This window comes from Chrysemys picta, chromosome 6, assembly GCF_011386835.1.
Source record: "Chrysemys picta bellii isolate R12L10 chromosome 6, ASM1138683v2, whole genome shotgun sequence".
In the NCBI taxonomy this organism is placed as follows: Eukaryota; Metazoa; Chordata; order Testudines; family Emydidae; genus Chrysemys; species Chrysemys picta.
Genome location: NC_088796.1, coordinates 13,554,775 through 13,607,801, shown reverse-complemented (window position 1 = coordinate 13,607,801; position 53,027 = coordinate 13,554,775). Strand labels below are relative to the sequence as shown.

Genomic DNA, 53,027 nt, shown 5'->3' with positions numbered 1-53,027 from the left:
CCTATTAAAAGCACATGACATTGGTGCTAGTTGGGTAAAAAATATTCCAAAATCAAATTGAATGGGATGGATAAAACACATCAGGACATCGATACATGAACAAATTATATCCTGGACCAAAACTGCACCCAGTTGACCATGACTATCAGGCAATAATAAAATGTTGAATTTAATCCCAGATGGGGATTAAAAAAAAAGTCTCTTTGCCAATGAAGCATATCACACAGGTCCTTGCTAGTAAATGCCAGACTGGTTGTGATGCACTAGTTTGAGTATCGTGAACCCCTAATCTTCTTGCTATTCCTGTCATAATCTTTCTACTCTTGCTCCTCTTCCACTAAGAAATGAAAATCATTTGCAATGAATAAAGATTGTGCAAGACTGATCAATTTATAAGGCTTTATGCATAAAATTAGTGCTAGAATCTTCATTGCATAGTCACTGTAGACATTACTTTTCCATGAAGAACAACAATTTCTAATTGTCATTGAACATGGTAAATTAAAAATGCACCTTGCAGATTTGGAAGTACAGATTCTCTTATTCAGTTTTCTGAAGAAAAAAAAAAGTAATTCCTTTTCCATCATAGTTCACTCCCTCTATCTGTAGCTGAACCCCAATCGCAGATGCCATTTTGGATAGTGGGTATCTTTGATTTCAAACAGATTCAAAATCTCTCTGCCAAGCTATGTACTTCTGACTTAAATTCTTGGCTGATGGCTTGGTGTGAGTGATCACATCCAGGAAATCTGCTGTTGTGACCGTGTCCAGCCGGAGTTCGGGTAAATTACTGCTACCTGGAGAGAGAAAATTGACCAAATGCTGAAAGTGAATGAGATGCAGATCAGTGCTAAGAGATGCTCTTTTTAAGCCAGTGCATAATGCAACATACTTAACAGTTAATACACTAAGCAGAAGATTGGATATAGCAGGAGAGAACATGGCTCTTATTGTATTCAGTGCACAGAGATTGACAGCTTCAACAGATGACCTGAGTTATGGAAACGTTAGCTTAATTAGGTTTTTACAAACATACAGTTTAAAACTTTTCTAAGCAAATAAGAGAGCTCCACCTACTGGTACGTGAATATATAATACCTAGTGTTACAATGACAGATCAGCATTTGTCACATAGGTTTCTCTATGAGAGCTATTGTACCTGGCTGATGATTTTCAAGAGCACTGAAGATTTTCCTCACTGGCCGCATAGCTGCTTCCTTGCAGACCAGTTTAACGTCAGAGCCAGAGTATCCTTCTGTCTCCTAATACAAGATCACAATTCACAGGATTACGAATCATTGAACGTGATGTACATACTCTCATGTTACTTCATTCTTGCTTTGAATGCAGAGTTGCTTTATGCAGGTGTTAGCAAATCAGGCATTTGTTTTTTTAAGGACTGTTTTCTGCAGGTAAAATAAAATGTTCATCTCTCTGTGCCTGTTTCCCACCCTTTCTGTCTTACCTATTTTGACTGTAAACTCATTCTGGACCTGACCCAAAGCCCTCTGAAGTCCATGGGAGTCTTTTCACTGGCTTTAATGGGCTCTAGTTTAGGCTCTATGTTTCTGTCCAGTGCCTAGTACAATTGGCCTCTAGGCCCGACTGTGATACACACACCACCAATGGGACAGATTTTCAACATTAGGGCTGCTCTGCAAAAAAATCTGCGCCCAAATAACTGTTTTGCAAGTCTGAATGTGGATACTCTTATTTTGGGTTAAGAACATCCTGTTTCCATTTAGCTAGGCCACTCTTAATCCGAAATAAAGAGTGTCCACACACAAAAATAACAAGAGTGAAATAAAAGCAGTTTTGGTGCCAGTTTGTGTGTAGACAAGTCCTTAGGCATGCGCAACCGCACACCTCCTTCAATGCACCTCTGCTTCACACACATACATAGTAAAAGCACAAATCTGATATCTATGTGCACCCTAGGCACTCAATTGGCAAAGCATGTGCGCAAATAACCAATTGGCCCAGGCACAAATGAATGGCTATATACAAATATGTGTGAGCAAATGCTTGCCTTTAACTTAAAAATCCTGGCCCTGTGTAATCATCTTTAAATGAAAACCCAACCATCCTGAGTGCATAGCATAGCCTAGCTTGTACCAAGCTGTACATAACGAGGTCTAGTTCTAGCCAGTGATTGAGCTGATAATCATGCCACATTTGGATAAGAACGGGGCTAGCTGTAACACAGGTAGCACTGTTCTGTCCAGTGTGGACAGGGCCAAAGGCTCACAAGAATCAACAGCTGGTACTACAATCTTATGGTTGCAGTTCTAGTGCATTGTATTTGTTAAAGATTAAGAATTAGGTTTCAATTTCATAGACAAAATGGTTTTTGAAATAGAAACTGAACTATTCTGTATGTCTCTATGAATAGAACTAAACCATGGTCAGCTGAGCAAGTAGGAGCTACTCTCGGCAGAGGTTATAGGTGACGACAGCCTGAATTCAGGCTCTGTAAGGAAAATATCTGAGCTCTTGGAGATTGATGTCCTGGTGAGCCTTTTCACTTTATTGATGCTCTTTCATGCTGCACTAGTGTCCATGACAAATTCTTCCCACTCAGCAGAGTGCTGTACCATGCTCATCTCCGCTATAAACCGAAAGACCCCACTGTGGTGTTAGAAAGGGCTGGAGGTATACAGTTGTAATTTTTTTCTGTGTTTATGTCTGAAACAGTAAAAAGTTGACCCAATACCAGCATCAAAATACACCTTTGACTTCCAAGTTGAGTCATGCGAAACTGGTGATTTTGCCTAGTGAGACAAGTTCAATACTTTCAGCTCTCATTGATGTCCCCTTGTAGGAAGAGTCCCTAAGCCTCCCATCTTACCCACATTCAGTCATTCACCTTCATAACTTGAGCTTTATTCTCTTTCCCCCGGCTACCATGTTTACAGATGCTACTTGTAGCATGTATAGTTCACACCTGTTTCAATGAGAGCAGAATCAGGCTCATCACATTCCCACAATTCCCTCGCTGAAAAACTTCAGGAATCTGAGTTGCCATTGGTGAATTGCACCCGCTTTGCTGTCTTCTCACCTGACCCAGCAAGCTGTACTCCAGCTCCGTTCTCAGCTCCACTCCTCCACTGTTGCTCACTGGGGGCAGCCAGTGCTGAATCATAGCCTGTCGGGCCTCTTTATTTGGAAGGTCAACCAAAATCCTCTTCTCCAGCCGTCGCAACATGGCATAATCTAATTCCCTAAAGAGAGAGAAAACGGGGATAAGTCTTCTCCGCAAGGTTGTGTGTTTGTACGGATGCTGGACTTCTGAAAACTAAGCTGCTTGTTGCTGGAAGCCACTTTGCATTTTCAAAGCTACTGGTGATCCTTTCAACCTGGTTATAAAATAGTAATTCATCATCATCACACATTGTTGCCAATTAACTCTATCTGTATGGTTACTGACTCATGATCTAGGGACCTGGAATATGGAATCAAGAGTTGTAGGTTCTTTTTTTGGCTCTGATACTGGTTCACTGTCTGGCCTTGAGCAGGTCACTTCACCTCTGTGTCTTGTTTGACCCCATTTTGTAAAATGGGAACACTACAACTCATCTCGGAGGCGTGTTGTGAGGATTAACTAATTGCTCAGAGATCTTCAAATGAAAGGTGCAATAAGTGCAAAACTAGATGATAATCACTTTGAGGCACATGCCATTTTTTTTAAAAGTGTTTTCACCTAGCACAAAACTGTCCTGATTCATGACCAGGACTCCTAGGTGCTATGGGAATACAAATAAATAGTAATAATATTCCCACAGGGCCGAGCATTCTTATTAAAAGCTGCAAAGAATGGGCAAACCATTGAAAGAGAAAGGTGCCAAGGTGCTGAAAACACTAGTAGTCAGATTATTAAAGATGATTTGCAAAGACAAAAATTGATATTTGTATTTTTGCTTCTATGTGATGCATAAAAAAAGGCATGAAAGTTTTTTACCCTTAAAATATTATTTTTTCTTTCTGCTTCTTTTTTCCTACAAAATATCAATACTGTCAAGTCTTGTCTTCCCTGGTTATTCTGGAGGATTCCTTGGAAGTCTCATATATCCTGTGTGTGAGGTTTTCTCAGCCCTTAATCCAAAGGCTGTGGGTGTAAATCTATTTTAAAAGACCTCTTTTCTCCTAATTGTTTTTCAAGCATTTGAGCTTAACAAGTATTAACAGAAACAACTCATCTAAATAAAAATCAATTCACATCTCAGTTAATCAGGTGCCACTTGCATATAATAAACCTACAAGTTCTCCAATCTTCTACTGAGTATTCCATTCCTGTAGAATTCAAGTGTTCATTTTAAAACATTTTCTAGTCCTTATGCTTGCAACGAAAACCTTTTAAGTGTGAAATTGACTTAGAGGTCCCTTGTTCAGACAGGCTGAGTGTTAGAAAAGCACTGTGAATAACTGCACATTCCTGACCCTGAACCCTAATTATAGCAACCTGTACCACCACACCAGTAACTATTTCATGCTTATCATTTTAGCAGAGACAGCAAGCTATTCCAGGATGTTGGTGGAATTTGGGATAGTAGGCAGGGATTAAACAAAGCACCATGAGTTTGCTCTTCCCTTTCTGACCCCTACGGTGAAATCCTTGCCCCACGGAAGTCAATAGGAATCTTGCCATTGACTTCAATGGAACCAGGGTCCCTTCACCACATGCAAGATTAACACATTCATGCTAATAGCAGATTTTGGTCCTTGGCTAGCAGTGTAAATGGGATGCTGTGGAATTTTGCACTGATGGCTATGGCACTATGTATGGAAAACACCCAGTGAAGTTACTGTGAGCTGGAAATGCTTATCTACAACAAACTTTTGACCTAACAGTGAATCCTACTTCCGTCACTATTGGAGATTGTTCATGTAATTTGTTTAATAAATAGCATTTCCCACTGATACATAATATTTTAAGGGCTGTCAAGCAATTAAACAAATTAATCGCGATTAATCGTGCTGTTAAACAAAAATAGAATACCATTTATTTAAATATTTTTGGATGTTTTCTACATTTTCAAATATATTGATTTCAATTACAACACAGAATACAAAGCATACAGTGCTCATTTCATATTTATTTTTTATTATAAATATTTCCACTGTAAAAATAAAAAAAGGTATTTTAGTTCACCTCCTACAAGTACTGTAGTGCAATCTCTATATCATGAAAGTTGAACTTACGAGTGTAGAATTATGTACAAAAAAAAGTATTCAAAAATTAAACAATGTAAAACTTTAGAGCCTACCAGTCCACTCATTCCTACTTCTTGTTTAGCCAATTGCTCAGACAAACAAGTTTGTTTACATTTGCAGGAGATAATGCTGCCTGCTTCTTATTTATAACATCACCTGAAAGTGAGAACAGGCGTTCACATGGCACTGCTGTAGTTGGCGTTGCAAGATATTTAGGTGCCAGATGCGGTAAAGATTCATATGTCCCTTCATGTTTCGACCACTGTCCCAGAGGACATGCGTCCATGTTGATAATGGGTTCTGCTCGATAACCATCCAAAGCAGTGTGGACCAACACATATTCATTTTCATCATCATAGGTTCTCAAGTACATGTCTAGTGTCCAAGCCCGCATTTAGGATAAGTCTTCACTGCAGAACTAACTCGGGTTCTTATTTGGGTGTTGCTCCTACCCCTCTCCACATGGGAAAACCTCTCAAGCTGTGTGAGGTGCTTTTACCCATGTCTAGCTGGCCCAGCAGGCTAAAGCCCGATTGCCACTTTCACTTTGGACTGGTAACATCTTGTGGTGGGGCAGATATCCCTGTCCCAGTCAACCAGAGGTTAAAGAGCTCCTGTGGTCACAATCAGCCCAAACCCCTGCTGCACCTGTGCAACTTGTCAGGCCTGGGGGCGGGCCCTTAAAAGGGAGGAACTCAGGCCAGTGGGGGAGGCAGTCTGAAAGAGGCAGAGGGAGAGCTCCCAGCCCAGGGCAGGGGGTTAGGTCCTGGAAAACAGCTTAAGAGCACTGCCAGCCTGAGCCCTCTGAGATCAGACACGCTGGCATACACCTCCATGTTTGAAATCCACATAGGGACCATCCCTCAAAGAAGAACTATCTTCCTTTGTGTTTGGACTGTGTTATGTCCCCTGGGTGGGGTGGAATTGCTATGACAGCCAGCCAGAGGGCCAGCCCCAGAGCCAGAGCAGGGGCCTGCTGTTGTCTAGGGAATGATGTCTGAGGTCAGTGAGGTGCCTGCATTCATCTCAAGGGGGTGATGTTCAGACATAACCTTTGACGTGCCCACTTTGCAGTGAGGATGCAGGCCAAACCTCTGGACTGCTGATAGTCCTATAATTTCCCCTGTGTGTCCCAAAGAAAAGACAAGTTCTGAATTCTCCCACAATTCACTGGGAAAGAATCGTAAAGCACCTCAGCTTACTGCAGCACAAAGAACCATGGGATACGCCCCCAGATGTCCTAACGACACACATTGAGGGCAGGGGTTGCAGCACCAAGAAGGGCACAGTAACTCAGGCATGTTGGTCTCACCTGGGCTAGACTAACCTGGTGTTCGGACCAGGTTGCTGATCACCAGTTACTTCTGCAGTGAAGCCACACCCATAGAGTCTCAAAATATGTCCCACAGTCTGTGCAGAACAGTTGGCTGGCAGCAGAACATCTAGCCACAGCATTTCCAACTAGGCTGAGTGATATCCCCATACTTGACAACAAGATTTAAGGATAACAAAGAGAAAACCCTAAAGTGACTTTGCAGGGGCTGAATGGATGTCTCGTAACTTATCCAGACTCTTAGAATCAAACTATAAAACACTAGGCAAACACCCACATGGCCTCAGAACTCTATGTGTTCCCTCCTTTACAGATGTGAAAAATGTCACCTACCCTTCTCATGTCAAGGCAGATATTCTAAATCATTGGTCTTGCAGCCAAGGTGCAGCCAAATTCCCTGCAAACCCTTGGGGATCTACTAAGTTTGGAAGCTGTGTTTGTATTTCCCTTGTAATAATTCTGAGCAAAAAACTGTAAGTCCACATGTAAGAAAGCTTATGAAGTGTCACAATAACCAATGATAAATTTTGATGGGAAAAGACGCAGAAGAGAGACAGTTCAAACAAAAAGTCGTACTGATATAAGGATTATGTTAAGATCATGCCTGGTAAACAAGAGACTTATGGGACCAGAAATCAATGGACCAAAACTGGTGTGTTAGAAATTAGGCCTACTTGATGGACTAAATAATGAGGGGATGGACTATTCTGCCCATCACTCCCCTTTTCAGGTCCTCAGAAAGAGATTTTGAGGGGAAAGGCTGGCTGTGTTGCTGGTTGACTGAAAGATGGAAAAGGAGCAAGCTTCACCACCACTGCTGCTACCACCATCTCCTAGGACCCCAGGCCTTCATCGTCCTAATCTGAGAGATGTCCTGATCAGACCGGGCCAGAGAGCGGGCACCATATGACACTGCAACCTCTGCATCCTCTGGCTAAATCCCAACTACCACGGGGGATGTGAGAGTCTGTCACATCCCTCTCCATGTGTGTTCTCTTCCTTCTTATCACTTGCCTTGTTCCTGATCTCTAATAAGAGTCTGGCTTAGCTGGCAAAACTGCGTATTTTGCAACACTGCTGTAAGCCTGTGACCAGAAAGGGGAGGCTAAATGCAATGCCTTAAACAACCTGATGCTGCTACAAGTTTGCCAGGTCTCAGAGTGGCTGATCAGACTGTGCACTGTGCCTGTGTTTCTCAGCAGTGAGTTTGCAAATGAGAATCAACACCAGAGACAGAAGCTGCATTTTCTATCTTCACGGTTCTTTTCTTTCTTCTTCTGCCTGTGTCTTTTTTGCCTTCTAGGAAAAGGGACCATGATTTAACAACTGCTCTAGCCCCTCTGAACAAAATTCTTATCTCTTCCCCAAACAGCACAGTTATGACCATCTAAAAGACTGGTAAACACCCTGGTTTCCTTCTACAAATTCTCTTCAGCTAAAAGGCACCAGAGATGTTTTTAAAATGAAAGCCTGACAATCCTTTACATTTTAAGTACTTCAACTGTTTTTCCTTTTCTGTATCTCTAATCTTGTGTATTGCGTCTTTAACAAAAGGTTTACAAGGATTTTTAATGTGTGGTTGCAAGCTAAGGTCTCTGTATACCAACCCTCCCCCCGAATCTTGTTATACAACTGTTTAAACTTGGACAGTTGGAGTTGTGTTAACACCTTTGACTCTTTGGGCCCTTTATTCCATCTAAATACATATAACACTTCTTATTGAGGAGAGCACTAGCTGGGGACTACTTGAGGGGAACACAGAATCCTCTGCCCATAGTTTTTTTTCCCCCTACAGGAGGATATGGTGCTTGGTTAATAATAGTAATGTCGCAAAAGCAGTGCTCTGTGGAGTACTAGCTCCTACTGCGCTTGCTGGTAGTATCCCCACTGGTTTGGGAAGGGAATGCAACAAAGAGTAAGGGTTCTCCAACCTTCCGGAACACAGCTCCAGGGCTGTGAAGTCCTGACCATGCACAACTGGCTTGAGGTGTTTCTGGGGAGAGACAGTACCTGCTTTGTTGGTGTTGCACACCCATATCTGCTACTGTGGGGTCTTTTCTACCTGGTTTTACTTTTATTTGCTTCCATCCATGGGTTACATAGGGAGTTGGTGGAGTCTCCTTCCTTAGAGGTTTTTAAGGTCAGGCTTGACAAAGCCCTGGCTGGGATGATTTAGTTGGGGATTGGTCCTACTTTGAGAAGGGGGTTGAACTAGATACCTCCTGAGGTCCCTTCCAACCCTGATAGTCTAGGAGTCTATGATCTATCTCTCACAGCAGAAAGGAGCTTAGGGCCCTGCAATCTACCGAAGGCAAGGACCTTATGAGCAGAGGGCAATTCTGGGCCTGACTTAGATTCTGTGGTCTAGCTGTCCTTGACCCCATCTTTGTCAGCACACTTATGGAAGAGAAAATACTTCTCAATGTACCATTAGTACTTTAGCTTCTTCCCTCAGAACGGTTGTTAATCAATGCTATGTCCCCGCACCTACATTTTGACCATTGCCTGGGTGGGAAGGAAAGGGCAAATGATCCTATTCTATGCTAGTAAATTAAACTAATCAATGAGTTAGGAAAACAGCATAGTTAAGGATCACTTTATCTTTTAGTTAACAAGGCCTTTATTTTATTTAATTATGTTTAATCATTTCAACAAGTAACTTGTCAATAAACCACACTGCTTTGTGATGAGTAACAGGAAGCCAGGCTGGGCAGCAAGGAGGGGATTGTTGAATGGAATGGAAAGATCAATAAGCTTTCTAACAAATAAAGCGCTTTATGCACTCTTATCTACATTGCAGTGTTTTCACTTCTTTTCCAGTCAACTAAAAGCATCTTGGTATTAATTTTTCATCGGATCAACAACCGTCCAAGATAAACAAATCTTTTAAAATCTAGTTCAGTACAAGGCTGAAAAAATGAGGCGTAAAAAAAATATTTAAAATAACACTTAGGGCTGTATCCTATTTTTTTTTTTTTTTGAGACACACAGTGTAACATGGCATTAGCCAGGTATCTCCTGCACTACAAATCCCAAGAGCAAATTAGGACAAGTGCTCAGGATACTGTCCCAAAGGGAAGAGCTGCTGCTGAATTAAACAACTCTCCTCAGGAGAGACGACCGTGGTCTAGTAGGCGGAGCATGGGGCGGTGACTCAGGAAACCTAGCTTCGCCTCCTAACGCTGCAAATGACTCTGCATGACCTTGGGAAAGTAACAATCTTTCTGTGCTTCAGTCACCTCCAGCTGTAAAATGGGGGATAAAGATAACTCCCTCTTGCTAAGCCATTTTACTCACCTTTGTGATCAACCGCTGACCAAACTGCACTACAGAAGTTCAAATCATTGTCATCAGCCTTCTTCACCACCAACAAATATATGTAGGGTCAAATACGGGAAATAAATACAACTCACTAAATGCACTGCTGGGTAATACATTCTTCAATTACATAACTAAGGGAAATCAACGGGCATACAAGAGCTAATGAATAATACTTCACACTTATATAATGTTTTAACTCTTCAAGGCCTTCTCCACACCTCAACTAGTTTACCATGTGTATGTGTGCAGCATCACCTGCTTAACATGTGATGTGGCTAGTATTATTCCCAAATGTATAGATTTGTTGGGAGGGCAGGGAAGGAAAGGGAGCACAGAGATGTGCTGAGTGACTTCCCAAAGTTACAGAAGGAGTCAATATGATCACTGGGATTAGTACTCGGCCATTCCTGGTTCCACAAACCTTCCCCCTCAGTGTATAAAAATAAATATGAATCCAATAAAAATGAGTAAGAACAATGCTCCAATTCCTTCCCAAATATACCACTTCCTGTTTGCCCTGTTGTACTACTTTGTTCACATTCTTTCCACTCCATCTCCCTTCTACACTCCACTACCTCCTAGGGCCAAAAGCCCAATTCACATGCAAAACTATTCATATATAAATTCAGCTCTGATATTAGTAAGCCTAACTCAACTGAAGTCAGTGGTCTTACACTAGGACTGAACATAGCCCAACAAGTATTTAAAAAAAATTAAGAAAAGACCAATATACACAGTGCTGGTGTGAGCAGGTACATGGATTTCAATTGGGTTTTATCCACTTAAAAAAGGTTTCTAAATTAAATTTATTTATTCATATTTAAAGTCAGATGCTTTATTAACTCTCACAATTGCGCAGAGGGAGAGAGCTAAGCAGGTCTCTCAACAGGTAAACAATTACAGCAAGCATTTATACCTTTTGTTACAGACAATAATGAGCAACAGTTGCATTTTGTTTATACATAGGTCATTCTGATATCTTGTTTTGCTCACTAATGTAGACTCTTAGTCTACATTCCATATTATCTACACAAGGTCGCAGCAACTTCTCACACAGTTCTTTCCCACTCGCCTCACACATTTCTCGCTTCTACAAATCTCGCGTTATCAGGGTTACAGTTAGCCTAACTCTTGCTAACGAACTGTCATGCATTGCATCCCCTTCCTGTCAGTTCTTTCTCTGCTTCCACACCATCAAGATTCTAAACCACCATTAATGGCCCACATTTTGCATAATTACAATAGGACCTCAGAGTTATACTTCATATTTCTAGCTTCAGATACAAGAATGATACATGCATACAAATAGGAGGAATATATTCAGTAGTTTATAACCTTTGTTATGATACCTTACAAGAGGCATTTTGCATAAAGCATATTCCAGTTACATCATATTCACACTCATACGCATATTTCCATAAAACATATGGAGTGCAATGTCACAACGGCTTCTGACAGTCCCAACTTCTCCCTTTGCACTAGTGTGCATGGGCATGAAGACTTGACTTTTCTAAAGAGACTGAACACCCTTTAATATTGTACTGCTGCATGAAGCTTAGCTACCTCAAGGACTACTTCAGCAATTGAGCATGAAAAGGAACTATGAGTTGTTCAAAGCCTCTCTTTTTAAAGGGTAATGATGCTGTAATAAATTACCATTTTAATAGTACATTACCAATGAACCACATCAGGAGAAGTGGGTTATTAATATATTCACCGTTCACCTCAAAAGATAATTATTTGCATGTGCAATAGCTACTTATGTTGAAGTATTTTGTTAAACAATTGGATATTAGTGGTTTTAGAATGGAATTAATCCTATTCTGATCTATTTTTCTAATATGTATTGTAATACAAAACAGGCCAGATTCTGCACTGATTTAAATCTACAGGATTGCCCAAATAGTAAGTCAGCACAGAATGTGCCATAATAAGTATTGCAATTAAATGCATAAAAGGCTTTGCATAAAATGCACAAAAGATGATGGCTTTGATTTTTATTTTCATTGTGCACATAACCACAGAATCACCAACCATTATATATAAGGATGAAAGGAGAATGCAGAGACCTTTATGTTAATTGATGTGTTCATTTTTTATTGTTGATTTAATGCTCACAAAAGGTGCTGTTATGAGATTGAAGTTGTCTATTTATCCCACAGCAGGTAAAACATGCAGGATAAAATCTTTAAGAGCACCTAAGGGCTCTTAAATTCCTAAGTCCCACTGAGTTTCAATCAGATTTAAGCTTCTAAATGCCTATGTCACTTTTGAAAACTGGACAGGCACCTAAGAAATTTAGGTGCATTTGAAAACTCTACCTGCTTCAATCCTGACTTGGAGAAACCACTTATAGGTTAAGAGGGGAGTTCGTTCTCTGTATCCACTCTGTCCTTGGCCTTTCTGATGTAAGTGCCTACAAAAGGATCAATTAGTTCCAACTCTGGTGGGGAATAAAGTATTAGTGAAGACCCATTTTATAGCCTCTTGGAAATTTATGATCGAGATGATGTAACACACAGATTTGTACATGTGTATTAAATTATGCATTGTAATTAAAGGCTTTTTCACATACATTTGAATGAAAGCTGTTGTGGATACACTGACTGCAGTTGTTCAGACAAACTGAATGCTGCAACATAAATGACAACTCACCAGTCGTAGACCACGGATCTCCAGTCACAGAATGAGGCTCTTCCAACAAATGCCCCTAGGGTGTCCTTGTGAAAATCAGCCAGAGAACCACCAATCAAAATAAAAAACCCAGCAACAAAACATGTGGTTCTTGTGGATGTGGAGCCCTCCCTCATCTTGAGCCACTTTCAGATGGCATCATTATGTGGTTGTCACAATGCATAGCTAAGTAAGTGCTACAGAAATGGATGTTCTTGTCAGTCAGATTCTGTACACTGCCACTATTATGTAAAATGGAAGAGTCATTTATTAATACGGATACTTTTCTGTGAACATCTGTTGAGTAGAAACAGAAGTTTTTTGTTTGGCTGAGGGGTCCTCAACTTTTTCATACTGTGCACCATAGTTTAATACAGATGGTCTTGACCTTCCCTTTTATTCCTGACCCCATGTGGACCACCTCTCCTTCAATTCATGATCACATATCAACTACAGCACTTGCTCAAAGAGGAAAGTCATGCTAGGGAAGTATTCAATATATTTGCCATCTTTTAAATTCATTTTAGTAGTAAGAAATAAAGAAGGAACCAACACCATGTGATCTGCCAGCTCTCTGCAAACCTCCAGCAAGTGCTTCACAGACCACAATTTGAGAACCACTATTCTAGTGCATGGCTACAACAGCTTTCTCCCTGCATCCTCTTCTATCATTAGACTTGGCATATAAAGCAATACAGATACACTGCATTTGATGAACTAACTACTGCAGGAAAACTATATTGGTATTCACAAGAAAAATATTGTACTGAACTGGTTTGTACGTGTGCTGAGTGGAATCAGAACACTTCAACTATACATCATCTTTCTCTTTGGCTGAGGCCAGATCGGTCCTCTTCTGCTTATATGACCTGAAGCAACCCAATTCAGGCTAAATGCATTGGGGGCATAGGAGTGGGGAAAATACTACCTCTGCTTCCATTTTCCCCATGTGTTCACTGGGAATTTACAAAAGAGACCTTATATAGGTGCACCAGAGGAATTGGGATCATGATGGCTGGGTGCAGGAAGATGTATGGAGTTAGGAATCAGCCCCTTTCTGTGGCACTGTTCCCCAGCTTGTCCTGAATGTATCCCGTTAGGAATGGATGCTGCTTCCTAGACTATAGATGCTACGGTGATGGGCACAATATAAGAACACAGATAGACACACTCCTGCATTGGCTGCTACTTCACAACTGCAGGGGACTTAGCAAAGGGCATCACATTTCCCCTGCTGAGGTCATGCTGCTAGGGGAAAGCAGCACCCCCCTTAGCTATCTCCTACCTCCATCCATCTCTTCCCTGCAGAACCCTACTCGATGCCCCACAAGGGCTTTCCCAGCTGCACGGATGGTTTCTAAAATATCCATCTTACTGAGTTTCCTACCCTCTACCCTCATCCCACAGGTTTTTCTGAAGGAAAGGATCTTCTAGCTTCATAGCGTTTAATTTATTCTCTCCCTCTGCTATTCTTTCTGAACTCTAGATATTTGAGGATACATTTTGTATGAAAGACACTCAATGATGCTATATTGTATTTTCCATTAGCAGACCATTTATTCTTCTAGAGCTAAATGAAATTAAAGAAACTGAAGGGTTTTATCCCCCAACTTTTAAAAGTCACATATTAATACCAATAAAATCCAACCTATTTATAGAGTATCTTTCTAAGCACTGGATGTTTTAAGCACCTTACAGTTCTATGCCGAAGCCCTTCTTAGCTTAAACATAGTAAATAACTTGGGTATAAAGTCAAATACTGCATTTTAAATATTAGCAGCTGGTCACACCAGCATATGTCGACTTGATTATGGATTATTCTCATGTGGCACAAATAGCAAGAATTGTAGAATTTAAAAGTGAAAGCTCCAAATTAATCTTTAAATGCTTTAACCAAATATCAAGGCTTTTTCTGCAAGAGTCTAAATAAAATCTTTATCTGTGCTTAGAGGCTCATGCAAATGTATTCAAAATGTACTCTCTGGATCTCTTACCATGGCAGATTGGAAGCTGCTAAAACAAATACAAGATCATCAGATCGGGCCAAGCCATCCATCTGCACCAATAATTCTGTTTTCATCCGCCGACTTCCTTCGTGTTCACCACTACCAAGATTCAGAGAAATGTTGTTTGCTCAGTGCTTTAATGCAATCACCTTTATTTAGACTGTCATTCAGAGCAGCTGACCCCTAGTCACAGTTTTGTCCCAATTCAAAGCATGATTAAGTACCCTTAGCTAACATCCAAGCATTAAGTCAAGCTTCCTGATGATTACTTAAATGTGCTCACTTCAGTGCATTAGCTTGGAGTAAATCCACTATTAATGGAGTAAAAGAAAATATATATTTTGTTTTATCTTTGCATAAAGATTAGTACAAAAAAACCGAGTAAATACCAGAGTTGGTATTTAGAGGGAAATGTTGCTAAGCCTTGGGTTAGCATTATGTAGGAGAATTTATAGAGAAGTAAAGGTTGCAGTTAACATACTAACATTGTCGATGTATTCAGTGCAACTAGTGTAAAGAGGAAGAGTTTGTGAGAGAATTTGAATTGGCCCAGAAAGACATATTTACTACGGAATTTAGTACACTTCACGTCTTTTTTGTTTGCTCCCGAGAAAACAGACCACGAAGAACTGAAACAGTAAAAGCCAAACACATTCTTCTTTCTTTGAGATGGAGGGTTAGGAATCCCACCTAAGAAAGATGAGGTTTAAGGGCTTGCTCCTGCAATGTGCTAAGAACTCTGACCTCAATACAGTAAAATATTTTAGCAAGTGCATAAGTGCTTTGCTGGACTGAGGCCTGGGGTCCGAAGTGCTCAGCACCTAGCAAGATCAAGCCCTAAGAAAGCCTAGAGTGTATGCTCTGCAGTTCAGGTATCGGGTTCTTTTTCTGTAAAGTGTCATCTTGACATATGGTGCTATATCAATATTTAATAAAATAACCTCATTCTTGGATATGTACCCCACTTCGATCCATCACTCACTGGAGTCAGGGAGAGTTATAAAAGAAGGTATGAGGGCAAAAGCTGGCTATAATTTATAGCCATTAATTGGCAATGATTACAAGTTGCATCTTTATAATGCAGTGTACTGTATACATTCTTTATGAGGACATATAAACACCTGGGCACGGTATGCAAAGCATCTAGAAACCTCTATAAAGGGCACCCTATGCATATACTGTAATAAAAACAACATCTATAAGTTGTTTTTGCCTCCAATCCCATCAGTTTTCTGATTTTTCTTAAACTTTAACTGTGTGTATTGTCATGGATGGCAGTATTAATGTTGCTTCATTCTCGCTGCTACAAACCCTGTCCATAGTAATTCCTTTACACAGTGATGCAACTGCCTCCTCTCTGGCCTTACTGTCTCTCACCCAGTCACACCCAATTAGTCCATCCAAAAGGTTGCTGTCAAAGGTCATCTTCTCATTTTCCTCTGTGAATCCTTTCACTGTTTCCCCATCCTCCAGTCCAAGCTTCTTATTTGAAAGGACATTCATAACTGCATTCTTGTACCCCTCTCCTACTCATATTCTTCCTGGGCCAACATATCCCAGTTAACCCCACTCTGCTCGTCATGTGTTCTTCTGTGCCACCCCTTATGCTAATATCTATGGATTCATAGTGGATTATTGTTGGAATTATTCAGGCATGAACCTTACAGGTTGAAAATGGGCTTAAAGAAAAGTTATTTTAAAAAAATTAAATCTAAAAAAAATTATTACAGTTAAAATACAACTCAAAATAGTTATTCTGTCAATGGGATCTAAATTATAGGTCTTTCTAGGGGCCCAATCATGCATCTATTGAAGTTCACAGAGTAGGTGCAGGCCTTATTTGAACTAATGGTAACAGGCTCAGTGCACTGGTAAGTGTTGATTGGCACCCAATCAAAGCACTTATTGAATATAAATTAGTTTTTAAAAAAGTATTATTTTGAAGCTTCACAAGCTAAGTCGTCAATTACCCAGGATGATTGCCTCTCTGACTCATTACCGACTCCAGCTCATCCAAGAAAATTGTGGAGGGAGCATGATATCGGGCAAGTTCAAATAACACCTGTTCAAAGAAAAGAATCCACAAAACAGAATTAACAACTGTGGCAAGCAAAAAGGTGATAAGGGCTATTGATACAAAAGCTAGATAATGATACAAATCAGTGCACACATCACAAAAACCTTTTGGGGCAGGGGTGGGGTGGGGAAATGGAATAAATGTTCTGACTTGGTAGAGGGTCCCAGAGTCCTTCCTTAATTCTGAAAGGTTTATAAAAGGAGAGAGAAACACACACACACACACACACACTTCTGTCTTTACATTTAAATCTTTCCCTCTAAATCCTAGCCAAGTACATGGAGAATAATGGGATAGAAGAAAAGGATTCCATCGAAGGATTCTGGGGAAATCCTAAAATGTTACCAGAAATTAAATATTTTTCTTCTTTTATTGCTGCTCCATTTGTTTTCCCTCCCTCAAATCCTTATTTAAAAAAAAAATCAAAACAATTCCAATGAAGAAAACAAACAATATTCTCTTAATCGGAATAAAGTAATTTTTTTATTTTTCCTGATGAGAACATTATTCTAATCAACAGAATGCTGTTAGTTTCTTTCACTGGAATTTTTGTGATTTTTTTTAAAATAAGAATTTGAGAAAAAAACAAAGGGAGCAACAATAAAAGAAGAAAAATATTTGCCTGTCCCTAATGCTAAATTTCTTGTCGGAATCCTGAATTGCTGTAATGAATCTTCCTCCACATTTCCTGTTTTTGTTACCCCATGACTGTGTTAGGTCTAATTTAGGCTTACGATTGTAGGGACTTTTATTTGCCAGTAAAGTGCCACAAGCAACTGTAGTGATGGCTGTGATACTTCCCAGAGGTACCCAGGGTTGTAAGGCACCTTGCTACCACATGCCCTTAGCATGAAGAAGTTTTGTCTGTGACGGTTATGGATCAGCACGACTCCCCCATCCTCTGGTAACACGAGCACTAACTTCCAGGCCTCCCTCTCAACGTGCAGGTTAGCGATAGGCACACACAAACTGCCTCTGGAGTCCCCAGTCCCTGATCTACTGAACAGTCACTAAACTTTCAGATTCTCTATTCCCAAAGAAACAGCACACCAGCTTATTAGATTCCTCGAAGGATCACCACTCCGCTTAACATAGAGCACTTAGATATATTTATAGTGAAAACAGGAATAAGTTTATCATCAAAAAACAGAGATTCAAGCGATAGAGTGAGAATATTGGAAACAAATGCTTACATTTAAAACATAAGAACGGTCATACTGGGTCAGACCAATGGTCCATCTAGCCAGTATCCTGTCTTCCGACAGTGACCAATGCCAGGTGCCCCAGAGGGAATGAACAGAACAAGTAACACTGGTCTACAATTTTTGAGAAGTCATCTGCTTCAGAGATAAAATGTGCTATTTATTATGTATTTTGATGTGCTGAATTCAAATATGACAATTAAAACAACTGATTGGCTACTGTTTCTAAGATATTTAAGTTTTTACATTTTATGTCTATGTATATTGTGTAGATAGTAGAGTTTTAATCATAAATTGTAAACCTAGGTCTTTTCATGTGTTTATGGTTGCTTTACATTATAATATTTCACCTGTCCTGTTTATGGAACACTTTAAAAATCAGCAAAAGGGTTATATAAATAAAATTTATTATGAAACAAAAGGCAAAAAACTATTATGTACATAGTTTAGTCCTATTCAGTGTCTACTCGGCGATTCTTGGCTTGTCTCTTGTATTCATTAAATGGAGCATCTCTTGTCACTGTCCAGCAATAGTCTGCAAGCATTGATGGGCTCCATTTGCCCTGATAGTGTTTCTCCATTGTTGCAATGTCCTGGTGAAATCGCTCGCCGTGCTCGTCACTCACTGCTCCCCAGTTCGGTGGAAAAAAATCTAGATGAGAGTGCAAAAAAATGTATCTTTAGTGACATGTTGCAACCAAGGCTTTTGTATGCCTTGAGGAGGTTTTCCACCAACAACCTGTAGTTGTCTGCCTTGTTGTTTCCGAGAAAATTTATTGCCACTAACTGGAAGGCTTTCCATGCCATCTTTTCCTTGCCATGCAGAGCATGGTCAAATGCATCATCTCAAAGAAGTTCACGAATCTGAGGACCAACAAAGACACCTTCCTTTATCCTAGCTTCACTTAACCTTGGAAATTTTCCACTGAGGTACTTGAAAGCTGCTTGTGTTTTGTCAATGGCCTTGACAAAGTTCTTCATCAGACCCAGCTTGATGTGTAAGGGTGGTAACAAAATCTTCCTTGATTCAACAAGTGGTGAATGCTGAACACTTTTCCTCCCAGGCTCCAATGAGTCTGACTGTCGGAGTGGCCAATCTTTCTTGATGTAGTGGGAATCTCTTGCACGACTATCCCATTCGCAGAGAAAACAGCAGTACTTTGTGTATCCAGTCTGCAGACCAAGCAAGAGAGCAACAACCTTCAAATCGCCACAAAGCTGCCACTGATGTTGGTCATAGTTTATGCACCTCAAAAGTTGTTTCATGTTGTCATAGGTTTCCTTCATATGGACTGCATGACCAACTGGAATTGATGGCAAAACATTGCCATTATGCAGTAAAACAGCTTTAAGTGAGAATGATTCTGGTGCATCAGGAACCGGCAGTCCTTCTCCGTGGGGTACTGGGCGTATAGCTGATGGAATGTTTGGATAATGCACAGTCCACTTTTTCTTCTTTGACACACCTTTCCCAACTGGAGGCACCATGCAGAAATAACAATTGCTGGTATGATTTGTTGGCTCTCTCCAAATCATTGGCACTGCAAAAGGCATAGATTTCCTTTTCCTGTTCAACCACTGGTGAAGATTTGTTGCACAAGTGTTGCAGCATATGTGTGGGGCTCACCTCTTGTCCTGATCTCCAATTTTGCAGCCAAAATAAAGGTGATAAGCTTTCTTAACCATAGTGGTTATACTGCACTTTTGTGATGCAAAAGTCACTTCACCACAAACATAGCAGAAGTTATCTGCACTGTTCACACAAGTATGAGGCATCTCTGCTCACTTTGGCTAAACAGAAATGTGTCTCTTTGCAAAATCAAACACTGACAAATAAGAGAGCACAACACTGTAGGATTTCTAGAGTTGATATAGGGCAATTTGTTCAGCAGAGTGATGTAAGCTTCGTTATGATTGCATCATCCATGACTTCTAGGAATAACATGATGCAATTCATATCACGTATGACGCAATACCAGCTTCAGATTGCATCATTCATTGTTTTGCCTAAAAAGCAAGTACTGTCCAAACTCAGTCATAGATTTATTCATAGATCCAGTCAAAGATGTATTTTAGTCATTTCTGGTTTAAATTGAGATCCCTTCCCTTTATAACTCACTTATCCTCCGCCATTCCCAAGTAAAGGGTCGTATATACTGACCCAATAGCATACCTTGAAAACTAGAGCCAATCAACAATTTTAAGCATCATTTTCGTTCTCAGTGACCCAGAATTAGTAAAGTTTGACTACATTTATTTTAGAAGCATTTTGGCTGTAGAGCAGTGTAATCATCAAGTGATCCATTCCGTGTCTCCCATTCCCAGCTTCTGGCAAATAAAGGCTGACAAATCATAACATTCTTTCTAGAGCCTAAACTAACTCACAAGACATTCCCCAGTCTCCTATAGAATAGCTTACCCCAGTCCTTTTCCTAGCATTTTCAAACAGGAAGGCTGAGTTCCCCCTTTCATAAGATCAAGACTGCTGGCAGATTGTCTTCACAGTCTGAAGAATGCCAAGGCTCCTTTCTGCACCCTCAGACAGACAAGACCAGACCTGAAAACAGGTTGTCCCCCACTCTTGTGGTTTAACTCTTCCTGTTAATTTCCTTCTGAAGCCTCCACAAGCTCTTTGTTAGCATTTGACTCAATATGCTAATAGACTTCTATTTTAAGACACACAATAAGCAGTGGTCCATCAGGAAGATAAGTCTGTCTCACCTACTGTCAAAAGAAGTTTATCTCAAGGCATACTACCTTAGAGCAGTGGCTCTCAACTTTTCCAAACTACTGTACCCCTTTCAAGAATCTGATTTGTCTTGTGTACCCCCAAGTTTCACCTTACTTAAAAACTTACAAAATCAGATATAAAAATACAAAAGAGTCTCAGCACACTATTACTGAGAATTGCATCCTTTCTCATTTTTACCATATAATTATAAAATAAATCAAATTGGAATATAAATATTGTACTTACATTTCAGTATATTGTATACAGAGCAATACAAAACAAATCACTGTCTATGAAATTTTAGTTTGTACTGACTTCGCTAGTGCTTTTTATTAGGGCTGTTGATTAATTGCCATTAACTCAAGTGATTAACTCCAAAAAATTAATCACTATTAATCACAGTTTTAATCGCACTGTTAAACAGTAGAATACCAACTGAAATTTATTAAATATTTTGGATGCTTTTCTACATTTTCAAATATTTGATTTCAATTTACAACACATAATACAAAGTGTACAGTGCTCACTTTATTTTTATTACAAATATTTGTCCTGTAAAAATGATAAATGAAAGAAATAGTATTTTTCAATTCACCTCATACAAGTAACTGTATTGCAATCTCTATTGTGAAACTGCAACTTACAAAAAGTAGATTTTTTTGTTACATAACTGTACTCAAAAACAAAACCATGTTAAAAACTTTAGGGCCTACAAGTCCACTCAGTCCTACTTCTTGTTCAGCCAATAACTAAGACAAACAAGTTTGTTTACATTTACAGGAGATAATGCTGCCTGCTTCTTATTTACTGTTATGGGTTGGACCCCTTGGGAAGTCATCTGATGTGCTGAGATACCACTGAGTCTATCTGTTCTGCCAGCATGGACCCCCTTTAACCTGTCTTGCTGAGCCAGGCTCTTAAAACCTCCTCTAACACACACACAGGCAGGGCCACACCTAGCTGCAGATCACCTCTGGGAAGACTCAGCTTAGGGGACTTGCTCCAGCACTCAGACATCCACCTCCCTTGGAGTACAGACCCAAAGATATATTATGAAATTCGCTTCTTCCCTCAATGTGGAGGAGGGTGTACACAACTTCTCACTCCCCCAGTTAGAAATCACATAAACTGGGTTATATTGTAAACCAGAAATAAATTTATTAACAGGTGTATTTTCAGTAGTTAAGGGGGTAGCAGACAGAACAAGGCAGATTACTAATAAAATAAAACAGAACAGGCAAACTAAACTTAATACACTAAAGAAACTGGTTACATGCAAGTTCTCACCTAAATGTGGTTCTAATAATCTTCTTTACTGGCCAGACGCCCTTCCAGCCTCGGCCCAGTTCCTTCCCCCAGTTCAGTCTTAGTTGTTTCCAGCAGTCATCTTGGGTGAGGTAGCAGGGGAGAACTGATGACCTGGATTACCTCACTCCCCACGCTTAAATAGGATTTGCATAAGGCGGGAGCCTTTGTTTCCTAGTTTGACCACCCCTAGCTTCTTGTGGAAAAGTACAAAATTCAAGATGGGTTCCAGTCTCGGGTGACATGATTACATGCCTTTGTAGGGCCCTTGTAGCCATTCTTCACAGGCTAACCCACACTTTCACAGGAAGACTAAGCTCTTTTACAGTCCATTGTCCTTGTTGATGGGCCATCCGCCCTGTCTGGCTTTTCCATTGTTGTACCTGAAGCGTTAGCAGTAGGCGTCACCCAAAGTAGCATGGTTGAAATACAGATACATAGTCAATATTCCTAATTTCAGATACAGAAATTATACATGCACACAAATAGGATAATCACATTTAGTAAATCATAACCTTTCCAATGATATCGTACATGTGCCATTTGCATAAAGTATATCTCATTTATGTCATATGCATATCATAAGCATATTTTCATAAAGAATATGGAATGACACGTCACAACAATGTCACCTGAAAATGAGAACAGGTGTTCGCATGGCACTGTTGTAGCCGGGATTGCATGGTATTTATGTGCCAGATATGCTAAACATTCGTATGTGCCTTCATGCTTTGGTTACCATTCCAGAAGACATGCTTCCATGCTGATGACGCTCGTTAAAAAAATAATGCATTAATTAAATTTGTGACTAAACTGTACATCTCCTGCTCTGTTTTAACTGCATTCTGCCATATATTTCGTGTTATGGCCAGGGCCGGCTCCAGCTTTTCTGCTGCCCCAAGCGGCGAAACCCCCCCCCCCCAAAAAACAAACAAAAAACGATTGGCGGCAGCTCAATTGTGCCGCTCCATTCTTCAGTGGCAGTTCGGCGGTGGGTCCTTCACTCCCTCTCTTCCACTTCGGCGGCACTTCGGTGGCAGCTCAAAGAGGAAGAGAGGGACTGAGGGAACTGCCGCTGAATTCCCGCCAAAGACCTGGACGTGCCGCCCCAATAGCGGACGGAGTGCTGCCCCTTTGTATTGGCCACCCCAAGTACCTGCTTCCTTAGCTGGTGCCTGGAGCCGGCCCTGGTTATGGCAGTCTCAGATGATAACCCAGCACATGTTGTTCGTTTTAAGAACACTTTCAAAGTAGATTTGACAAAATGCAAAGAAGGTACCAATGTGAGATTTCTAAAGATAGCTACAGCACTTGACCCAAGGTTTAAGAATCTGAAGTGCCGTCCAAAATCTGAGAGAGACGAGGTGTGGAGCATGTTTTCAGAAGTCTTAAAAGAGCAACACTCCGATGCGGAAACTACAGAACCTGAACCACCAAAAAAGAAAATCAACCTTTTGTTGGTGGCATCTGACTCAGATGATGAAAATGAACGTGCGTCAGTCCACGCTGCTTTGGATTGTTATCGAGCAGAACCCATCATCAGCATGGAAGCATGTCCTCTGGAATGGTGGTTGAAGCATGAAGGGACATAAGCATCTTTACTGCATCAGGCACGTAAATATCTTGCGTCGCTGGCTACAACAGTGCCATGTGAATGCCTCTTCTCCCTTTCAGGTAAACAAGAAGTGGGCAGCATTATCTCCTGCAAATGTGAACACATTTGTTTGTCTGAGCGATTGGCTGAACTAGAAGTAGGATTGAGTGGACTTGTAGACTCTAAAGTTTTGCATTGTTTTATTTTTGAATGCAGTTATTTTTTTGTACATAATTCTATATTTGTAGTTCAACTTTCATGATAAAGAGATTGCCCTACAGTACTTGTATTAGGTGAATTGAAAAATACTATTTCTTTTTTCCAGTACAAATATTTGTAGTAAAAAATAAATATAAAGTGAGCACTGTAAACTTTGTATTCTGTGTTGTAATTGAAATCAATATATTTGAAAATGTAGAAAACATCCAAAAATATTTAAATAAATGGTTTTCTATTATTGTTTAATCACGCAATTAATCATGATTAATTTTTTTAATCGCGTGATTAATCACACTTAATTTTTTTATTTGCTAGACAGCCCTACTTTTTATGTAGCAGATTGCAAAATTTGGCAAATATCTAGATGAGTTGATGTTCCCCCTGGAAGACGTCTGAGTAACCCCAGGGATACACATAGCCCTGGTTGAAAACCACTGCCTTAGGGTGACCTGCCTTTAACTATAAGGTCTAGAGAACATATTTTTCAGCATATACACATAACTCCTCACATATTTTCTATACATACAACTCACAATGGTTATGATGATCAGTGTGATGCAGGCTTTCAGTCCATACCTTACATGACCCCTTTTGGTGAACCCAGGAGATCTCTTTATCCTGATGTACCTCTGTGCCCTATGCCAGCTGGCATCAAGAGGTCTTTGGGTCACAGTGGCAGAGTCTGGAACAGACCATGACAGCTGCCATTCCCAGAGGGAGCTTCTCAGCTGATCGCAATCAGAAAGGAATTGAAACCGAACATTGTAGGGGGTGGGGCGCACTGAGGACTTACTGCCAGTAGATCTCAAAATTTAGTATGCCTGCCTGGGATCTAATGTGTCAAAAATCTTTGAGTGCTGGGGAGATCTGGTTCATCTTACGTTACAGAGCTGACACACACCCAGAAATCCAGTCAATACAACAACTTCATAAAAGTAATAATATTCCCATTTGACAGAAGGGGAAATTGGAACAGAGAATGAAATCACTTGCCCAAGATTTCAGAGGGTATCAATATCAGAGGAACCACTCAGCATTTCCTGGCTCACAGTTCAGTGCTCAATCCATTAAAAAACACCTATTCTCCAGCTAGTTACATGACACCTGTTAGAGTACAAAGAATATGAAGATGATAATTCTTACCCGGACAAGTTTTTCTGAATCACCACGCCATTTGCTGACAATAGTGGACGCTGAAATGTTGAAGAAAGTTGTATTGCACTCAGTGGCAACAGCCTTAGCAAGCAGAGTCTTTCCAGTACCTACAAGCAACAGGGATGAGGAGATTCACTCTGACTAAATAAAATGTAAACGTAGGAATAACTCCCTTCATCATCTTACTAGTCAGAAAATGAACACGGACAGCAAGAGTGGAAATCGCAACAGAGAGTCCTGTGGCACCTTTAAGACTAACAGATGTATTGGAGCATGAGCTTTCGTGGGTGAATACCCACTTCATCAGACACATGAAGAGTGGAAATGCAAGTAGAACTATTTGGAGAAAAGCAGGTAAAGCAGGACTTCAAGTCACAGCACTATTGACAAATACATTCAAACAGTTTCTGAGGTACTATACATTGAAATGATCAGAGCACCTCAATGGGCTGTCTTGCGGCAAATAAATGCAAGCACATACAAGACCAGATCCAACACTGTTTCACTGGGGGCAGGTAGCAGCTTGTCTAACACACTAATAGTTCTACAGACTCCCCAGATGCTCTCAGGTTATGTCTACACTAAAAACACTACAGTGTAGACACTTGCTACAGCAATGGGAGGAGTTCTCCTGTCGCTGTAATTAATTCCTCTCCCTGAGAGGCGATAGCTAGGTCTATGGAAAAAAATCTTCCTAGTATTATCTATACCAGAGGTTAGGTCAGCATAACTATCTCTCTCAGGGCTGTGGATTTTGCATGCTGATGAAAGTTTTCAGTGTAGACCAGCCATCGGTGTCTAGGCAACTTTCCAGTGGTGCCTGTGAGGGTGACAGAGATCGTGTGGAGAGCAGTCTAGACAGTCAGAGCATTTGGAGAGACTGCAGAAGTGTTGTGGTGCAGGACAGCCTCCATCCCTGCTAGCAGGAGACCAACAACATTTTCAAAACTAACTCCTAAATGAAGAAGAGAGGCAGCTGGGACATTTTTCCAGGAAGGGATAGTCCAAGCCAGATCTCTTTGAAGGTCAGTTCCAGCCAAATTAGGACTATTGGCAACTATGGCAAATGGAGCAACAATACAAAATTGACATGACCTCCGAAGCACACGACTGCTCTGATTACACTTGGAGTCAAGAGTGTTGGTTGGAGGGAGGATTTAGGTGTAGAAATATCCTAGAGTTGTAGGAACTCTGGATGTGGCAAGAGGTAGATCGAAGGGCTAAACTCGATGTCACCAAGTAAATTTGTTATATTAGTATATTGGATCAAATCAGCATGAAGCTCTTAAAATGCATTTATAATTCATGTTTGGATAGAAACAAAAATAGCAATATATGTAGATACACCTTTATTTATAGTATAAAACTATACCTACCTGGAGGTCCATATAGTAATAACCCTTTCCAAGGGGAGAGAATCCCTGTAAACAGCTGTGGGTACTATGGAAACAAAAGAGCAATTCAAAGATTAAAAATATAAAATCTGAGTCAAAATGCCATTTTTTGCAACAATCCTGTACATGCAGGAAATCTAGCAAACTAGAAGAGAGGAAAAATAAAAGAATTACACAATAGATTTTACCATACAAAATGCTACATTTAACCAGATGAAATCTATTTTAAATGTATTTTTCATGTTTTTACTTTGTATAAATGGATATAGGTTGCTATTCTCTTCAGTAATTCATTTTCCTATAGCATGATGTGTCTGGCAGCTTTTCTTTAGTCAAAATTCCCACAGAATAAGTACTAACGAACTGGGTTTTTTCTATCCAGCAGCAGCGTATTTGTATATGAAAAGTTACATGAGGTGTCAACTTAAATTCCATTTGCTGACTAGGAATTGCATTCAGAAAAGGACAGATATAATCAGAGGTATGGGACAGCACTTTACAAGGAAAATGTTAACTAGCTGGTGATATTTTGACCATGATAATGTATAGAAATGGTGTCCAGTACTAGTTTTCTCAAAGCTATTTAGAGCCTTACCCTTATAGGATACACAACTGCTTCCTTGACTAACCGCTTGGCTGCATCAAGTCCAATAATGTCATCCCATTTTATGTTTGGATTATGAAGATAAATGTCCTGCAATGCACATGTGATCTTTTTTAGAAAAAATAATGTTTTCCTGTACAAATATAATAAACCCAGAAGTAGCAAAACAGCCCACTTATACCAAGATGTGAAGTACTAGTGATATTAAGTGATACAAACTGTTTAATGTACAGTATAGGCTCGTAACTGTTAGCTCACAAAAGGGAAGCACTGGAAACACACAATAGTAATTCCCAGGAAAAACACTATTGATGGTTGGCTCTCATTGAAGCCAATGGAGATTTGCCATTGACTTTAAGGGGAGCACAGGAACGGCCATAGTGGATGAGACCAATGATCCATCTCTTCAACAGTGGCTAGTATCAGATAATTCAGAGCAAGGTGCAAGAAACTCTTAATGGATAATAATTATCCATTAAATGGATAATGAATAATCTACCCAGGGAGAACATTCTATATAATAATTAGTCTGTGCCTGAAGAGTTCATTCAGATAATTTAATTCAATTCATCAAATTATCTAATCTATTTAAATCCTTCTAAGATCTTGGCCTCAATAATATTTTGTGGCAGTGCGTTCCACAGATGAATTTTTGCGTAAAAAGAAAAATCACATCCTTAATATAATTCGTTGGGGACTTAATTGGGACCACATTGCTGAATCAGGGTCTTAATCCATGTCACTGACTTCTTCAGCCATCTTGGTAATATATTAAAGGTTTTCCTTCCAGCTGACTAATGTACAGTTTCTATAGAAAGGACATAGGGAAACACAATGCTGGTCTTGTCAGTACAGCTCCAACAGCATGGAGTGGTCAGTATACCCCCCAGCCCCATGAGGATGAGTGATCTAAATTATTTCTGTGTGTTCTAGGCTAGGAAAAAAGCTTTTCTAGCATCATTACATGCGAGAAAGGGAAACACATTGGGTCTAATTTATCATTGATAAAATTTTAATGGAGATACACCAGGAAAAAAAAAAACTGGCCTGGTACCTTACCAACAAAAAGAAACCAACAGCATTCTCAGACACCTACAGTAACCATACTCTCTAAATGACTGAAATGAAGATCCAATCTTACTCTGCTTATAACTGTTGCAAGTTCTCTCATCTCACCACTCATGCCAATAAAAGCACTCAGAGGTTTTAACAATCGTTCCTAAAAAGACAGAAGTAGTAAGTGGATGTCAACAATTTATTTCAGTAAATTTTTAATACAAATTATGAAGCAGTTTCAAAACAGTAACACGTTGAGGCAAAAAATGTTAAAGGTACAAATAATAACAATGACACTGAATTAAGTCATATTTTAGATGCCCCCATAGCTCTTCTAAGAGTAAGCCATTATAGGAGATCTACCCCAGTCCTAATGGGTGAAGTTATGACTCAGGGCTGGATTCTGCCACCTTTACGCACAGCAAGTAGCTCCCTTACTCCACAAACAGTTCTATTTATCTCAGCATAAGGATGGCAGAACCTGACTTGCAGGGATTAAGGCCCTTGAGGAATATAAACGACTGTTATCACACTTTCTCATGTGCTGTTTTAAAGGATGAAGTTCCTTTCAAGTGTAACAGGCAGCCCCAGACTGGGTGAGAAGGGGTGATTTTGCTGGTGGCTTTGGCTTGTGGCAGACAGCGGTGGCCTTGACCGAAAACCTCTAACCCAAAGATTTTAGTGTCCTGGGGAAGGGCTAAGATAGAGAGACGTCAGTACCTTGCCATAAATTTGGAGACAGAAGAAACTGCTGGCTGGAACTTGAACACAGAGGGAAATAGTCTGTCCCTACTGAAGTCAGGGGCAAGGATTTCACCCAGATCTGTTTTGTGGAGCTCTGAAAATTGTGCTACATTTGTGAATTATAAGATGTGATTTGTATTTGCCACAAACATCCCTGTTCGGGAAGTAAATAATGTCAACAGATTAGACTAGTGTTGGTGTCCATTCATTGCTTTTTCAGCAAGGACATAAGCCACTCCAGAAATTCAAACCCTTCTTTACTAACTTGGAAGTTGGGACCACGTGAATTATGGTATTTTATTTTACTTTTGTTCCCCATTGCACAGTTCAATACGTAGTTACTTCTAAAGTTAATTTTGTTAGATGGAAATAATAATCCCTTACTGAAGGATCTGGATCACAATTAAGGCTGTTGGAGGCTACTTCATTTGATGCACCTTTGATAGCATCTTGGATCATCCCACGGAAGTCAATTATTTGGCCCTGAAAGAAAAAAGAATGATGTAATAGGCTTTATCCTATCTAAATAAAGTATCTGATTCTACAGTTAAAACTTCAGGAATTACATAGTACAAAGCAAGCTTAACAGGATGACAGCTCTCCAACTACAAAAGGCAACAGGCCAAATTCTGCCCAAGAATCCCCATTGACAATTGCCCAAGAAGTGGGGAAAGAACCCAGGTGTCTCAACTCTCAGTGCTGTGCTTTAACTACAAAACGATCTGTCCACCACTTTCAAGCAGCAGAAAAAAAATTATACATTCAGCTTCCATTTTTACTATTAGGAGTTGGACTTTTCTATTCTATTTCTACATTGTTCCTTAGTTCGATACAGAGTGCACTAACTATGCCAAATAATGGGCTAAGGATAAAAGTTACAGTCCACCAGCAAACACATGGGAGACCTCTGATAGCCACACAGAAGAAGTAAATGTACAGAAGAGTCATATCAAACCTTCGTGTACAACTTCTTTGTTTTTCTTCATACACGTAGATGTGTTTTGTGCATAGAAAGTTTCTACTGACCCTTCTTGGGTGAGTGCTTTCTCCTCCACCACCTCTGTTGATTGCTGACACATTTAAACCAAAATCAGCTTGCTCCCGAGTAACTGTATTGTCATTCTCCTAAAGAAAAATCAGTTTTAGAAAAACATAATTTCTTTCCAAGCAGTTGAGTGTTAGACTTCCCTGTAGTCCTTCACACATGCCCAGATGGTAAGATTTTTCAGCTTTTATATTCCACTGAACTTGTACCAATAATGCCTGATGTTAGTACGTAACATTATTATGTGCGTCTTTAGGTCTCAATCTGGCTAGCTGTTGAAAGCAATTCAGAGCCACAGCTCTAGCACTTAGCATTCACTCGTTTCCTCTGCAGAGAGTTTTCTATATAGTATGGAGAAATCAGCATAGTGCTCAGCAATGAGAAGAAACCTCTATGAGCACCATGAACTGAGCACTGGGGTACAGAAGATATAACAGATGTGACTGGAAGAGGAGGTAGAGAATGAGCAGTGCATCTGTTTAAATGCAAATGATGGGCCATTTTAGGATTTTAAGTTACTCCAACATCTATCCATGACTAGTGCTACTGCTGTGTACTAAATTGCTGCGCTTACAAAAAAGTGACAGCAGGGTCAGGCATGAGATCCAGCCCCTAACACAGAAACGTGTCCAAGGATTTTAAGAAAACAATCTCCGCCACCTACTCAATGCCTCAAGAATCATGCTAGGCACAGAGTTCTGCCTGGCCACCAGTCTGGTGTTCCTGCTCCCCTTGACTTACTTCACCTTAACACATAGTTAATAGCAAAGCATCATGGTCAGCAGCCCTGCCAGACTCGACCCCAAAGAGCAAAAGACCACAGTGACAAATTACACTTACAAACTCAAAACTCAAATGTGTTAGACTGGGTTGTGTGAATGTGTTTATGACTGAGACTGGACATCTTATTTGACCTTCCTTGGTCTGTAAACTTCCTTATCTCTAGCACTATGGGACCAATCCTTAAGCCCACTGAAATTAATGGTAAGATACCGGTTGACTTCATTTGCTGATGGATTAGGTCCAATGTGAGATGTTCTTTTCCTCTATTTCCTCTCTGTGCCTTTTCCCCCCCGCTACCATCTTACCCAGATAGCATCTCCCACTGGACTCCTGTGTTGTTATACTTACATAAGCAATAAAACTCTTTACTCACAAACCTCCAAAAGTTTTCTCAGCCTCTTATTGACTATATCATAAGAACATAAGAATGGCCATACTGGGTCAGACCAAAGGTCCATCTAGTCCAGTATCCTGTCTTCCGACAGTGGCAATGCCAGGTGCCCCAGAGGGAATGAACAGAACAGGTAATCATCAAGTGATCCATCTTCTGTCACCCATTCCCAACTTCTGGCAAACAGAGGCTAGGGACACCATCCCTGTCCATCCTGGCTAATAGCCATTGATGGACCTATCCTCCATGAATGTATCTAGTTCTTTTTTGAAAACTGTTATAGTCTTAGCCTTCACAACACCCTCTGGCAAGGAGTTCCACAGGTTGATTGTGCATTGTGTGAAAAAAATACTTCCTTTTGTTTGTTTTAAACCTGCTGCCTATTCATTTCACTTGGTGGCCCCTAGTTCTTGTGTTATGAGAAGGAGTAAATAAGGGCTTGTCTACACTTACCGGGGGATCGCCACATGGCTATCGATGCATCAGTGGTCAATTTAGCGGGTCTAGTGAAGACCCGCTAAATTGACCGCAGATCGCTCTCCCGTCAACTCCTGTACTCCACCCAAACGAGAAGCTCAAGGGGAGTCAACAGGAGAGCATCTCCCGTGGACATAGCGTAGTGTGGACCCCGCGGTAAGTAGATCGAAGCACGTCGACTTCAGCTACGTTATTCACGTAGCTGAAGTTGCGTAACTTAGATCGATCTCCCCCCATAGTGTAGACAAGGCCTAATGTTTCCTTATTGATTTTCTCCACACCAGTCATGATTTTATAGACCTCTATCATATCTCCGCTTACTAGTCTCTTTTCCAAGATGAAGTCCCAGTCTTTTTAACCTCTCCTGATATGGCAGCTGTTCCATACCCCTAATCATTTTTGTTGCCCTTTTCTGAACCTTTCCCAACCTTTTGAGATGAGGCGACCACATCTGCATGCAATATTCAAGATGTGGGCATACCATGGATTTATATAGAGGCAATATGATATTTTCTGTCTTATTATCTCTCTCTTTCTTAATGATTCCCAACATTCTGTTTGCTTTTTTGACTGCCGCTGCACATTGAGTGGATGTTTTCAGAGAACCATCCACAGTGACTCCAAGGTCTCTTTCTTGAGTGGTAACAGCTAATTTACACACCATCCTGGTCCAAAATAAAATAAAATCAATCCCAATTGCAATGTAACATAGTCAACACATTTGAACCTGTTTGGGGCTGTCCTTGTTAGATGGTTTAGGCTCTGTTGTCCTCCCAGATGAGGTTTTTGATAATGGCCGCTGGTTGATCCTAGGAAGATTATGAGAAGAGCTACTTGCCGTCCTAGGATACAAAAAGCCTTTCAGGGTGTAATTTTTAACTTTTCGTTTTGTTTCCAGCATATCTCACAAGACAGAAGGATTAATGGTGGGATTTTCCAGAAAATACAGTGTTGTTCTAACTTTGGTCCCACTGAAGTCAATGAATTGAGGTCAATGCTGAATGCTTTTAAAAAATCCCACCCTAACCCTTTATATGTGATAATAGAGGGGATATTTCAGATACTTTAGCAATCTATGAATCAGGTTGAAAAATAAAATAAAATAAAAAAGTCTTGCCTAAAATTTTGTTAGCTTTTTAAAAGAAACTGAAATTCCACCATTTAGTTTGCAGAGTGCTCACTGGTATGTTAGTTTAGTACCTCCAGGGTATCAGAGCATTAGTGTAACAGTACCATGTTTTACTCTTAGGGGAAAATCTTCTGCCCAGTGCCCAGCCCAAATGACTTTTGCCTTACCTTCTTGGTTTTCCTCCATTTCTTGGTTGCTGTTTATTTTCTGCTGTGGCAAAATAAATATTGAAATTAAAAATAAATAAGAGTGGGATGCCATGGCCAAGGAAGAAAGAAAATTTCATTTTTTCTTTTAAAAACATTTTTGAGTGAACTTTGTGCTTGTGAAAGTTGCGAGGTTATGAAGCTCAGAAATTAAAGTCACCTTATAAAGCAGGTACAACACCAGCAGTAACAGAGTAAACCTGCCAAAGTGCCTCAATCCTGACAGGACTAGTGGAGAAAGTAGTTCAGGCTTATTAAGTCTTTAGTTCCATTCAGTCTTTGGTCTCTCTCCTCAGACTTCAAACAAGGTGCCAAATCGACATTGGTTACTGTGATATGGACCTTTCTTCACTAGGAATTGGATTGAGCCCACTAACCTCATTTCACATACAGCATTGTAACTTTTACCCATTGCCAAATTAGGACAGATTGAGGGTTGCAACCAATAACACTTAAGAGTCCATCCTTAAGACAAAGTGCTGTCTCACACCATTTTAATCACTCTGCCTTAAAGCTGCCAAGCTGCAACATGCCATCACAACAAAAATGTCACAACCTGATGATGCTCCATCAACCCTCAAGTTATTTTCCAAGAATGCCTGATATAAGATTTACACACACACACACACACACACACACACACACACACACACACACACACACACACACACACACACACACACACAAGAATGTGAGGTCACTCAAAAGCCTGGATTAGAACCAGTGATCCAGAGATTAAAGGTTCTGTACCTCATTAGCATTCTCCCCCTAGTATCTATAGATAGAATATTACAAGGGACAGATTCTGATATTCCTCAAGGCACTGATTCAGTGAGACTGTTTGGGAACTTAGGCATTACTGAGTCTGAGTAAGGGAATCACAATCTGGCTGTAAATATGATCTAACAAATGCTCTGCAATGGGACCATTATCCTTGATTTACAATTAAGTCCATCATTTATACATTGTAGGACTGACTTTTTTTAAACTAACTTCAAACACTAGACCCTGTTTGTAAATCTTTCTCCGATGCACACACTACTTGCTTCCAGCCACTACTGATCTTTTACATCATTGTGAATGTCAATATGACTGGTGGGTTTTAAAAGCATTTAATCCATGCAGGCACTATTATTTTTATATACACTTCAGTAGCGTCCCATTTACCTGGGATCTTCAAACTTCCTAATAAGCTTTTGAAGCAACTGAAACTGCTTGGAGATATTCTCTGCCCACTCATCCCCTTCTCGAACAATCAACACTCCATAACTTTGCATCTGCTTGTATTGTTGTTCTTATTGCCTTCTGTAACCCACCTGTTGCACACAAGTTCAAGAACACTCAAGATCTCACGGTCCGATCTCAATATGTCTGTTCTGACTTGCCTCATACAGTATTGCCTTTGCTTGTGCCTCTGGAGTGCATGTCTTTTGGAGCAAGGACCTGTTATTTGCTTGGTAGATACCATTTAGTGTAAAGCATTGTGCTACATTAAATTGAATAATAATAATGGTGGGAATAAACTTTGAAGAATGGTCTTAGATGACCTCTAGGCTACAATGTTTCCCTTTAGTTATTCATTTTGTATTTGAAAATAAAATCAGAAGTAGAGCATTCTTAATATTGTTACCCAAAGAGGAAAAAAAAATGAGAAAATATCTGTATAATATTTTGCACTTAGATATTTTTTTACCTGTAGATCTCAAAGGTGTTTAAAAAAGATGGATAAACATCATCATACCCATTCCTACAGATAGGAAAACTGAAGCACAGAGAAGTGAGAGGCAGAAAAGGAAACAGATCCCAGGACTCCTGAATCCCAGTCCCATATTCTAACCACTAGACTTTTAGCTCTATAATCATTTGAGAGCTTGGGGACAGAGAAAATAACATTAAATACGGATAAGTCTGAGAAGTGTTGGGTATTTTAGTGCTCACATATTTTTTAAAATTATGAGAAACAGAAGTTCAAAAGCTTTCTTTTTGGAACACAGCCACGTACCAGTGTCTAGGGCCTTTTTGGTAATTTTAGGGTATTTTTGGAATTTTACATAGTAATAGCTTTCATATTCCATCAAAATAGTCTCAAGATCAATGTTGTCACAAACTTCAAAGCGGCGTATAGCTAATTGGGTTTCTTGTTCCAAAGCATTTGCAGCATCAACATACCTGGTCATTTCAAAAGAGCAAAGAACATAAAACTGAATGTCATTATTTTATAAAATTCTTTGAGAGAAACAGCATACAAGGAAATGTGTTATAGTTCAAACTGTGGCAACCCCACATAACTAATAACCAGTAACAATTATAAGCACTTTTCATTCACAGGCCTCAAAGTGCTTCCCAAAAGTTCAACGTAAGATCACATTGCAAATTAGTAACACAGCTGTGACTAGAGTACCCAGTTCTGTTGACATCCAGAATTGAATCCTGTCCACCTAACCATCCTGCCTCATTATTATTATTATTAGCTTATATCAATTAATTTAAAAACAAATAAGAATATCCAGGGTGGTATATTTGGCCCTTTATCTTCAAATCTTGTGCAAATATTAACCAATTAATCCTCATAATGCCTCTGAGAGAGACTTGTCCTCTCTCCATTTCCCCATTGGTAAAATGCAGGCCAGATTCTGATGTCAGTTACATCAGTATAAACCTAAAGTAACACTATTTGAATAAATTCCTAGCTATAAAGATTCACACTGTTGTAACCGAGATCACAATCAGGCCTGCAGAGATGAAGGGGTAAATATTCAAAATGGCTGTGTCTCGGGCTGGCAAATTTGTACCTTCCCTTTTGCACCCATAAAATCAAATCCAGGTGCAAATCATACAATCTATACTACTTATTACCTCACTTCAATGCAAATCACAGAGTTAAAAGCTGAAGAACCAAGATTTGCACCTTCAATTCAAATACAAATGTAAAAATGCAGGGGGCAATTTTTTGCAACTGCAAATTACGCCAGAAAAAGGAAGGCCAGAGCTTTAGAAAATTTTACCCAATTGCTTGTTCAAAGTCACACAATAAATTGGTGGAAGTCAGGATAATCATAGAATCCTGATTCCCAGTCCCAAATTTACTCCATTATATCATTACGCTTTCATACTAAATACATTTATACCCTTTTAAAACCCATATATGTACCTCCTTCTGTGTTACTGTAACTTCCATTAAAAGTAATGGAAATTGTGCATGTGTGCAACAAATCTCATGCTACAAAACAATTACAGAATCTGACAGCTCAATGCTGACATACCTGATGGAAGCCCACCCTTAGCCTCCCCTGTTGTCCTTGTCCTCTCCAGCAAAACCAAAAGACCTAACTTGATATGCCTAGTATTAGTAGCAAACACATGGAGGAAGCTTTTTTAAAAACCTTTCAGTTCTTTGTTACATATCATAAAGGGCACAACCCCAATTAAGGTAAAAAAAGCCTTTACAGATGATTGTAAAAAATTTCTAAGTAACACCAGATACAAGCTTTTTATTTTTATTCCATAAATTGAAATAAATAAAATGAATTTAAAAGTAAAATATCCATGTTATATGCTAGTATTAGAGCAGGGGTCGGCAACATTTGGCACGCGGCTCGCCAGGGTAAGCACCCTGGCGGGCTGGGCCAGTTTTATTTACCTGCTGACGCGGCAGGTTCGGCCAATCGCGGCCCCCACTGGCCGCGGTTCGCCGTCCCGAGCCAATGGGGGCGGCGAGAAGCGGCGCGGGCGAGCGATGTGCTGGCTGCGGCTTCTCGCCGCCCACATTGGCCCGGGACGGCGAACCGCGGCCAGTGGGGGCCACGATCGGCCGAACCTGCTGCATCAGCAGGTAAATAAAACTGGCCCGGCCCGCCAGGGTGCTTACCCTGGCGAGCCGCGTGCCAAACGTTGCCGACCCCTGTATTAGAGACACTTCAGAGCAATATAATTAGCAGGGCAGGCCTTCCATTGCATCCACTAGAGGGCAGAAGTGCATATTACTATGAAAGACCAGAAACACACATAAATAAACAACTGTAGTGTATTTTTGTTTAGATAACATACCCTTCCTCTGTTAAATAATGCAAAATTAGAATGAGAAGATTTTTTCGACGAGCTTCTGTCCGCATCTCATCCTGTGAAGGAAGACAGAATTCTAGATCAAACGTAATAATCGGATTCTATGTATAGCTACAAACAGCATCAAAATGTAGTCTGGCCAAATAAAGCCAATTAAATAAAGACAACAGTATGTAAGAACTATAAAACAGCTTGCAGTGAAAAAACAGAAGTAAAATGGTTTTCCACTGTAATTTTTTGAACACTTTGAACATTTTTTGAGGCATCCTGGATGGATAAAAGCTTTTTCATAGAAACAATAGTTTGAATTAGAAATTCCTTTTACTGTTTGTACTTTTGTGAAATTTTGGGGTTCAGCTAGGCCAGTAAGGGGTTTGGTTACCATCTGGTAACCCTGGGTGTCTTGTGGTTGTGCAGCTTTCATCCAGAACTCTGACCCTAACAGGTTATCAGCAGCCCACAAGCCTCACCCTAGCTTTACCCAACCTGGTTACTCCTTGAAGGCTGACTTTGGGTATGATTCCAGCCACGAATTCGTCTCAAACTCATCCGACAGCAGGGACCAGTCCCTCTGATTGGACCTCACAGAAGAAGTGTTAGGTTCACTACCTTTACAGACAGTCAATCACTCCAACCTGTTAGCTTTCTAGAAGCACACACTTCTCTGAACTTGTATAGCACACACTGATGATTTATAATGAAAGCAAAACAAGTTTATTAGCAAAAGAACATGGATTAAGTGATACCAAGTAAAAGGGATAAAGATTACAGAAGCCTGGTTTGTACGCCAAATCGGAAAAGTGGCGTACAAACTGGCTCATCATTGAATTTTTGGAGTACATCATTTCCCCAGAGTGAATCCAGATGGATCCACAGACTTTACTGTGGAACTCGCAGCATGTGACGGCCAAACATTTGTGGACTTCCTGATCCAAATGGCCCATTTCATCCCCAGCAACCAGCTACTCTCTGCTGAGACTACCGCTCACCTCCTACTGCACAATGTGTTTACCAACCACATAATTTCTGACCAAGGCTCACAGTTCACCTCTTGCTTCTGGTATGAAGCATTTAGGCTAGGGGTGGGCAAACTCCAGCCTGCGGGCTGCGTCCGCCCTGTCAGACCTTTTAATCTGGCCGTCAAGCTGCAACCCGGGAGTGGGGTCAGAGGCTTGCCCCGCTCCACCCGCCCAGTGCTTCCCAGCCCCCGACTCACAATTCCTGGATGAGCACCATCTTCCCGCATGCAGAGTCACACTGCGCAGGCGCGGCTGGCACTGCTTATCCAGACTCTTCACTGCGCTGTTTCTGGGATCGGAGCCCTGCCCCTACGTGCCCAATCCCAGAAGTGCCAGCATCTGCCCAGAACTGGCCAACGATCAAGGCCAGCAGCATCGCAGGATACTGCCCCTAATCGAGTCCAACTAGGAACCACAACCTCCTTCAATTGACCAATCCCTGCGGCACTGCTCCTCTGAGAGACTCGCCTCATTCCTCAACAACCAATCACCGCGGCCTGGACCTTCCCGGTCTCCTATAGCCCCACCCTCGAGACTCTTGAAACCGCCATGGGGCCGCACCCGTCCCAGCTAGGGTGCCTCTGCTTGTGGCGGTGCCTGGTACAGCCACCTTGGTGTCACTGCCGGCAGGGCCCCTAGGAGTCCCTGGTACCACCCCTGTAGAGGCCCTCCCCCCCGCCATGCCACATCCCATGACTCCTCCTTCCCCCACCTCTGTAATTTCCATACAATTTCCATACCCAGATGTGGCCCTCAAGCCAAAAAGTTTGCCCACCCCTGATTTAGGCTACTGGACATCTACACGTCTACCTGCACTGCATACCACCCCCCAAACACATGGACAAACAGAACGGGTGAACCAAGTACTGGAGCAATATTTGAAATCCTTTGTAAATTAAGATCAAGACAACTGGTCCATGATCCCACCATATACAAAGTTTTCTTACACCACCACCAACCATACCTCCACAGGTCAGAGCTTCTTCTTTGCTAATTATGGATTCCACCTCCCTTTCCACCTGCTGCTACTGACTGGAACCAATAGTTGAGGAAGAGCTCAAATAGTTCACCTCATTGAGGAAGAGTTCAAAAACCACTTAGATTAAGAAGTGAAGGCCTATAAGAGGCACGTAACCATCAGCAACAAGAAGCTCCAGTATTTATGGTATGCCAGTGTGGCTCGCCACCAAACACCTCCAGATCAGGTGACCCTCCCGCAAATTGGACCACCAGTTCCTTGGACCCTTCCCAATATGGCAGCAGATTAATCTGGTGTCATGTTCCAGGATGCAATCCAGACCAGTGAGGGGTTGTGTCATCTCCTGCCCCTCGACCTTGGGTTCCTCACAATGCTTTGCTGTTGTAGCTCTAAATCTGGACCTCTCACAAACAGCGTACCAGCATTCCCTGAGTGTCTGTGTATAGCTAATCCAGCAACTCTGACCCCACCAGGCTGTCAGCAACACACCAGCCACACTCTGGCTTCCAGCAGCCTTAGTTACTACCTGCAGGGTGACCCCAACACACTCTGAATCCCAAATTTCCCCCCAAACCTGTGTTCTGCACTGCCCAGCCCTCCCATGGGCATTCAGAGATTGGATGTCCATGGCCGCTGTAGGGGATCAATATGCAACAGTTTGCTACCTTAATTGGAGTTACCAAACAGTTCAGTTTAAACACAACACTGGATTACTTCTGATTAAAAAATAAAACAAGTTTATTTAACTACAAACAGATATTAAATGAGTACAAGAGACATAAAAATAAAATATTTTCTAGAAGCTAAAAGTTAAACTAGACTTGGTTCAAGGTAAAATCCTTACCACATGTTCCCAGAAACATTGCTGACCAAATTCTCTGATCATGTCCCCTCCCAAAGTCAAAAGGCTGGTTCCTTTGTCTTCTTAGATGAAAGAGAGAGAGGGAGGGAGAGAGAGAAAGAAAGAAAGAAAGAAAGAAAGAAAGAAAGAAATCTTTCCGGGGTGTTTTTGACCCTCACTTTTATAGTCCAGTCACCCTTTGACATGCATTCTCCTAAGGATTACCCCTAGATAAAGTTCCTTCCCACTGTGAGGATGTAGACATGGAGTCTCATGGTGAAAGAAGTTTCTTGCTGTTACTTGCTAAAGTTCAGATCAATCTGTTCCCGCCCCCTCCTTGTTGCCAAATAATCGCCACTTGACAGGCGATGGCCAATCAACTATGACACCTGGCTAGAGGCGTTAGCTTGTCCTTTGTCTAAGGAACCAGTTTACCCCCTCTTGCTGTCCTGAGGACCCGGATTACTACTTATATATAAACTGAGGTAAACACACATTTCAGTGTTTAAGATAGATCTATTTAACAACTTCTGTCTCATCAGGGCTACATGGGTTTAAACATGTGCTAACAACATCATACAAGGGCATTCAGAACTTTGCATATAATGTTGCTACATAGATTTCACCATTATATTATTGACTAGTGAGTTATTAATTTTCAAATGATACCTCACAAGGCATATTTTGTACAAAGATTATTACAATAGTGGGTAGGGTATAAATACAGGAGTACATTCGGTCATAGCCGGTCACCTTCAAACTCTAGCTTTCCCAGTCTCTCAAAATACACCCAGTTTTCCATGTTTCCCTTCTGAAACCCTACACTGAGCACACCTTCCCTAAGGGAACCACACCACTGCCTCCATCAGTTGAAATCCAGGTCACAAGGAATACGAAGTACATGTCATCCTTGATTCCTGACAGACACATGGCCGTTTTTCCTATCTGGTGGACTGGGAAGGCTACGGCTCCAAAGAGCACACATGGGAGTCTGTCTCCTATGTCCACGCCCCTGACCTGGTGGAAGAATTCCAGAAGGCTCACCCAGACAAGCCTGAACCAGCACTTGCCCGAAATGGGGGGGTGATGTAAGAACCTGCAGGACCGGACCCTGTGACCATAAGGGTTCTGGGCTGCTGACACCTCTGCATCACCACTGAAGGTTTAGGGTGGGCTCCCATGGGAGGACCCTGTGAGATTAGGCTCAGCAGGAAGTACTGCCCAGCATGACCAAGTGGTGGCTCCTCACAGTCCACCGATTGGTCAGTACCAGTACTTAAACCAGGAAGCCACGAACAACACAGACTGCCTGCCTGTCTCTGGGGCAGACACTGCTTGCAATAGACCCTAGATTCCAGCTTCTGACCCTGGTTTGATTTGTCCTCAACTTTGCTCTTCAATTGCTCTCTGTAACTAACTTTGTGCCTGACCCTGCCCACCTCCTGATACCTGGCTCTCAGATTCCCATCTGGCCTGTCTCGGACTCTGTCCTCCCAGTAACCTGACCCTGCCTGCCTCTTAATGCCTGAACCTCTGTCTGCCCTCTGACCATCCGGTGCCTGACTCCCAACTCCTGCTCTGGCCACTAGGTCCGACCACCCTCATTCCACTTGTAACACAGTCTTCTTTCCACTTTTACTGGCCAGGACCCATCATGGAGATCAACTCACTTGGTTTCTTTGTCTCCTAAGATGAAAGATAAAGATGGGAGTCATATCACCAAAGGGCTGTCTTTGTCTTACAAAACAGGAATGCCTTCTGGGGTTTCAGTTTCCTGCGTCACTCTGGGGCGCAGGAGTCATGTTAATTCTGTCTCTTGAATTCTGGATCAGGAGAACCCCAGCTGCTTTAGGTCAAAGGTTTTGTTTACTGCTAATATGTAAACTGAGGTAAACTCACATTCCTTTGTCTAGGATGGACCTGTTTATGACCTTTACTTAGGCTAGGCTCTGTGGTCTTAAACATGTTCTAGTAACATTATACATAGGGAATTCATAACTTCACCTATAATGTTAACACATGCATTTTACAATGATATTAATAAAGTGTACTAGCTTTTATATGATACCTCACAAGGCATATTTCGTATAATTATTGCAGCAGTGAGAATACAAAGGTGCCTAGGGTCACAACTTTGTATTGGAAACACTAGCTTATGCTGTCATGCAAGAAATTGCTACTTAAGAAAATTAACCATTTTGAACCACTGCAAGACCAGACAACTCCTAAAGCAGGGTGACCAAAGTAAGGTTTCCCTATAACTCGGGCAAGGCGTCAGTTCCATATTTACAAATGTTCCTCAGCACAGATACATATGAAAGGCCTGAGTAGTATTAATACTTCACAATAAATATTTAAATGGTCCCGCTTATCCTAAAGTGCACTACAAAATATTTACATACATAATCTTCTGTGTGGAGGAGCACTACACAGCATATAGCATAATGCACACTAGCGAGAGGGGAAAGTTCAGCAAAGACATTCACATTTTTTTTTCCTGCTGCGAAGTGTCACAAGGTCTTCAATGCCCAAACAGACCAAATATGCCCTCAGTTTTTAAGATCTTCCTGTCGCAAGATATTACATGCCAGATGCACTAAAGATTCAAATGCCTCTTCATGCTTCAGCTATCGTTTCAGAGGACATGCTTCCATGCTGATGATGCTTATTAAAAAAAATAATGCATTAATTAAACTTGTAAGTGAACTCCTTGAGGGAGAATTGTATGTCTCCTGCTCTGTGTTTTACCCGCATTCTGCCATATATTTCATGTTATAATAGTCTCGGGTGATGACCCAGCACATGTTGTTTGTTTTAAGAACACTTTCACTGCAAATGTGACAAAATGCAAAGATACCAATGTGAAATTTCTAAAGATAGCTACAGCACTCAACCCAATATTTAAGAATCTGAAGTGCCTTCTAAAATCTAAGAGGGACAAGCTGTGGTGCATGCTTTCAGAAGTCTTAAAAGAGCAACACTCCAATGCAGAAACTACAGAACCCGAACCACTAAGAAAAGAAAATCAACCTTCTGCTGGTGGCATCTGACTCAGATGATGAAAATGAACATGCGTCGGTCCACACTGCTTTGGATTGTTATCGAGCAGAACCCATCATCAGCATGGATGCATGTCCTCTGGAATGGTGGTTGAAGCATGAAGGGACATATGAATCTTTAGCACATCCGGCACATAAATATCTTGTGACGCCGGATACAACAGTGCCATGCGAATGCCTGTTCTTCCTTTCAGGTGACATTGTAAACAAAAAGCGGGCAGCATTATCTCCTGCAAATGTAAACAAACTTTTTTGTCTGAGCAATTGGCTGAACAAGAAGTAGGACTGAGTGGACTTGTAGGCTCTAAAGTTTTAGACTGTTTTATTTTTGAATGTAGGTTTTTTTTGCACATAATTCTATATTTGTAAGTTCAACTTTCATGATAAAGAGATTGCACTAAAGTACTTGTACACCTCTACCTGGATATAACGCGACCCGATATAACACAAATTCGGATATAACGCAGTAAAGCAGTGCTCCGGGGGTGGGGGAGCGCACTCCGGTGGATCAAAGCAAGTTTGATATAATGCGGTTTCACCTATAACACAGTAAGATTTTTTGGCTCCCGATGACAGCGTTATATCGAGGTAGAGGTGTATCTGGTGAATTGAAAAATATTATTTCTTTTGTTTTTTACAGTGCAAATATTTGTAATACAAAATAAATAAAAAGTGAGCACTCTACACTTTGTATTCTGTTGTAATTGAAATCAATATCTTTGAAAATGTAGAAAACTTCCAAAAATATTTAAATAAATGGAATTCTATTGTTGTTTAGCAGCACGATTAATCGTGTTTAATTTTTTAAATCGCTTGACAACCCTAGTATTTCCACATGGAAATTAGGTTTGTGTAAAGGTTAATCTTTGAAATCAGGTACAAAATTTGAACCAATTGTATACAAAACCTGGGGATATGTGAAAGTATTCACTTAAAATGGGGCTGCATATTAGAGATGACTCTCAGTGCAGGTTTCACTGTATAACATTTACTATAAATAAAATACCAGTGCTACGATACCTTAGGGACTAATCCTCCCTCTTGTTCCTTAAAAGGCAAAAGGACAGGATAAAACCATGACTTCTAGCACATTGCCACATTGTTCCCCCAAGAGGTGGGCCCTGTGGCAGAATGGATCCGGAAGAGGAAGTGTCCAGCCAAAGTGGTAGAGAATAGATCTGCAGGAGATAAACCCACAAATCCTTGGCCTATCCACGATAGAACCCGCCCCTGCGTCCTTTAGTGCCACAGCACTAATTTCTGCTGCATCTGTCCATCTGGAGCTCACAGACGAGCCACAGAGTTACCACTGTTCATAACTACTTTAGCATTTTAAGTCCCAATAGACATAAAAAAGGAATATGTATGTAGAAGGATAGTTCGCCTTTGTCTCCATTGTCTCTTAGAATTGTGCTCTGTCACAGCAACCACAGAAAGAAGAAAGGTACCAAAATGTGGTTTGGGTGGTCAAACATAGTGCATAGCCAACCTTCCTCTTCTTGGTCAGATTAGAATTATTCTGCTCCCCTCTGCGCTCTGCAGTATGGAGGGTACCATATGCCTGTAGCAGGAAGAGAGCCTGAGACATAAGCCCTTTTATCTGGGCTAAAGTAGTGGTCAAAGCTTTGCTAATATAAAGCAAAGTCAGCAAGGCTGTAAAAACAGGAGTCAGGCTCTGCCTGCGTACATGCTCACAGAGCCTGGCAAGAACAGGGCTGGTATTGCAAAAAATACACACATTCCTAAGAAAGGCTAGGCGCTGCGCACTCAAACAAACACATTCCAGAAGGATGGTACCAGAACACCCCGATACCAAGTATGGTACAAACACTCCCCCAAAAAATAAAAGGAACACGCTCTTAAAGATGAGGTCAGGATGACAATATAATGGATAGAGATGTTTTGATTGAACCAACATGTACAAGGTAATGAGTGGTAACAATCTACGTCAGGGGGCAGTAACTAACCACGTCAAAGGGGCAATACATAACTTGTTTGTATTGGTATATAAAACTGAGTCTCAGAGGGAGTGTCTTTGGCCAGCAGAGGGGGCAATGGAAAGTCCCGCCATTCACTGAGCTGCATCCATTGTCACGGGCATACATGTGCTAGTGTAACTGTAGACATTGATTTGGGGAGCTCAGACCATGCTTCGCCAACAATAAACTTAGCCGGGTGCCTTTGTACCTTAACGGCTCTTGTGGTCATTGGGCAGTTCGCTCGAGGTTTGCCATGCCAGTTACCTGCACAGAGCAGGGATGCCACACAGAGAGAGAACACACACACAGCCAAACATCTAACGACAATGCCATTCATCTTCTGACTTACGTATTTGAGATAATATGGTCAGTTACTTTATTTTAAAGCTGGTGACTATCCCTTTGTTTGTTCCAGAAGGCTTTTATTAATCTGTAGAAAAACTGGGAGGCTAGGCAGGGGGTCATCACAGCTATCATACTCTTTTCCCTTGGAAGTTTGATTTAAGTGCAGAGCCATCTAGTGGAAAAGAGGGAAATTTTTTTACATGAAATTTTCCCAGGATTTGAAAATGTACTTGTTTCTCATTTTACTTAAGTGATGGTGTATACGCTTAATTTCAGATTTCTAAAGGGAGAAAGATGAGGCAGTTCAAGAAAGAGGTATTAAATTTGCAACCTGAGCTCTAACACGCCCTACTTCTGTTGCCTTGGGAAAGTTACAACTCCCTCTGCCTTAGTTTCCCTGTCCTTAATACAAGTACAATAATACTTTCCTATCTCCAAGTGGCATTGTGAAGATTAATATTTTATAAAGCACTTTGAGGATGAAAAGTGCAGATTATTATTATTAAGCTCTGGTCTGGGGTAATTTGCTTGTACAACCACAAGTGCATTGGCAGGGATGCTGAAAGAGAAGATGGATTAACTTTGTGGCATGTTCTCAGCAAATTAAAACAAACCTTGGCACAGGTGGGATGAGGGATTCTCTCATAGACAGAGTTTTGAAAATAATCTTAAAATTGGGACCTTTTTACAATTCATCCTTGAAGACTTGTCTCTCTGTAATTACAGCTTGAGGGGTAGGAAAGGGGTTGGAGTTATTACTACTGGAGATGATTGTGGTGCCCCCTTATATCCATTAGCCCAATGGATAGAGCACTTACCCAGGCTGTAGGAGACTCAGATTCAAATCTCCACTCTATCTGACCCCAGGACTCCCACCTCCCAGGATAGTGCCTTAACCACAGAGCTGTAGGGTATTCTGGGGGGATTTAGACTCATAGACTCTAAGGTCAGAAGGGACCATTATGATCATCTAGTCTGACCTCCCGCATGATGTCCCAGTCTCTCCTGTTCAAGTGGTTCCACTTTATATAAACATTTAAATATTCACTGAGCCAGAGACAGCATGAACGACTCTACAACCTAGTGGTTAGCACATTCACATTGGAGACCTAAGTTCCCTTCCCATTCCAGTGGCAGCGCCACCTCCTCCACTGTGTCTTGTGCGGGGTCCGATCTGGTAGGCATGCTCTAAGGCTGTTTACATCACTGTTGCGCCCACTGTTGATAGCGACGGTAGGCCTTTTTGCCAAAAATTCCCCCATGAAGACGCCTCCTAAAAAATGAAAGGTTAGTTTAGTCTCCATGGCCCATTCACTGTTTGTTGTCTGGTGAAAACTGACACCAAGAGTGCCACTTGTGACGATTAATATTGTGGGGTAGAAACCTGTCCACTGAGAACTCAACTAAGGGCTTCCCTACACAAACAATTAATTTTGCAAGATGGATTGTGAATCTACCCAGCACAAGCCTGCTATGGAGCAACCGCCCATGTGGACCCTCCTGAGGCACATTAATGTGCTCTGACCTAGTCCCATTTCAATGATGACTAGATCAAAGCACATGAATGAACTATTAATGCATGTCAGCAGGGTCCTCACAGACAGTCCACAACAGGCAATTGAGGGGTAGATTCACCCCCCAGCTTCCCACAAAACTAAATGTTTGTGTAGACAAGCCCTAAGAGTTAAGACTACCGAATCATCTCACATAGGGCACCAATGAGCCAATCAGATGATAGCAACTTTCATTCACAATCAACCGAGGTTGGATCGGAACCAAAAATATAGAGATATAAGCCTCTGATCCCAATCCTGTGGTGTGCTGATGAGCCACGCTGAAGTCAAGAGGAGTTGAAGCCATTGAAAACCTTACAGGATGGATCTTCTATTGCATAACAAATCTAATGAACCACTCAGTCACCCCGTCCAGTCCATTTCATACAGGCAGATAGCCTGAAAGCAAACTACTATCACACCAGGGACTTCAGCTCTGGTTAGCAAGGAAGTGGTAAATCTTATACGTGTGTGAAAGAAAAGGAGCACTTACAAGTAAAAAGTTATTTAAAATTCAGTTTAGCTTTATAGTGATTTAGCCTTGCTATTTAATTAGTATGGTATTTAGAATGGCATGTTGTTTATAGTCATTGGTATTTCAATAGATGTTTAAGTGTTTAAAGTTTAATAAGCTCCTATTCTTAGCTGAACAAAAAATGTGCGTAATTACATTTTCAATTACTATAGAGAATTTTTTGGGTCCATGCAATTAATAAAAGCTTAAGGCATTTAAACATGATCTTGTTTTAAAAGCTAAATAGTTGAGCACTTCACTAATTAGCTCCAACACTTAGTGTTTTTTTTTCTAAATTAACAGAATAAAAATGTCATGTATTCATTTCCTTGTAGCTGTTGGAGACACATGAATTTGTAAACCAGTTTAATTTTAAAACTGAACCCTGTTCCCATATTTAATTCCAAATCTTTTTTTTTTTATTTTTATTTTTTTTTAAAAAGGTACAGGTTATGGGTCAAATTAGTTTCTTGTGTAGCTCTACTGATTTCAGGGACTTCAGTGTAACTCCACATACACCAGAGATTAATTTAACTAGAATTCTTCATTATTATTTGATCCTAATTTTCTACATTATAATGTAGAATACATATAAAAAATTAAAAGTACTAGTGGCAAAGTACTTCACTCAAAAGACAGAAAGTGCCAGATATACATTTGCCCTTGCCACTTTAATTCTATGCCTGTGTGCACGCAACCTGTGCGCTGAATAAGGCAAGGGTCTGGGGGGAAAAATAGTATGTGATCTTGTAATTAAAGATTGTATCATAATCCATATACACAAAGAACCTGAATTAAAGTCGCATGGCCAACCATAAACCTGACATTTCCTAACTTTCTAGTCCTTGACTTTCTAAATAAGACAATCTAAATAACTTTCTTGTACCAGTCTATTTGTATGTAATTTCCTGTTTTTTAAAAGGAAAAGGGTAAAAACAAATTATATTATGTAACAACCCGCCCCCGATCATATATCAGCAGGGTGCGATCCAGAAACTTTAGGACTGTAGCACAACCTCAACCACTTGAGCTACAGGACTTGCTAAGGCAGTGGTCCCCAAACTGTGGGGCGTGAGCCCCTAGGGGGGAATGGAAGAACATTTGAGGGGGGCGCAACGGGGCCTGGACCAGCCCCTATGGGGGGCAGGGAAGGAGCGCCACTCAGCACCGCTCTGCCCCCAGCTCTGCTCCAGCCCTGCCCCCAGCCACAGCTCTGGCCCTGGCCTCAGCCCCCGGCTCTACTCCCGGCCATGGCACCCATCTGTGGCTCCAGCCCCCACTCCTGGCCCTGTGCTCTCAGCCCCGCAACTATGTCCCCAGCCCTCAATCACAGCTCCCGGGGGGGCAGGAAGCAGTTAAGGCGAGGGCGTGACCATAAGAGTTTGGGGGTCATTGAGCTAAGGGTATGTGTACACTGTAGCTGGTGGTATAATTTCCAACTCAGGTAGAGGTACACATGCTAGTTTTGATCAAGCTAGAGTGCTAAAAATGGCAGCATTGCTGTGAACAAGCGGCTTGATTATTTACCAAGGACTTGACTGTACCTGGCTGGCTATCCCATGCCACCGCTTATACTACTGCAGCTACACTGCTATTTTTAGCACTTTACTTTGATCAAAAGCTAGCTTATTTACATCTACCGGAGATGGAAATTACACCTCCAGCTGCAGGATACCTTTCATTAGCTGGTAGCAGGACAAAGCTGTTATTCCAGAGGTAGGACAGGCCACTAAGGACATCCTTGCCTGGCTCCTTTTCTGTTCTCTCCCTTCAGCAGTAGGGGAATCCTATCCCATATGGTGCCTAAGGGTGGGGAGGGCGGTTGGCCCAGTTCTCTCCCCTCCCCCACCTTCAGGAATTGTGAAAGCTTCTGCCCCATCTGGTGCCCCCAGAGGTGGGGGATGGTATGCTAAGGCCATGTGTCAGTGTAGTCAGGGGGCAGCATGGCCTCCACTTCACACTCCACCTCCCCACTGATACAGCTGCTCCCAGGCATTCCCAGTACAGTATGGGCTGCTGCTTTGTCAGCAGCATGTGCCCGGCCTTTTAAGCTACTATTCAGTTCTTTCAGCACACTGACAACATTTTCCTGAAAAACACAAGCAAGAGAAGGGGAAAGGCAAATATTAAACAGTTTGTAACAGCTAAACCTTAACAGAATTTCATGGGGCAAAGAAAAGGCACTTCTCTAGCCCAAGAACTTTCTCTCTGCCAAATTGAAAAGGCCTGCTGGAAACAATGGCGGTATTAGAATTTCTCAAAAAAAAGGTTGCAAATATCTTTTATAATGGAAAAAATATAAGACAACCTAAATACAGGAGTCACTGCCAGCTCCCCCAGTAATAATGGCATAATGCCATGTAATAATAATGATGATGATAATAATACCTAGCTCTGATATTGCATTTTTCATCAGTAGTTCTCAAAGAGTTTTACAAAGGAGGTCAATATCAAGATTCCCATTTTATAGATGAGGAAACTGAAGCAGAGAGAGAAAACATGTGCATGGCAGTTCATTTACAGATTAAAGATCAATATAATGTATATGATAGTTTTATGATTTGACACTACAAATGCTGCACAAGACACTAGGACCATTCTGATTTTGAAATGTAAAATTACAAATATGAGTTATGATCTCTAATATAAATAGAACCTTACTAATTCTCACTTCACTAATCCAGACACTCCACAATGGGCACTCACAAAACATTGATCTCTTCCCCTTCTCAGTAAAGATATGATCAATTTTGCTGAAGCCATGTCTTACATTACTAAGGCTTCATTAATTTCACAAAATATACTACGATATATATATATTATTGTGCTATGAACTGTCACATCTTTAAAACTGAACTTATACTTAAAGTATAGTACATTCTGTGACTCAGTATCCTTGATCTTATTGTATTTGTCCACTTGCTCACTAATTTACAAATTAATTAATAAGCAATAATTCTCCCAGTCATATATGTGAATTAGCGAAGTATTACTGCACAATTTGCACTAAAGCTGTAGTGTAGACATAGCTTATGTCAGCGTAATTTATGTTGCTCCGGGCTGTGAATAAACCGCCCCCCGAGTGACATAAGTTACACCAACGTAAGTACAGGCATGGACAGCACAGTATGTCGGCAGGAGAGCTTCTCCCGCCGACATAGTTTCTGCTACTCGTGGCGTGGTTTTATAATGCCGACAGGAGAGCTGTCTCCCGTCAGTATAGAGTGTCTTCACTAGACTTGCTCCAGCGGCGCAGCTGCAGCGCTGTACGTGTAGACAAGCCCTTAAACATCACCCTTTACAGGGTGATTTGCAGATCAAACACTGGAAACATTCAAAGATTAATAACAGTGAAAAGCAACAACATATTTCATTAACTTTATGAAATGGACTGAGCAATGTGAATAGTTATAGGAAGCACATTCTATATCTGGGGCATCATTACAAAACACATGCAGAGAAATCTTGGCCTTATTGAAGTAAATGGGAGTTATGTCACTGTCTCCAGCGGGGCCAGGATTTCACCCTTTGCCCTGATTGATACAAATGAGACTGTGGCATGGAAGTTGTATCAAATATTCAATTGATTTAAAATTTTTATTAAAGCTAATGTTAAAAAAATTATATAATACAGAGTTTGGGAAAAGAGTGTCTGTACATCTAGGTATAGTGCTTAGATTATCCACACACATAAAGTTAGTTTTTAAAAGTCATATGATACATAGAGTACATAATCAGCAACAACCCAAAGCAATCATCCTGCTCGCCCGCCCCTAAGGCTGGCCCTGCAGGAACACCTGTGTTGTAACTTTGACTCTGAGATCCCACGGCTTTGGTCAAAACTCTAAGGGACAGATTTTCAAAGGTATTTAGACACCTTCAATTAATTCGGGGTTAAAATTCAAAATAAAATGATCTGGACAAACTGGAGAAATGGTCTGAAGTAAACAGTTTGAAATTCAATAATGACAAATGCAAAGTACCCCACTTAGGAAGGAACAATCAGTTGCACACAGACAAAATGGGAAATGACTGCCTAGGAAGGAGTACTGCGGAAAGGGATCTGGGCATCATAGTGGATCACAAGCTAAATATGAGTCAACAGTGTAACGCTGTTGCAAAAAAAAAAAAAAAGGCAAACATCCTTCTGTGATATTTTAGCAGGAGTGTTGTAAGCATGAGAAGTAATTCTTCCGCTCTACGCCGTGCTGATTAGGCCTCAACTTGAGAACTGTATCCAGTTCTGGGCACCACATTTCAGGAAAGATGTGGACATATCGGAGAAAGTCCAGGGAAGAGCAACAAAAATGATTAAAGGTCTAGAGAGGCAAGATTGAAAAAAATTAGGTTTATTTAGTCTGGAGAAGAGAAGACTGAGAGGGGCCATGATAACAATTTTCAAGTACATAACTGTTACAAGGAAGGAGAAAAATTGTTCTTCTTAACCTCTGAAGATAGGACAAGAAGTAATGGGCTTAAATTGCAGCAAGGACAGTTTACGTTGGACATTAGGAAAAACTTCCCGTCAGAGTGGTTAAGCACTGGACTAACTTGCTTAGGGAGGTTGTGGAATCTCCATCATTGGGGATTTTTAAGAACAGGTTTAGGGTGACCAGATGTCCCAATTTTATAGGGACAGTCCTGATTTTGGGGTCTTTTTCTTATATAGGCTCCTATTACCCCCCATCCCCTGTCCTGATTTTTCACACTTCCTGTCTGGTCACCCTAAGCAGGTTGGACAAACACCTGTCAGGGATGGATAATACCTAGTCCTGCCATGAGGGCAGGGGACTGGACTAGATGGCCTCTCGAGGTCCCTTCCAGTCCTATGAGTCTAAAGCTAGAGAGAGGTACCTAGTGAAATTTTCAAAAGCTCCTAGGCACTTAACTCCCATGGTCCCTCCCCCTTTAGTGTCCTGGGGGTGTGTACAGTGTAGGACGGTGGGTCCCCCCGCCATTTGTCTGCGGGGTGGCGGGAGGAGATCAAAAAGCGAAGTGGGGGGGGGTCTCTGCTTTAGCAGGAGGATGGATTCCCACAAGTGAAGGGAGATAGCGGATTTCCCCCGTGCATGGGCGGTGAGACCAGACACCGCCCACGCCCCAGGACTGGGGAGACTCCCCCTTACTGAGGCTGCCGCGTCTCTGCTCCGCCCCGCCCGAAACGGACAACCCGCAGCGAGGAGCCCAGACCACCCCGCGCCTGCGCACTGCCTGAGACCTCCCTCTCTGCGGAGGCCTCCTCCTGCCGGTCTCTCTTGCCCATGCGCGGTAATGGCGCCTCCAGCCGCCCGGTCTCCATGGTAACGGAGAAGCGCAGCGGCCTCTCTGTAGCACTCACCGCCTCCTTGGCCTGGTGGGTGGTCTTCAGCGTCTGGTAGGAAAGCTCCATGGGTGCGGGCTATGCGGGGAGAGGCCCACCTCGCTCACGGCACGGGCGGGAGAGTATAACCCGTTCGGGGACGCGGGACAGCCACCCCACAGCGTCTCATCTGCACACCGTACAGGGGGAGGGGCTGTCTGAAGAACTGACCAATCCGCGGGCGCTGTCCGCAGCCCTAACCCGTCAGAGCACCAGGAGGTGGGGGGGACCGATCTTGAGAACTGTCCAATCAAAAGATGGGGCTGCTTGACTAACTGGCCAATCGTCATATAGGGAGCCAGAGCCCGCCTGTAAAACTGACCAATCACCACAAAGGGTAGTGGCAAGGCCCCCCTTTTTTTTTTTTTTTTAAACTCCTGAGGAAGTGAGCACGTGGTGCGCTGAAGGTCCCAGCTGCTCTGAGCAGCGCCGCCTGGCCGGCCACCCCCCGCTGCTCCGACCCTGGCCACCCCCTGCTCCGGTTCGCCCCCTTTGCCACTTTTTAACCCCTGTCACAAGCAGTCCGCAGAATCTTACGGGTGTAAGGGCAGGCAGGGTGAAGGGCAGTGGAGTCAGCAGATGTACTGAGCATGCTCAGTACACACATACTACACAGAGTTGTAGCCTACACCACGCCGGCTGCTGCTCTTGCCCCCGCTGC

At 41.5% G+C, this 53,027-nt stretch overlaps 1 protein-coding gene across 9 annotated transcripts; it reads right to left on the bottom strand.

Moving 5' to 3' along the window:
* Positions 1-385: 385 nt before the first annotated feature.
* Positions 386-52,532, bottom strand: KATNAL2 (katanin catalytic subunit A1 like 2). 9 transcript variants are annotated; one of them, XM_065549984.1, is made up of 17 exons: positions 52,346-52,494; positions 39,561-39,637; positions 36,704-36,774; positions 34,659-34,825; positions 32,618-32,657; positions 32,049-32,163; positions 29,652-29,750; positions 29,010-29,108; positions 27,967-28,044; positions 26,817-26,915; positions 26,204-26,267; positions 24,816-24,934; positions 16,515-16,606; positions 14,533-14,643; positions 3,059-3,221; positions 1,160-1,262; positions 386-797 (listed from the first exon to the last, which is right to left on the bottom strand). In XM_065549984.1, the coding sequence occupies exons 2-17, from the start codon at positions 39,600-39,602 to the stop codon at positions 658-660; spliced, it is 1,602 nt and encodes a 533-aa protein (XP_065406056.1). In that variant the 5' UTR covers positions 39,603-39,637; positions 52,346-52,494; the 3' UTR covers positions 386-657. The 9 variants fall into 9 exon arrangements, with proteins under 9 accessions (XP_065406056.1, XP_065406055.1, XP_008164270.3 ...); XM_065549983.1 differs by having other exon boundaries at positions 32,618-32,660; positions 52,346-52,482; XM_008166048.4 differs by lacking the exon at positions 39,561-39,637 and having other exon boundaries at positions 32,618-32,660; positions 52,346-52,532.
* Between the last annotated feature and the right edge of the window lie 495 nt (positions 52,533-53,027).

What these genes read in the sequence shown, in the direction of transcription:
- KATNAL2 (XM_008166048.4), bottom strand. Translation starts at nt 52,396, where the DNA reads ATGGAGCTTTCCTACCAGACGCTGAAGACCACCCACCAGGCCAAGGAG. An exon ending in ATTACTATATGGACCTCCAG is followed by an intron (nt 24,935 to 26,203) that starts GTAGGTATAGTT and finishes TGTTGCTTGTAG; the next exon opens with GTACTGGAAAGACTCTGCTT. An exon ending in CAGAGAGGCAATCATCCTGG is followed by an intron (nt 14,644 to 16,514) that starts GTAATTGACGAC and finishes GAATCTTGGTAG; the next exon opens with TGGTGAACACGAAGGAAGTC.